The sequence below is a fragment of the Uloborus diversus genome, chromosome 6 (assembly GCF_026930045.1).
Source record: "Uloborus diversus isolate 005 chromosome 6, Udiv.v.3.1, whole genome shotgun sequence".
Taxonomy (NCBI): domain Eukaryota; kingdom Metazoa; phylum Arthropoda; class Arachnida; order Araneae; family Uloboridae; genus Uloborus; species Uloborus diversus.
In genome coordinates, this window is record NC_072736.1 from 75,096,169 (window position 1) to 75,168,257 (window position 72,089).

Here is a 72,089-nt window from a genome sequence, read left to right on the forward strand (position 1 = left end):
GCGAATTAATCTTCTGATTCAAATGTAATTGTTTACTTATTTGCACATATTCAAATGCTTATAAATTATATAAATTAATAGTGCTCGATTCCTGACATAGAACGTAGCAGTGGGTCGCATGGATTAGTTTTCAGGGGTCTGTCCAGGATTTTTCACAGGGTCCGTTTTTTGTGAAAAATCAAATAATTTTGTGAAAAATGAATTAATTTTGTGAAAAATCAAAAAATTTCGCAAAAAAAAAAAATTTTTTTTGTTAAAACGAAATTTTAGAATTTAGAGATGGCACAAAGTGCATCAATTAAACTTAAAGTTGAGTGTTTTCTTCTTCTATGACGAAAAAATCATTCTGGATTTTTTTTTTATATTTGGCGGGGGGGGGGGGGAGGCATCGCTCTTTAAAGTATCAATATTTATCTACCATTCTGCATTATGTTAAATTATACTAGATATATTTCTGTACAGTATTTAAAATAATTGTAACAAAAATATAAATAAATAAAACAAAATTCAGAATAGGGTTCAGCAATCAACTTTTTGACCCAAGACACTCTTAAAAAGCACGAAATTTCGTTTCTAACTTATAAATTCCGTGATTTTAACAAAAATAAAAAGATATTTCAATTGTTTACTTCTTAACAAAGCGTAATAATCATCAAAAATTTGAAAAATCGGATTCCCATAGCGGATGCAAAGAGATCGCAATTCTCAAAGTGTAGGCATCAAAAGTATAAAAACGGCTTGTAAAAGAAATATTTTTGATAAAATTATTTTAAAATTGTATTTTAGAGTCCTATGATAACATATCATTAATATCTGTGAACACAGTTGACCCCCCCCCCCCCCCAAAAAAAATAAACCTTCTATTCAGCATTTTAATTTTTGACTCATAACAGAAAATGGAATTTTGCTTTAAAAACTTGAAATGAGAGTTCTAACAGAAATAAAGAAACTTTTCATTTATTTGAATCCTAATAAAGCGAAGTTAGCTTGAAAAAAGAACAAAATAGGATTCTCATATCGGATGTTAAAAGATTGCATTTTTCAAAATGTAGACATCTAAAGAAAAAAAAAACGGTACTTAAAAGAGTTTACTTAAAGTTAATCTTCCTTGTTAGCATCGAAAAATCAAAACCCATATAACTTTCTCCCAAAATAACAATTAAACATCGCACCGCACCGTAAAAACGCAAATATTGACAAGCCGACAAAATGATGAGAATATTTTCTAATCTCATTATAAAGGTTCAACGCCAGACGCTAAGTGGTGATAGTTTTGAAGTTGGTAACCCTATCTGAAGCGATCATATTTTTTCCTCACCCTTACTATCCCTTTGCAGTTCTAAGTTCATTTCGCAGATATATATTATTATTGTTTATTAAATCATGAGCGGAGAAAAGTGCTTACCAATGCCTTTTCAGAAATGTTTACAACAACACCGCTGCTAATTAGCTGTGATAAAACAAACAACCATTATATTTATTTGGCAGTAGCAATTATTTATCGCTTGCAGGAGCATCGCAAGAGTGCCGATTTTTTCTTTCTTTTTTTTTTTTTTTCAAAATTAGCCGATTTTGTATAAGCTGATCCCTCTAATTTGACTTTAAAAAAGGCTCCAAAAATTATCGGTTTATACACAGAAATATGCGTTATTTTGCTTTCAGATTTGCTCTTTCAATAAACAATTTGTAACAGATCCGATCTTGTTTATCAGAATTTTGTGAAGGGTCCGTTTTGTTTGATCGGGATTTTGTGAAAGGCCCGTTTTGTTTGATCGGGATTTTGTGAAAGGTCCGTTTTGGTTGATCGGATTTTTGTGAAGGGTCCGTTAACGGACCCAAATATCCTCTGGCCAGACCCCTGGTTTTGCAGGCCGTATGTTGGGCACTACTGTTTTAGAATATCAGAATACCCTATTTTGTATTATATCTCCTGACTAAAGATCTTCATTTTCTAAAACTTTCAACAAATTGACATAAACTAATAAATTTAACAATTAAGTTTTTACAAGTGATGGAAACGAACTTGCATGCAATTGGGAAAAGGTTTTTTAGTGTCAAAAATTCACTTTTTTACGATTTTTTCTTTTAAAAATGGTTTGATTAAATTTATTAAAACCTTTTATGCATTATTATGTATGGTTTTAAGAATATTCTATGAATTTTTGATAAAATAATATCCACAGACAAGGCGGTGACAGAGCTTTTTCCAGAGCACCTTTGGAGAATAATGATTTGCCATGTTCACTGCATCCGACATTTATCTGAAATCAAATTCTATTTGAATTTAGTCAAAGTATTAATTAATCCTCCCCCCTGCATTCTCGGAACCTTTTTTTGTTTGATTTTTAAAATTTTGGCGTCTATTTGAAGTTAAAAGTGTTTTTTTTTTTCACAAAAAACTCCACTAAAGTTAAAAACCTATAAAAGGGGGAGGGGGAGTCTCTAAATGCAAAATGAGTGTACTAAATTTGATTAATCGGTCAATTGGTTTTTAAATAGGAGTGAACACAAAATTTGAAAAAGTGGTTTTGAGAGAAACATGTTTGAAGTTTTAGAAGCTAAAAAGTATCAATTTCAGCTCCGTAGAGTACAGTCCCTGTATCAGCTCCAATCTCCTGTCTCTTCTTTTTTCGTTATCTATTTATACAGTAGAAGACCATTATAACGCACACCTTGGGACCAGAGCTTTTGCATTATACAGGTTTTTGCATTATATAGGTCATTAAACAACTTTTGAAGCTAATATTCAGAATATATCTATACTAGCATTCTCGTACCCGGCATTGCTCGGGTAATGGAATTAGCAGTGTTTAACAGTGCTTGGTGCACCTCGTTTCGAAAATCCCCTGTAATAATTACTTATTACCTATAATTTTTTCTAATTTTGAAAGGATCCCGGGGCCCCTGGACTCTTTATATATAGGCCCTTGTCCTTAACCGATCTTTAACTGTTATTAACGATCCTTTTAAAGTATTGATTATCTCTGCAAACACAGGCCATCCACATTTTTTTGTTATACCTATGTTTAAGCAAGAACTTCTTTGTATACAACATTTTTAGTTGTTTTTTTTTTCTTGTGCTTAAATTATTAAGCTGCTTGATGAACTGACTTTGGAGCAAGCTACATAAAATTGGCCGTGTGAAATAAAGTCTTCTCTTAAATCGATCCCTGCTACTTTTAATGTCTGTCCTTGTGACTTATTAACGGTTATTGCAAAGTAAACTTTTACAGGAAACTGCACTCTTCTAAATTCAAAAGGATAGTCCGCTTGTGATGATGTTCTTAAAAACTTCGTTTCTAGTTTTGAAAAAATAAAAGCAAGAGACAGAAGCATTATTATTTGACTTGAGAAAAGCCTCGCAGAATCACGTGAGAAACAAAAATCAATATCAAATTCAAAATTCGCTATTGACCAAAAGTTGAGATGAAGTACTGAATAATGATTTGAACAGAGGAAAGCCTCTGAAAATAAGGGATTTAAATTTCAGTGACAGGTTTTAATTTCACAGATATTAAGGGATTTTAATTAATTTCTCCCGAACTAATTGATATTTCTAAAGATCCTTTCTTAGTGGATACTTTCGTAATCATGACAAGCCTGCCAAATTTCAAGTCTGATGCTTCAGGGGTATTGGCTGTGCGTTGATATATATATACATATATGTTATCTCAGGACATTGATTTTTATATATTAAGATATTAGCACTTCAGAATGAGTATTATCTCCAATGAGTATTAAAGCACTAATATTACAGTCAGTCATTCACAAATAAATAGGTTTCCCAATAAAAAAAAAAAAAATGAATTATCCTGCACTTCTACTAGCTTCATGGTTTGCATAACACTGGCATTTTAAAGAGCCATCTGATATTTTCTGTTCACTGTGAGCATTAATTTTCCTTTAAAGCATTGAATTAAAATGGAAAGATGAAAAACGGTTTCAAAATGTAATTTGCCTAACAATTTTTATGTTTGCAAAGAAAAACAGGAATTTTTTTAAACTTCAAAACCTATTGTTTACTTCTGAAAAGTTGTGCGGCTTATAGAGAATTGCGTTACATAAGTTGGCATTATAATGGTATTCTACTGTATTATATTTAACTAACCCCAAGCAAGCAGCACTGACATTTTAAGTGTCCGCAGCTGTCAGAGCTGCTACATTCTTCAGCAGCTGTCAGAGCTGGAGTTTGAAGTGAGTGGAGACTGAATGCTTGATAACTTTGAGAATTTTGCTCGAAACGACTTCAAGTTTTGGGAATATATTTTTGAAATGTTTAACTACAAGAAGAAACAAAAAAGAAAAAATCATTTGTTTGAAACTGCAAAATCTTTAACAGATCTGAAAATACATCCGTAAATTCCGTGATACACCCGTGGAATTGCCTGTAATACCATAGTAAACGATTAATATACATTGCTAGTTACTAATAATATCACATTAAGGTAGTTTTAAACACTCAAATGTATAAATTTATATTTTGTTGCTTTTTGAATTTAAGGCACAAGTGCTTAAGAATGCAAAATGACTGGTAAGCAAAATTAAAAGCTGTCAAAAACACACAAAAAGTTAAATTTCTAACCTTATGAAAAGTTTTGATTAAAAAATTATGAATTTGTTTAAAGGGCAGTGTGTTTGTTTAAAATACAGTAAACGCCTGATAATCCTCAAAACTGGGTGGCATGGTAACCATGGATGCGTGAATTGCAGGGATAATCACGCACAGAATATTGGTGACAGACAGGGGTCTGCTGGCCATAAACTTGGGAAGCCCTGCTATACTGTATTTTACTATTGGCCTTTAAAAATCAAACTTACTTTGTCTAGTTTCTTACGTGGGCTAATTTCATTTAAAAGAAATGGCAATGAAGGCAGCTCTTCATCAGAATCATCTTCTTGATTTAGGCTCATTTTCAAAATCTCCTTTTACAGTCTTTGCCTACCATTCTGGCAACTGGCTTAATGTCTTGTATTCACTGAAATACCTTAAAAAAAATATTTTTACACAAAGTTTAAATTCAAAACGTAAAAAACAGCATGTGGTAATGTATTTAATAATCATTAAACTTGTTAGTTTGTTAACATAACGCAGTTTAATGTGCTCTTCCAAGTGGACCAACATATCCCAGGCAGGGGGAATGTTAGTCCACTTTCCAAGCTTCCATTAAAAAACTATAAAAAATTTAAGTAATTCAACATTTTCAAAAAAATCTGGAATGATACCACATGTTAGATGAAAGTTATCATAAAAAATAAACTGCTAACAAAGCCAATAAGATGCTTGGGTTTATCAATAGATCTATTTCAAACAAATCTAAAGAAGTTCTTCTGCCCTTATATAGAAGTTTGGGAAGACCTCATTTGGAGTATGCTGTTCAGTTTTGGTCCCCTTATCTTAAGAAAGCTATTAATGTATTGGAAAGGGCTAAAAGGCGGGCTACACGGCTAATAAATGGACTTTCTCATTTAGACTACGACATTTCATTAATATCTGTGGACACAGTTGAAGCAAAAAAAAAATTAAACCATCTATTATCTATCCTCATAAAAGAAAATGGAATTTTGCTTTAAAAACTTGAAATGAGAGTTCTAACGAAAATAAAAAGACTTTTCATTTATTTGCATCCTAATAAAGCAAAGTTAGTTTGAAAAAAGAACAAAATATGATTCTCATATCGGATGCTAAAAGATTGCATTTTTCAAAGGATAGACATCTAAATAACAAAACAAAACAAAAAAAAAAACGGTAATTAAAAGAGTTTATTTAAAGTTAATCATCCTTGTTATCATCGAAAAATCAAAATCCATATAATTTCCTCCCAAAATAATAGTTAAACATCGCACCGCACCTTAAAAACGCAAATATTGACAAGCTGGTAAAAGGATGAGAATTTTTTCTAATCAAGTCATTATAAAGGTTCAACGCCAGACTCTAAGTGGCGATAATTTTGAAGTTGGTAACCCTATCTGAAGCTATCATATTTTCCCCCCACCCTTACTATCCCTTTGTAGTTTTAAGTTCATTTCGCAGATATATATTATTATTGTTTATTAAATCATGAGAGGGGAGAAAAGTGCTTACCAACGCCTTTTCAGAAAAGTTTACAACAACACTGCTGCTAATTAGCTGTGATAAAACAAACAACAAGCATTATATTTATTTGGCAGTAGCAATTATTTATCCTTTGCAGGAACATCGCAAGAGTGCCTTTTTTTTTTTTTTTTTTGCAAAATTAGACGATTTTGCATAAGCTGATCCCTCTAATTTGACTTCAGAAAAGGTTCCAAAAATTATCGGTTTATACACAGAAATATGCACAGAAATATACATTATTTTGCTTTCACATTTGCTCTTTCAATAAACAATTTGTGAAAGATCCGATCTTGTTTATCATGTTTATCAGAATTTTGTGAAGGGTCCGTTTTGGTTGATCGAGATTTTGTGAAAGGTCCCTTTTGGTAGATCGGGATTTTGTGAAAGGTCCGTTTTGGTTCATTGGAATTTTGTGAAGGGTCTGTTAACGGACCCAAATATCCTCTGGCCAGACCCCTGATTTTGCACACAAAAATTGCAAAACACTTGAGAGCTCAAGGATCAAACTCTTTTTATCCATGCTCTCTCCGGTTGCAACATGACATCAACTACATATAACAAAGATAAAACAAAATTCATAAAACTGTTGCAGAAATATAAATTATTTGTTAAATAAATTATTGTTGATTTATAACATTCTGGAAGCGTTCTCTAACCGCTTTCTACTCCCAGGGATCAAAGTGACCAACTGACAAAATATAGAACGTTTTAAAAAAAATACATAAGACATTTTGAAAAAATATTGGATTTATAGGAAACCAAAAAAATGATTAAATTTTGCATACACTTCATAGAAAAAAGTTACCTTTTAGTGCCACTGATAAAAAAGTATGTATACAAAAATTGTTAGACACACCGTATTGATTCTTTACTGTAAGAATATGAAAATTTAAATTTCTCACGCATAAAAAATAAATAAACAAAAACAATGATAATATTATAGGAAATAACAATTTATTTCAATAAAAAATCAAAATGGTTTAGCAACAAATTACATAGAACTGCTCGACTTTTTTAAAGCAGCTTTCAAATTTTTTACTAACAGCGTCTATTACGGCTTGCTCAGCCTCAATGTCAATCATGCATTTACATTTGAGTCATGTTTGATTTTGTATTCCCCTCATCAGTGGCGGCTCGTGCCTTGAAAAAGTGAGGGGGCTAGATTATAGGTGCACTACCCCCCCCCCCCGGTTTTTGAAGAAAAAGAAATATATTTAAAAAAAATTAATACATATTTAAACTTTCTTAAAATAATTATTTGTGTTAAAATATTTGTAAATAAATAAAACTAAATTCATTTTAAATTCTGTCTAAATTATCATTACAGTACACCAGTAACTTGAAAACAAAGAGTTAAGAAAGGAGCAAACGGTCTAATCTTGTGCAAATGAAAGCATCTTCCTTTACCGTATGTTTATTTTACATAGCCTGAATTGCATAAAAAGAACATTCAAGCTATGTAAAATAAACAGCATACAGGCAGGGTAACGGTCTTGGCGAATCCTGCTGTAAATATTGAGGTTCAATGCATTGTGTTGAGAGAGAAAAAAAACTCAATCATCCGCGGCAGGGTATAATCCGAAGCTCATTAGTTTTACATTTTTAACAGATAATCTGCGGATTATGTGCAGGAAAAGACTATAATCCATTTCTTTTTTTTTCAAGCACGTACACACAAAAAGATAAATTAAATAAATAAATAAATAAAAATAAATAAATAAATTATTGTCTGAAAATAGTGAGGGAGCTCAGGCCCCCTCCCACGAGCCACCACTGCCCCTCATCTATCATTGCCTCAGCTGAATTAATGCTTTCTTTAAATCCTTTCAGTCTATCTCAAGAATATGTTTTTGTTATATCATTCAATTTAGAGATTTTATATTTTTCCTTCTTATTTCTTCCCGAGTTTTTTTCTTTCTGTTCCTTATATTCCAAGTGTGCTGCTTTGCACAGCTGTATATTTTTTTAAAATTTACATCAACATTTTCCAGTGTTTTACCAAGTCTTTTATCACTATGAGAGCAACAATTGTGTCTAAACTCATGCTTGGTTTGTCACTAGCCACAATTCTTTTATTAAGCCTCTCTCCTTTTGGCCATAAGAGAAAATCAGGACAGCCTTAACAAGTTTGGTCAAATTAGGTTAATGCAGCTTTTCATCCTTCAGGTTAAAGATAAAATTTCAATACTTATTGACGAGGTTATTTGCTACATTCTTAGGAATACTTCATCATTGATGTACATTAGGGTGTATCCACACACACAAAAAAAATTGTTTTCTCAACTTACACACCCTCTTATTTTTTTTCCTTTTAGTAAATTTTCACTAGTTTTCCCTTTAAGAGCTTGATTTTTCATGAAGCATGGCATAACTTTCAATGAAAGGTCACATAACTTGTTATGTATAAGGTGTAGAGTTTATCTGGGGTACCAAAAGTATAGGATTTTTTTTTTGGAAATATAGGATTTATAGGAAATATAGGATGACTTTGATCCCTGTACTCCAGATCAGGTAGTGAACACAGGACAAACATTTTTCTTGGCTCTGCCTGGGGATGTTTCAAATGCAACTTCTCTGAATGAACACAACAGCAAGGGTGGAAAAACCATTTTGCATCCTTGCCTCCAGGCGACTATGTCACAAAATTTCATGCATTAACAGTATACCAACATGTCTAATAAAAGTGGTTGGGAAGTCCACTACAAGCTGATCTTCAGGATAAAAAAGCTGGCACATCGTGGAAACCCATAACAACTTCAAGTCGTTCTGCTCCTTACTCCATTCTCTCCACATATTTCGTTCAAAAAGAAAGGATGTAGCACAAAATGTGGCCGCAAAAAATAAGTGTAAATTGTAGCATTGCTTGCAAAAACTGTCAGGATTTGAAAAAAAACTAACCTTAACAGTTTAGCACCAAATAACACTGCCTTAACAATCTAAGGAGGAAGATGCACTTTTTGCATATTTGAATTTTTTATCATTAGTTTTATCATATATTCTTGCCCCACAAGGGTATACGTTTATTTCTTACATGCGTAGAAGTCTTTTTGGATCATAGTTGAAGTAAATGACATAACCGAGTCCATTTATTTAAAAACATGTGATTAATATTTCTTTTGCAGAGTGCCGAAAATGAAAAAAGAGGAAAAGTAGATAGTCTTGATGATTTTGCTCGCACGAAAAAAGATTGTGAGATATAACGCGAAATGCTCTAAATAATAATGGTTTTAACAGCATCAAAAATTGAAAAAAAAATGGGGGCAGTTTTCAAAAAGTGGGACATGTAGAGGAAAAATGTGGTCGTATTTGGATTCAGAGAGTCATTGAACATTAGACCTATTTTTTTGCTGCAGTGTAATTTGGAGAACATTAAATCTGGGCCTTTTGTGTGCTACGGGAGGAGTGGGGGAGGCGCCCACTCCTCTTGCAGGCTATGGCTCTGGACCCAGAGCCTGTTGCTGGTCATCACAATTGCAAAAATATTAGGTAACTGAAACCAGAGGTAAACAAAACAAAAAAACAAAAAAAAACAAAGAAAAACAGCAGGAAATTAACTTTAAATGAAAACCAATTTGTTTTAACAAGAAATGCACTGATATAAAAGCAGATGGTTTTAGCGATAGAAACTAAGATCGTAACTGTCGATAAGTGTTAAAAGCACCACAGCAGCATAATTATAGATACTTGAAGGTTTTAGTGACCAATACTTTACTTCAAATACACAATAGAATAGTATGAAATAGTTGTTAATAAAAATGACACTTAATTATGAAAGTAGCCGAATTTGGCCATTTTTGCTGAAAATCTGAAATTTCAGTGCGTGGACCTTCTAAAACTATTTGAAAAATGAGAATATTTGGTGCGGTACCTTTTCAAGGGAAATTGAACGTTTTTAGACTGGGGATAAAAGGATTTGATTGTAAAAGGGACTGATGCACACTTGTTGACATGTGCTGTGTGATTGCGCTAATACTGGGTGGATTCCTAAGTTTCAAAGGATGAAATTAAAACAATAATTTACTTACCTGTTTAATTTCCAAAAATTAACTCTTATGATCAAGCTAAAAGTGGCAGTAAATTCACCAACATCAGAACACACGGCATTATCGACGATTCTACAAGTAAACAACTACCCTTCAGGCCTTCCCGCTCTTGCTCGTTCTTTTGTTGATCGGCTACGCCTATTTACCGGTTGCTACCGGTTGATTGATCACGTGACAGGTAATGATCACGTGCTTCAATCAACCGATCAACGGTTTAAAATGGTAACCGGTGCATTAAACGGTAGATCATAGAACGCTGCGGTTAGTAAGTAACTGGTTAGTCTTCGGTCGACCGGTTTAGTTCGTCGAACGAGTGTTGACAGATCTTTGATAAAAAAAAAAGTGGGGTATTTACCTGTAAAACCTCTCATTACTCTTTTTTGACTCCTTACTCGATGTGAAAATATATTATACATTTTCTACCATTCTACCGTAACAAATAAATCAATAAATTATCTAATATTCAATCAAACAATCAAACCTTGCATTAACAAGTAAACTATGAAGAGTCTTGCTCTAGCGTGACAGAAACAAGTAAATGAAAATAGTTTCCGTATATTTTTAGTTGATGAAATGAAAGAGAAAGAAAAACTATTTTAATATGGAACAGATAATTTTGCAATGTGATTTGTCGAAAACATCAGCTTTTGTCTATTTATACATGATACTGAAAGTGCGAGGAGCAATCTCTTAGCATTTTGTTTACTCATATTTAGGAATGAATTTAGTTCATATGACATTGTCACAAAAATTAATTCTATTTTGACTTGATTCAATTTGTTAATTACTTAATTTTTTAATGAAAAAATCGGTACTTTATTGCGTAAGTGACTTGACATAGAAATTGTTGCTTGTAGACATAAAACGTACCCTTGCATCACCGATATTAAGTTTTTAAATAAATGCTCTAGTTACGTAGTATGGAAATATTTTCACACTTGTAAATTTGTAAATAACATTTTGTATTAACAAGAGTGAGAATCAGGGGTGATTGTGTTCCGGTATTTTACCGAATTTCCGGTATTTTCGGATGGATTTCCGGTATTTTTATGTCTGAAAATACCGGAATTATGTGTTTTTTTTTTTTTTTTGTTATGCTTTTATCTCCCTATACCTCCGCAATCTTTTTAAATTATATAATACTCATCAAATATACCTGCAAGCAGGGCCCGATCAAGCCAAACTGGTGCCCAGGTCCTGAGTAGATGCTGGTGCCCCCCCCCCCCACACATGAGAAAATCCGCGCAATTTTAAAGTCAATGTTTCGAACTAGAAACCTAATTACTAGAAACTACATTTTAAAGGAACATTACTACATTTGAATTCTGGGATTTGAATACCAAACACTTGATAATTACCAAACTAATCACAGTTAAAATTGCCTCTTAAGGCGAAAAAGAGTTAACAAATAATTTAAAACTGCAAAAAAAATCTTAATAATTCTGACATCAAGCTTTAAAAAAGCTTCTTTCTGGCTTTAACAGATGAAAATGTGTCTATCAAATAATTGAAATCTATGTTTGATGTCACAGAATTTTCAATTGTCAATAAGGAAAATGCCTGTAAATTATAATGAGAAACGCAGCTTCTCAAATGATTTTTATTCTTTTCAAAAATGAAAAGGAACGTTCACTGGAACAGCTGCTGATAGGCAAGGTAAGAAGAAGCTGCAGGGGTGAATCCACATTCGGAAATGTATGTGTAATGTTTAGTGATCTTATCCTTTTAAAACATTCTCCAGGAGAAGGGTTACCTTTTGCAAAAATTTGAAAGTGTGTTAATTCTTCTGGAAAATGTTCATCTATGTCATCCGAGTAATTATTTTGAAATTCCAAAGCTAAGGGACAACGACTTCTTTATGCGAAATGTTTTTAACTTTATGAGGTTTTGAGCTGATTTTTAAAAAAATTTGAGCCCCCTCTCCCTTAAAGTTGAGAAAAAGTAAAATGAGCTTTAAAAAAAAAAAAAGGAAGTAAGTAAGTGAATTTAGGCTAGGCTATTTTGGTGCCCCTAAATTTGTGGTGCCCAGGTCCGCGGACCCGCTGGACCGTGCGTTAATCAGGCCCTGCCTGCAAGAGCCTTAAGATGGACACCTATCCCTTAAGATGGACAAATGTCAAGATAATTTGTACAACACCAGCTCAAAAGTAACTTTGTAACCCATTAAAAATTTAACCAAATGTACACACAATATTTTGACTCGGAACTATTTAATACTATGGCAAAGGTGCACTTAAGTAATAGGGGCCAAAGATTACCCCCCCCCCCCCCCCCGTTCTCGCTTTAAAACTTTCAGGTATTTTTTGATGAACTCACAATCACCCCTAGAGAATGATTGGAGCACGCCCGGATCCATCTTTTGGGCATCCACTGCAAAACAAATCAGTTACCCCCTCCCTCCTCCAAAAAAAAGAATCTTTTAGAGTACATATTTTCGTTTTACTTATTAATTTTCTATTTATTTCCTTCAAAACAAAAACTTCCAATGAAGTTTGATATTTTTGTTCTATTTCATTTTTTTTCTTTTTTTAATTCCCTTTATTTCTCATTTTACTATAAATTCCTTCCCCCCCCCCTTTTTTTTTTTTTTTGACATTCACTTCATTTCTCAAATACAAAACTGACTACCAGCAACATGCTCTGGATCCAGCTAGGCCGGTCCTTGTCAGTTCAATAGTCCTCAACACAGGTACAGGGACCCTGGAATGAAAAGTGAGAAGTTTCAAAAGGATCCAGGGGATCCTTTTGGGAGGGACGAATGGGGGAGGGGGAGGGGTAACAAATAAAAAGAAATTTTTAAAAAGTTACCAAAGCATGATTTTTTTTATATAATGTATATGATATAAAGAGTTTGAATGAAAGTTATTACTTACCAAAAACTCAAAATTGAAGAATACAAAAAAAAGGAAGAATATCTATTTAGTGTTCTGGATTCATTAGCCAAATTAAATCATTCAGTTTTGTTTGAAAACTCGTGAAGTATTTTCAGTGCCCATTTAGGCATGATTGGTTGTTGTGACTTAATGCTGTTTTGAAGCCTGTTACTTTAATTTCTTCTTCATCCCAAATTTTCCTCAAGATGATATGTGGTGCTTTATTTGTCTTGTTATTTAATATGTTGTACTTTAATTCAAACAAATTTTTCAAAATCAATTGGGTTTGGATGATTCAAAAATTGGATTTTTGCTGTCTGTGTTGACGGGTAAAAAACACTACTATATCGCTTTTAGACCTTTATCCTCTACATGGGCCGAACAGATGTCCAGAATAAGACAGGGTTCGTACACTCCTTCAAAACTCCTCGAATACTCCTTCATTTAGGAAATTTTTTTGAAGGGCCCTTCAAGCTTCTTCAATTTGGTTTTAACTCCTTCTCTTTTAGTTCGACTACATATTCTTCCTCGATGACAATCTTTTAAAATACTTCGATCGACATGCATTAGTGAAACTTGCAACAAAGAAAACCATCAAGTATTTATGTAGTTCTTATGTTGAAAGTTGATAATGCAAAGGAAAATTACCACTGAATTTGCAAGAACGAATATAAGCACTGACACTTTTTACTGGACGGCTGCAGATGATGTTGGACTTTTTACTGAGGATAAAGGGATAATGGATCTCTCTTAGCCAACTTTAAACAAGCACTACCATTTAGTGTTTCTAATTTCATTGTTAAATTATAATTCTGGCTAACTTACCAAAATTGATGGATCTTAATCAACTGCATTATGTTTATTGAACACTTCTTTATATGTATAAATGAAATATATCCCTACAGCACCAAAGCAGAATACTACTAAATTTGCGACGTACGTCGCAGAACAGATGTCTGAGCTGCGGAACAATTCTGTTCAAATGTGAGAGTAAAATTCTAAATTTTTGTAAAATTTCTGCAGCAAACCTGCAGATTTTCCACAAATATCTCCAACTAAAGATAGAATTTTGCGCAAATTCTGCAGATTTCTTTAAAATCGAAGAAAATTTTAAATTCTCGCAAATCACGATAATTCAGCGGAAAGCTCACAAAAACTTGAATTTGATAAGTCATTTGCAGGAACTTTAGATTTACTTTGAACTTAAAGAAATCTGCAGAATTTGGAAAATTCTATCTGTAGTTGGAAGATATTTGTAGAAAATAAATTTCATATTCAAAATCTGAAATGATTCTGATTTTTCTAAAATTTTTGGTTTCTGTTTTCCTTATTTTTCCCACTCAATCTTCATACACTGCAATTTCCCCCAAAAACGTATGTTTTGGGAACATGTTAACATTAAAACACGTCCATCGCCGAAAACTGTGTTTCTTGTTTGAGATTTCAATCATTGTGTCCTGAAAATATTTCAACTCGGCTAAAACATCAGTACATAAGTAGTGGCCACATCAAGGTTTACATTTGAAAAATGTTCCAGGTCTCCCAATGGATTCAAATGTGCTGGTTTTTCAATTATAGTTTTTCAAATAATAAACTTTGGAGTGGTCACTACTGAAGCACTGGCCACCACTGGTGTGTTTAACTTATTTAAAAAGTTATGAAGTGTTTTATTATATACTCAACTCATTTTTGTTATTATTTTAGTAATTTATTTATTTATTAACATTATTTTAATTCCTCCTTCATGCCATGTGAAATTAACCAAAAAAACTTGGTTTCACACCTAAGTTTGGATTTTTATAAAATTTTGTATCTTTGCTCTTTCTATGCGTTTTAGAAAGCATATAAAATATTTTTGGAGATTCTCAATCGGTTTAGGGTTTACATAGCAACAGTAAAGTTTCAAAAACTGGAAAAAAAAAAAAAACTCCTGCATGAAACAATTTTGATTTAGACCGATTTGTGGAAAAGGTCATATTTGTTGCTTGTAATATACAATCCTTGAAGTACTTGCAGAACGATTATGGTCAAATGAGTTTACGTTGCAAAACATCGTCAAGTATTCTGCTTTGGGGCTCTACAGGCATTTAATAGATTTCACACATGCAGTTATTTTGTTTTTTGTTTTATAACTTTCTATCATACAGATTTAAATGGCAGTAAATGTCTCATAAAGGGATGCATTTACAAAACAATATTTCGTGGTAAAATTTTTCATATTTTATCAAGTGAGACCCCTTACCCCCTTTTTTACATATGCTTGATTTAAACTTAAGTGAAGGGGGGGGGGTGGCCCACATACACCTTCTTATGGGGTAAGTGGGACACCCATCTGATTTTTGAAAAAATATAATCGTTAAGAATTCCCAAAGCATTATTTTAGAAAATAAGGATGAATTTTTGTTCATTAATGATAGCCAAGGTAAAATAGGTCAATAAGTTTGATTTTTTTTTTTTTTTTTGTCTCAAAACTATTGTATAAATCTTCAAAATTGTGACAAAGGAAAGAGAGAAGGTGCCACTACACAGTTATTATAACAACATGTTAATGAAAAATATGATATGTGACAAAGGGAGGAGTAAAGTGTAGTATGACACTTTGTGACAAAGGGAGAGGGAGGTCAAATATGTTGGGAAAAAGTGTGACATTATTTATGGATAGCCCAAAAGTACTCCTTCAAAATTTCTTTTTACTCCTTCAAAACTTCTTCATTTTACTTCTGAAATTGAGTATGAATCCTGATTAGACTTTTTTTTTTTACAATGAAATTTTATATCTAGGTTTGTCAGCTACTTGGCGAAGATTTCACTGTTCATCCAAGCTTTTTTACTGTAAGCATAGTCTACAGCTAAAGTTCGTACTTTCTTGAAGCAACGTGGTTTTGCCAATTTTCCCACACTAGGAGAGGAATTTTCTCCCTGCCATCCATGTCGCTTGCATTCAAGTGCAGATTTTTTGACTTTTGAAAGTAATTTCATGCAAAAGTATGGGGATTTTCTTTTTTCTTTTCCTTTTTTTCTTCAAAATCTTAAAATTTTCTTCGTCTCTTGCTGGATTTGGTCCAAATCATCTTCCTGTTAAGCGATTAATTTAACACTAATTTAGCTTTCTCTGACAAGGAATGGCATTTATTTTGTGCTAAACGAGTTCGTGTTAACAGGGTTTGACTATTTTACATAGTATCCCTGCACCTGGAAAGTCACGGGAAATAGCAGATGCTCGAACTTTGTAATGAAAAGTCAAGTTTTTCAGCAAAAAAAATGCTCAAAAAATATTGTATCAGAGATTTTTCTGAGAGAGGAAAAAAAACATATATATTTAAAGTTTTAACTGTTACATATACATTTAAATTTTCACCTGATATAACTTTTTTTCAGGGGGAAAGAAAAGAGAAATTCACAATAATTTCTTTTTTACAAAAATAAAGAAAATTTAAAAAAATATATTTTCATTTTCACACAGGGTTGTTTGGTTTAAACCATGTTGGTTTAAACCAAGTGTTTTTTTTTTTTTTTTTTTTTTTTTTTTTAACCTGTGGGGTTTTTTTTATTTCGGAAAACTAAATTGTTTTCCCCCAAATGTGTCCATAAATTTTACATATGATTGGAAGATGTAAAATCCAATTAATACAAAGTAACTAGCAAAGCTTAAAGATAAATTACATATTAATAATTATTATATGCAAATTTTTTTTATTTAATGTAATTGAAATTGCCCAATAGTTTTTCTATTTTTTCTTAAATCAATGTAGCTTTTCTTATTAAGTACATAAATATAAAGCAGACCAACTATTTTTCTAAAATTAGGTAGAGAAAAAATTCAAGTAGTTTAGCATGTTTATCTATTTATTTATTTTTCTTTCATTTCTCTTTTACATTCCAAAATAGCCCAAAAAGCATATTTCCAGCCATTACTTAATTTTAATACCTAGTTTGCTTCATTACATAAGTTTTATAGAGATAAATCATGCATCATTGAAGCAATCTCTTTTGTATATAAATCTAAACTGAGTAGAATATTTAAATGATAGGAAAACATCTACATTAAAAAGCATAATTTTTTAAAGCCTATTTGAGGCAGTGAGAAGCAAAGGAATGTAAATGGCAAAATTAAAAAGTTGGAGATAACCAGTACAAGTAGTAGGGGAAGCTCTCTTTTGTCTTAGGGCAAGAGATGATATTACTAGTAGCCCTAGTAAGTGCTGCTGTACAGCTTGATTTTGAAAAAAAAATTCAATGAAAGCCTACCTAGAACAGTATCTTAAAACACGTTTTACTCAAAACTTGAAAATGTCCACTCACATCCCTTTGCTTTTCACTGCCTCATTTATCCTATTTGTATAGGTCCTCTCAATGATACATTACGAAAACTATTACATTATCTTTAACTTTTTTTTATCCTTAAGAAAAAAAAAGTGTTGGTCTTTTGATTTTTAAAATAGTGTAGTGTACATCAGACTTGTGATTCATTTGTAGGTACTGCAATCTACTTCCTATGCTTGTAATACTTGACTTTAATTTCACTTTTATTTATATATTTATTGTAGAAAGCTATAAGTATGATGAAATTGATTTACAAGATTTTATTCTTGGTTACTTTTAATTATGTCTTAACTCTCATATCAAATTATTTCTTTGATTATTCATTTGTACCAAGGTCTATTTAATAAATTAATGTACTTTTTTAGCAGTTAAAGATTTTCTCCTATAGAAAGCACTTTTTATGAGGAAATGAATGTACAAAATTTTACTTTTAACTACTTAATTAATCATCAAGTAATTAAGTACAAATGTGAATATTAAACATTCATTAACAAATAAATCATTGAACATTCATGAATTTCCCAAAATAAATTCGTTATTCTAACAATTGAAACCAAATAAACCTGGTTTGAACCAAAAAAAAACTTTTAAATTTTTTTTTCAAAAAAAAACTAGGTTTTTTTTTTACAACCCTGTTTTATAAAATGGGGATCCAACAATAAAACCTGGAGCAACTGCTCTTGTCATAATGCACTAATAAACAAAAAATCAAAATTTTTGGACTTACATCAGTCTGGCTCTGAAGTACAGAATTGTTCTGCACGTAATTCAAACATTACACATGTAGAAACGTCACCTTTTTCAAAAACCATGATCCCTAAACCCAAACCGTTTCACACAAGAGTAAGAAAGGGACATTTTATTTATTCATTAATTACTCAGTCTTACTGCAGAAAAAAGCGTAAAATAAAATTTTCAGCCGCAAATTCTTTACAGAAAATGCAAAACCTTGTATTCCTCTGTTTGCACCTATAAGTCCTGTCTCTGTTCCTCCTAACATCAAAAAACTTCTTTGACATTGTTCCAAGTATCTCATTGCATTAGAAGCGGTGTTTTTCCTCAATAACAGCATGTGGCCAATATTATGACCAAAAGATGGTTACACAAAGATGTTGAACAGTTGTCTCTTAACTTTTTTTCCAACTATTGTTGTAACTTTTTGCCATATTTTTATTAACTCGGTTTGTTGTATATCTGTTCGAGTGGAATCTCGTGATTGATTTGTCTGTTTGAGCAAAATCTTACGATTGATTTTTAACTAACTTCCCAATGAGCTAGAGATTTGAAAATTTGAACATATTTCAGAATCAGATGACAGTGTAATAAAATATTTCTGTTAAAACTTAGTTATATTTTTGTTGTTTTTTTATTTCATAGGATCAGTACTATTTGAAGTCACCATGATTGATGATGAGTCACTCTGAAGGAAAGGCTGAAGTCCAGGTAACACGCCCTGGTCACGCATTTCCCTTCAGCCCTGCTACAGCACCACCTCACCCTCATATAAATCAGTGGTGCCGCTTCTCTGTACCAGAACGCCTTCCACTGAAACCATTTCGACAAGATCGATTAGCTCGCCTGCCTTTACCAGCTTCGCTCATGGCAAATAGTAAAGTAGCTAACTCAGCTGGCACAAGTGTATTTCCAACAACTATGCTAAACACTAAACATTCTAGAGAAATGGATCCTTTTCAAAAAATACAACAATTGGAAAAAAATCTTGCATTTGTACGAGAAAACCACGCTGCTATGCTCAAAGGTTTGCATGAAGAAATTTCAGATTTGAAGCAGAAAAATAGAGGTGAATAATCAACTCTTTATGTTTAATATGATGTTTTTTCATAAAATATGAATTTTTTCTGCTTAAGTGAGTTAATTTTCCTAATATAACACTACAGTGATTATCAGTCTGAGGGCTGTTGCTGACAGCTATATGTATTGCTAACATATCATTTGACTATGTACTCTCAAACACAAAAATCAAATTAGTATAAGAAAATATGAAACAGTTAAAAATCGTTGTTATGGCATTCAGGTTTGAGCACCCTTACTGTCTTTTCAGTACCACCTTAGTTTGAGAAAATTTGCTCTCAAAAGCAAACACCCACCACACAATATTGTATTAATATTTCACTAATGTTGTATTTTAGACATTTATTGTTCTGTAATCTTGTAAGTGTTGATAAATGTAGTTAAATTTTCAGTCATATTCCAATATACATTAGATGCTCAAAAACTTGTGGTAATTGGAGACCACCTTGGATTATTGAAAACTTGTATTATCCAGAAAGTTCCTAGCAACTAAATTTTATGCAACTCTGGGTAACCAGAGGATGTGTGCTTTTTATTTTCTTGTACATGTACAATGAATGAAAAATATTGTCTTCAAAAAAAAATTTATCACTCAAATTTTAACCTATATTTCTTTCTATTTTATTTTCCGGAAACAAATTTTAGTATTGGTTTCTTTCCCCTGAAGTGTGAACTTCTTGGAAACCAAAAACGCCATTGGACTGTCGCAGAATCCATTTTGATGAATTTTGTCATGACATTTGTAGCTAGGTTAATGCCCTTGTATGTATGTACCAACAATACGACAACAGTTGTAACCATGGGTGCAAGACCTTCCGTCTCAGGATGGATTTCCGTCTTAAACAAGTTTCTGAGACGGAGGACAGGACGGAAAGAAATTCAATGAATTTTCTTCAGTTTTTACTAAAAGAAGAAAATTTGGGTGTTTGAAAATATGCTTTAATCATTATACCGTTTCATAACCACAAATTTACATCGACATTCTCTTGATTTTAAGGGCTTGTTTTGTTTGCCACATGTTTTTGGAGTCGTGGCTTTGAGACTTGCGCCATTTAACTTTTTTTCAGTAGCTCTGTTTGTTACTGCCAACTCACTGCATTAAATCTCTATTTTTGCAGATTTTTTAAAATTACTCTTCTCTATTCGTTGTTGTCTCCATTCAATAGATTATTAGTCTTTTCAATCCTCCTTTCGCATTTTCTTATTCATTTGCGATTTTTTTTTCTTCTGAACTTTACACGCATAAACAAAAATCGTGCACTCTTAAATGTCTTGAGTTGAGTCTTAATCACTGTTTTAGTCTTGAGAGTGATTGCTGACGGGATGGGCTGTTTACGCTAACATTATGCCTATACGCGTCTAGAGCGAAGTACCTCCACATACCGGGAAAAAAGGGGAACTGTCAGGGATTTAGAAGATTTAATAAAAATGAAAATTCAGGAAAATATTGAGAAAACCTCAAGCTGGTTTGAAACACTGATGGGTAACTGTTCCTGCATTTTTGACATGCTACTGTTAAATGTCTACCAAAACATGATGAAACACTGAAAATGTCTTTCAATCTAATCATTAAAATAATCTGCACCAGATTGGAAATAGAGGGAGGGGGTATAAAGGAAACAAGAAAAATAACGGCAGTACGGGCTGGCGAAATCCCGAAATCTATTCTAATCCGAAAGATGTTTGTAACTGAAGTCTTAAAACATTTAGGTTGTCTTTGGTAATGTCAGTTTGGCTCTAGTTAGAAGAAATTTCAATACTGGAGTCTTAGAAGCGCTATTTTAGACCATTTTTAATGAACATAGAAGGTGGGATTTGGAGGTTCCCTCTCAACACCCCTCCCCCCCCAAAAAATTTTCAAAGCTTCAGTATTCTGAACTCTTTTTTTTAGGCAATCTTTGGGGGACCTAAGAAGAAGGAATTCAAAGTCTTTCTCTCTTTCATTTAAAAAAAATAAATTCTTAAAATTATAAGGATTTTTTTGGTGATAAAAAGGGGTAGGGGTGGTTTCCGTTCAGTTCCTGTAAAAATTTATGTAACTGGAGTCACAATACCGCAAATTTAAAACAAATTTAGTGAACTAAGAGGAAGTAGTTGGGGAGGGGGATGCTCTCCCCCGAGCAATCTTTGGGGGACCTAAGAAGAGGGAATTCCAAGGCTTTCTCTCTATAAATTAAAAAAATTAAATTCTTAAAGTTATAAGGATATTTTTGGTGATGAAAAGGGGTAGGGATGGTTTCAGTTCAGTTCCTGTAAAAATTTATGTAACTTGAGTTGTAAAACCACAAATTTAAAACAAATTTAGTGAACTAAGGGGAAGGAGTTCGGCGGTTCAGGGGGGGGGGGTTGCTCTCCCCCTAGAATTTTTCCATGAATAGTATGAAATGCTATTTTGGCTATCTTTGGTGAGTTAAGAGTTAGGGAATTCGTGGGTCTTTCTCTCAAAACAGTTTTGAAAGTGAAGTCTTAAAACTTTTAGACTGTCATTAGTCATGCATATAGGCAACGGGGGTACTGTTCCTAGAAAAAAATTAAAACTAGAACCTTAAAAACGCAAATTTAGGACATTTGTGGTGAACTTGGGGGAAGGGGTTCAGGGGTTCTCTTCTGAACTGAAGATGAAGTATTTAAAACACTAATTTAGGTTATATTTGAGTGCCTTAAGAGGGATGTGATTCGGGGCTCTCCCCTGCGTGAGTATTCAGTTCCTCTATTGTTTTATATATATATATATGTATATATATATTTATATATATATATATATATATAAATTAGCGAATATTGGAAAGTGTACCACGTTAATAATGTATCTACTTCATTGTGGTTGGTTTTATTATTATATTTTCCACCTGCTATCTTTCAAAGAATTAGTTTTCAAACCCAAGCGCTTTTACCCCTAACTGAAAAATACAAATACAAAAGTGACGACAAGCAACAGGCTCTGGGCCCAGCTAGACTGGTCCTGGTCAATTTACAATCCCCAGTGAAGATCAATGGCCCTCTTAAAACTAAATACTCCTTTGCTCATTACCACCTCTTCCGGTAAGCTGTTCCAAGGTTCTACGACCCTGCTAAAATAATAATTTTTCCTAATTTCCTTGTTAGCCTGAGATGTAAATAGCTTAAAACAATGACCCCTTGTCCTGTTTTCAGTGCTAAACTTCAGCCCCGTAACATCTTTCATTTTAATAAATTTAAACAACTGAATCATGTCCCCTCGGTCTCTTCTTTGCTCAAGACTGTACATTTTTAGCATTCTAAGCCTGGAATCGAAGTCTAAATGAGAAAGTCCATTTATTAGCCGTGTAGCCCGCCTTTGAGCCCTTTCCAATACATTAATATCTTTCTTAAGATAAAGAGACCAAAACAGAACAGCATTCTCCAAATGAGGTCTTACCAAACTTAAGGGCAGAAGAACTTCTTTAGATTTGTTTGAAATAGATCTATTGGTAAACCTAAGCATATTGGTTCTGTTACTAGCAATGCTGCACTGTTGGCTAAACTTTAAATCCTGACTTATTAAGACCCCCAGATCAGTAACTTTGTCTGCCTGACTAATGATTGAGCCTTGCAAATAATAATTTGTACACTTATTTCCATGCCCTAGATGTAGCACTTGACATTTTCCAACATTAACAGCCATACCCCATTTATCAGCCCACTACGTAATATCGTCTAGATCCTCTTGCAGCGTATTTGCTTGTTCTTCATTTTCTACAGTCCCCATAACTTTGACATCATCAGCAAAACAATTCATGTTCCTAGAAATATTTTTGTGAATATCGTTCATAAAGACAATGAACAAAACAGACCCTAACACTGATCCTTGAGGAACCCCGCTTAAGACCTCACTCCAATTAGAATAATTTCCCCTTACAACTACCCTTTGTTTCCTTCCGGTCAGCCAATTTTTTACCCAAATGAAAGTTTTCCCTAACTATCATCGTCTAAAACTGCGTTTTTGGAATTTCAGTTTCAAAATTTTGGCTGAAGGAGAGTTCCTGAACTCCATCCCTTTGATAATGCATTCAAAAAACGCATAAATGTGATGAGAGATGGTGTTATTTTTTTTAAGCATCAATTTTAAAAAAATTCCGGAAGAGCCGCCCAATCCCCCTCTTTTTAATGCTTTTGAAGATCGCCTAATATTGCAATTTTAGAATTCACAGTTTGAAAAAAATGCTGTGAGAGAGTTTCTGAACCCCATCCATTCCCCAAAACGGCTTACCATTGCATTTTAAGGATTTTAATTTCAAAAACTTTTTCGGGGAGAGCCCACATAACCCCTCTCTCTATTATTGGTGGTTGTCTACATTTACCTTTTAGGAACTACGATATGAAAAAAGTGCCGAAGAGACAGACACACACAAAAAAAAAACACTTACATACTGCGTGGAGGGGGGTGGGGGCTCAAAATATTTTCCGTATTGAACACATCACCAAACCTGTACCCATGGTTGTAACGAAAAATGTGTCACAGAAGACTAACATGTCATGTATACGACTCATACGGCCTCAGTTGTGCACTTCCTTTTTTTTTTTGGTGGGATATTCCGAAGAGACTCCATTCGTCCTTTGCGGCAAAATTGTTAATTTTATTTCATTTTGTGAATCAAATTACTATTTTCAAGACAATTCTCGTAATCCATCTCTAGTATTTAGTAAATATTTCGTGCCACCTTGCAAGTGCTGTTGACAAAAACCTTTCAATGCTTTACGGTATGGAATGAAGGAAGTTTTATTACAAATAAATTCAATTTTCAGATTTTAATCATCATTCAAGTTTAGTGATGTGGATCGGATAAATACCCAGCGGGTAGGTAAATATTTTTTGGGTATTTACCCGGGTATTTACCCAAGGCCTGGGTAAATACCCAAAAACTGGGTATTTTATAAAAAATGCAAAAAAGTGAATGAGAAATTTTTTTTTTAAATCTAAATATGAAATAATTGGTGAAACTGATATATACATATGTATTACACAGTTTATAATTTTTTTTATTGAAAGACTTGATGAAATCATGAAAGAAACATATCGTGAACCAAAGAATCTTTCTTTTCAATGTCATAATTGGAGAAGTATAAGCAATTCATTATGAACTTCAGGATTTCAAAATCACAATCTAGGTTAGTCATATCCAAAAAGAAAAAAAAAAGGAAGCATGAGGGATGTTTGGAAGAATAAACTGAGAAGTTATTAAGACACTGTGGTGTTATTTATTTTATTGATATTTAAGTGATAACATGGAAAATATACAAACAATTTTCACATTAATAAGCAAAAAAAAAAAAAAGCAAAAATTTTCTTTTCTGTTGCCTTGCTCATTTGCATTTGCTCCCCTGTAGGGTGGGAAGGTAAATATTTTTTTGGGTATTTATCCGAAGGCAGGGTAAATCCCTAACTTTCAAAAATAAAATTTAATTAATCAGAAAGGGAAAAACTACAAAATATATCACGAAAATTTTATTAATCTCACGTTCATGTTCAGTACGTTTTCCGGCGCTGCAGTACGCGTCCCTTGCATTACGGTAAGGGGCTGCAAGAGAAGCACTTTCAGCCCCTGACTTTTCAAAATAAAAATAAATTTTAAAAAGCAATATTTATCTAATATTTTCAATAGTAATATTATGCTTAATTTTTCAATAATTGATTATTTGAATGAGTAAAATTAATTTTATTTTAAGCAAGGCCAAATTGCAAAAGTTCAAAAATATTGTGATCAGAGAAATATTAAAAAAAACTAAAAGTATGAAAAAACTAGTAAAACAATTCTTAGCTATGCGGGTGCACCCTTCTGAATATAAATCTGCCAGGCTCCATGGGCCAGATTCAGAATTTTTATGTAGACACAGGGCTCCCAAATGGTCCGCTTTTCCCGCCAAAGTCCGTTTTTTAGGGTACAGTCCGCTTTAGACCGCTTTTTAACATTTTGGTCCGTTTAGTCCGCTTTTGTATTGTTTTTACTAAAAAATCAGATTTTAAAAATTTTCATTACATTAAAAGATACTGTGTGCTGACTTATGTTAAGCCCAAACACGCTGCCGCACCCCGTTTTTCTATTGAACTTGACTTTCTGGTATTATTTCGCTTCAGATTGACGTCATTACTCCTCCTCCCACCGCTGTAACATGGAAATCTAGCAAATGGAGAAGTTTGGGGGAAGAGTTATGACGTGAAATCAAAGCATTTTGCTACCGATATTTTTCACGGGTTCGTACGCACTTGAAAAAAATCAAGAATGTTTCATCAGTGGAATTTCCTGAACTTGTGTTCGATATGTAGCATCGCGAAAAATTACTTCCTGTGTTTGCGAGTTCAATCTTTTTGCATCTTGTTAATATTTTGATGTTTTTGACAATCAGAAGTTAAAGATAAATAAATACCTTTGTGCTGAACAATAAAGTAAGACAAAACAACGTTAGAAGAAGCACAAATTTGTAAATTGTGCTTCTTCTAACGTTGTTTTGTCTTACTTTAATCAGAAGTTACTTTAACATTCATTAACTTAGATTAGCTTATTTTATGTTTAATTACAATAAATAATAAACTTTTTTTTCGGAACCATGATAACATCAAACTTTCTTGGACTTCGCCGAAAATTGCTTGCTGGGTTTTGAGATTTCAATCTCTTTGCATCTTGTAAATATTTTAATATTTTTGGCAATCAGAAGTTATTTTGACACACTCCACCATAGATTAGCTTATTTTTTTATTTAATTTTAATAGATAAGAGACTACTTTTTTTTCGAAACCATGGCAACATTGAACTTACTCGCTTTTGCATCTTGTTAATGTTATGATATTTTTGGCAATCGGAAGTTATTTTGACATAATACCTCCTTACCAGGAAACATCACGAGTTCAGTAATCATGAAAAAAGTTAAAAATGGTCGCATTCGAAAGAGTATCTTTAGAAAAAAAATTGACCCAAATATTGTGTGCCCTCGTCCTTTTGTTTTTGAGATATGGGGGGTCAAAGTCTGTCGAAATCTTACAAAAATTCGCCAAATTTAAAGACTTGGCAAGAAATGGAAAATACCACGTGATTTCATCGCCTGCGTCTAGCAAGACTCTCATTTCCATTTCTGGTCATCTGCAAAGCGCGTAAACGATGTTTCGAATTAACCCTTTACTTGTGTGGGTAAAATTAAAAAGTAACTATGAAGCCTGTGAAATGGAAACTAGAGAGCTTTATCCAGAGGAGCTACAACTTCATAACGAAATTGAACGTAGGATTTAACTTTGTAATCGTGATAATAATGCATTTCAGAATTTAAGTGCATTTCAAGTGTGTTTTACTTAACTAATTTAAGTTTGTATTCTTGTAATGAAATGTGTTGTAAGTAATTAATAATTATGTACGAGAATTAATACGAATAAGTAAAAAAAAACATGCTTATTAAAGCTTATATATTGAAAATAAAATGGATAGTTTTTGATGTTGAAAGAACATGATCATGGATTGTAGTATGCCAGCTCTTATTTATTTTTTCAAAAGTTATTATCATTCATGAAGTTTTATTGTCTGACCACTGCTAGTGAAAATGTTTAATTTAAAATCGAAAAAAATAATAATTAAAAAAAAGAAAACAACGGATAGTAAATGTCAAAAATTTGCACAGCAAAACTAACGATGTCGGAAATTACTTCATAACAGATTCTTATCAAAAATTTTATAGTCGACGTTCATTACAACAACCCCTGTAGTTCGAAAAAGTCTGTCACTGCAACTGAAAGTCACTATAACGTAAATGCACATCATATTGCATGTTATTTAGTCATTTTTAAAAATACTGAAGTCACTTTTACCAATTATGTTTCACATTAAAAGGGAATTCAAATACGAGCAAAATAAAAACTAATACAGTTTTTTTTTATTTGACTTGTTAGAGGGTTTACACATAACTTGAAAACGATACACGTAACGAAAAACACACTGGAAATAACTGACAGAAATCGTTTTTTTTTTTAATTTGAGAACAGAGTTTGAAATCTTTAAAAATGTCGTTTTCTTCGTATTTAGATACTGTTGAAGACTTCAGATTTACGACTTTTCAAAAATAAAAAAAAGACTTTAAAGTGTGTTTACCGTTTCTCTACGGTTATCATATTTTTTTCAAAACAGTTTCATCATCGAAAAAACTCTTTCAGTGGAAATATTTCACCCGCAGAAGCATAAAAGTTTTAAACATCAGTTTTTTAACAGTCTTAAGAATAACAAAAAATTCCATTGTTTTTACAATAAAATAAAACAAATATTTCGGGCTGTGGCGTTTTCCCCTATACAGTTGCACGTTAATATCCCGGAACACAAGCCCCTAAAAATTTCAATGCCGCAATCTGTGCCACGACACCCCGCGCCATGGTAGTCACCCCGAGTAAAAAATTAATGCGATATTTCTCACACGCTTTGGTGGTGACCAAATATGGAAGTGAAATGTCTTGTCAGATGCAGATGTTGAATTCGCGCCGTACCTTCCATTTCTGAACAAAACTCGCTAAATTTGGCGACTTTACTAAAAATTTCGGCAATTTTTTAGACATCATATTTCGATAACGTGGTCACGAGGGCACGTAGTTTCAGTGCCATAAACATGTTTTCCAATGCTCTTTCGAATGCCACCAATTTGGAATTTTTTTGAATTTCCTTGATCGTGATGTTTCCTGGTTAGATTAGCTTATTTTTTGGTTAATTTTAATAGACAATTAATTTTTATATTTTTGGTACCATAGCAACATTGAACTTTCTCGCACTTAGCGGAAAGTGCTTGTCGTGTTTGAGATTTTAATCTTTTTGCATCTTGTAAATAATTTGATATTTTTGTCAATCAGAAGTAATTTTGACACACTCCACCATAGATTAGCTTATTTTTTGTTTAATTTTAATAGATAAGAGACTACTTTTTTTTTTCAAAACCATGGCAACATTGAACTTACTCGCATTTCGCGGAAAATTGCTTGTCTTGTTCGAGATTTCAATCTTTTTGCATCTTGTTAATATTTTGATATTTTTGGCAATCGGAAGTTATGGCATACGCCACCATAGATTAGCTTATTTTTTGTTTAATTTTAATAGGTAATAAACTACTTTTTTTTTTTCGAAACCATGGCAACATTGAACTTACTCGCACTTCGCGATGTTTTTGCATCTGGTTAATGTTATGATATTTTTGGCAATCGGAAGTTGTTTTGACATACGCCATCATAGAATAGCTTATTTTTTGTTTAATTTTAATAGATAATAAACTTTCTTATTTTTGGACCATAGCAGCATTGCACTTACTCGAACTTCGCGAGGAATTGCTTCTTGTCTTTGAGATTTCAATCTGTTTGCATCTTGTACATATTTTGATATTTTGCGCAATCGAATGTTATTTTCACATATACTATCCTAGACTAGCATATTTTATGTTCAATTTTAGTCATGTTTAGTTTTAGAGAATTTTTTTTTTTTTTTTTGGAAATTATGCCAACATTGAACATAATTCGCGAAAATTTGATTCTCTTGTGCAAGATTTCAATCCTTTTGCATCTTGTAATTATTTTAATATTTTTTAAAATTGGAAGCTGTTTTGACATGTGCTACCTCAAATTTTTTTATTTAATTTTATTTTTAAAAACTAAAAAACTTTGTATTCTTATTTTTTTAAGTACTCATAATGAGTATTTTCAATTTGAAAATATAGCTCTATGAATCTAAACTTACACATTTATTTATTACATTAAGTTATCCAGTAAATGCAGGCTCAAATTTACATTCAGTGTATTTATCGCTTAAGCAGCATTTGTATATTTTTGGGTATGGTAACTTTAATAAAAAAAATTTCTTTCTCACTAATTTTTATATGAACTTGAAGACAGTTACAATATTTTTTTGGTGCTTGAACAAATAATACATACATATGAAGAAATGATTTGCAAACCTCTAATATTTTTAAACTTAGTCAGTTAGTAGCGTAGCCAGAAATTACCTCCTGCTTTGGTGTTTGGTCATAAACTCTCATATGTATATAAACTTACCATATTTTGGCTGGAAATATGTGTAAAAACCAAGGGCTGTGGAGGGGGAGGGGGACCTCCTGGCCTCCAAACTATATCTTCTTGTCTTGCAAAATTTTGTAAACTACTATGTACTAAGGTGTTTACTGTAATAACTGTATCTAAAAGGTCTTTATTAGGTATGCACTGATTGATTGGTCACTTGGGTGATTATTTTTAACTAGCCAGTTTTTACCTGTTAAGTAGTAGAAAATTTATTTTACAATTCAAGTTACTCTGTAAGATGGTCAGTCACATGCTTGCTTGTCACTCCCCCCCCCCCATCCAAATGTTTGTGTGAATAATATAATTCAATGGATAAGAAGTTCAGATGTACAAAAGGTGATAAGGATTTATCATTAAAAATCATTATTTTGGTTAATTAACGAATTATCTTCACGTATTTATTGCCAGGCAGCTAATTTGCCTTTTGGTGTTACCCTGGGTTTAACTATGAATGGTCCTCCCAAGGTCCTCTTTTTAATCCTAACTGGTCCTCTTTGGTCCCCTTTTTGATTCAAAGTGGTCCTCTTTTACCCTTTTCTATGGCTAAAATGTGTTGGGAGCCCTGTAGACAATAAAATAAAAAATGATCTTGTAAAGATACATGCACACACGTACATACAACACAACATACAACAGTGGCCCAACTAGAAAATAATTTTTAAGAGGAGGGGATGGGAGGGGTGTGCCAGGAAAACAATCTTATCAGTTTGATTGATTTGGTTTGCTCATCAAATCTCTCAATTTTGAGACTTGTAGTTGTAAAAACACAATTTTAGACTGTCTTCGGTTATGTTAGAGGAAAGATGGGTACAGAGGACTCTGTGGAAATTTGTAGAAATTGAATCCTTAAAACGCAGTTATAGGCCATATTTTTTGACGTAGGGTAAGGGATGGAGCTCCGGGACTCTCCCTAAGGATTTTTTTTTCTTTTTTTTTTTTTTGAAAAATAAATAGAAATCTATTCCTCCCCCCCTCCTCCAAAATTTTGAAATTGCCGTTCCAAAAACGCAATTGTACACAAATTTTGAAGATTTTTACAAGAATGGGTTCTTGCGCTCTCTCCCGGAATTTTTTTCAAACTTGAAGTCCTGAAAACTTAAGAAAAATATTACGATATTATGAGGAGGGGTTCAGAGAATATTCCACTTAAATTTTTCGTAAGTGGCTGTTTTAAAACCTTTTTTTTTTTTTTTTTTGATGATATGAAAGGAAGGCAGTTCAGGGGGGCCCCTTTCCTGAGTCCTTTCTGAAAATAAAGTCTTAAAAACATGATTGTAGGGCCATATTTAGTAACATTAGGGACAGCAATCTTTTGAAATTGAAGCTCCCAAACCGCAATTTTCAACGATTTTGGAACGCAATTTTAAGCTATGTTGTAAGGTATTCGGAGACTTTCCCTGGAAATTTTGCGAAATGGAAGATCTGGAAATAAAAGTTGAGATTTTCCATATGGTGGGAGGAGGGGGTCAAATTTTATTGTCAGGAGATAAGGATATTTATCTTTTATAAGCTTAATAACATGCATAAACCAGGTTAAGGAAAATGAAAATGTATTTGTATATTCAACTTTAAAGTTAACTATACACATACATTTAAATATTTCTTAACCTGGTTTTCGCATATTATTTAGTTTTTTATGAGCAGCAAGCAGGTCTTTAGCATGCCCAAAAATGTTTCAAGTTGGCTCATGCAAGTATATTTGATTCATGTCGGTCAGGTTTTCACACAAAATAAAAAATAAGATCAGATACTTTTTTACAGCCCTTGTAATATAAATATATAATTGGAAAAAGTAAGTTGGGCGTTGGTTTGGTTTGATTTTTTTTTTTTTTTTGGCATAAGAGCCTTAATAAGCTATATTGCACCAAACGATCATTTAAATTCGTAAAAGGTGCCAAAGGAGAGAAATTGTTAAAGTAGTAAAAGACTTAAAGCTTCTAGAATTTGGAAAAATTTTGCCCTAATAAGCACACAAACGAAGTTTTAAATTTTGAATAACAGGCCAAAAGAGTAAACAGAAAAATAATTTAGAGAAACACAAAACATTTCTAACAGAACTGAGAGAGACGGAAACAAGGACAAAAGGAAAAACACGAAAATTGGGGGGGGGGGAATCATCTTCTGGGGGGAAGGAAGAGGAACAATTTAGGATCAGGGTAAAGGTAAAGCGATTTGGTATTCACCTGCTAACGAAAAGACAAATAACTACAAAACACAATTTGAAATGAAAATAAGACTTTTAAAATTAAATCCATTTATCAAAGGAATGACATTTGTTTTGTTTTTTTCAATTACAAATACATATACAAAAGTGACGACCGACAACAGGCTCTGGGCCCAGCTAGACTGGTCCTAGTCAATTTACAATCCCCAGTGAAGATCAATGGCTCTCTTAAAACTTATCTACTCCCTTGCTCATTACTACCTCTTCTGGTAAGCTGTTCCAAGGTTCCACTACCCTGCTAAAATAATAATTTTTCCTAATATCCATGTTAGCCTGAGATTTAAATAGCTTTAAACAATGACCCCTTGTCCTGTTTTCAGTGCTAAACTTCAGCCCAGTAACATCTTTCATTTTAATAAATTTAAACAAATGAATCATGTCCTCTCGGTCTCTTCTTTGCTCAAGACTGTACATTTTTAGCATTCTAAGCCTGGAATCGTAGTCTAAATGAGAAAGTCCATTTATTAGCCGTGTAGCCCGCCTTTGAGCCCTTTCCAATACATTAATATCTTTCTTAAGATAAGGAGACCAAAACTGAACAGCATTCTCCAAATGAGGTCTTACCAAACTTCTATATAAGGGCAGAAGAACTTCTTTAGATTTGTTTGAAATAGATCTAATGATAAATCCAAGCATCTTATTGGCTTTGTTACTAGCTATGCTGCACTGTGTTGACTAAACTTTAAATCCTGACTTATTACGACGCCCAGATCAGTAACTTTTTCTGCCTGACTAATGACAGAACCTTGCAAATAATAACTTGTAATGTACACTTATTTCCATGCCCTAAATGTAACAACTTGACATTTCCCAGCATTAACAGCCATACCCCATTTATCAGCCCACTCCTTATTATGATCTAGATCCTCTTGCAGCTGATTTGCTTGTTCTTAATTTTCTACAATCCCCATAACTTTGACATCATCAGCAAAACGATTCATGTTCCCAGAAATATTTTTGTGAATATCGTTCATAAAAACAATGAACAAAACGGGCCCTAACACTGATCCTTAAGGAACCCCACTAAAAACCTCACTCTAATTAGAATAATTTCCCCTTACAACTACCCTTTATTTCCTTCCGGTCAGCCAGTTTTTTACTCAAATGAAAATTTTCCCTATCTAACCAAGAGTAAATTTTTTCCTCCTATTCCTATATCAGCTAATTTGCTAAGTAGAGCAACATGCCGTACCTTATTGAAAGCTTTTTGAAAATCAATGTAAACAACATCTACAGGCTTCTTATTGTCTAAAGCCATGGTAACTTTGTTATAGAAATGTAGTAAATTAGTTGCACAAGATTTACCTTTCCTGAAACAGTACTGAAAATTAGTCAATAGATTATTAGTCTCTAAAAAATTTACTATCTTAATTTTTATCAATGTTTCAAAAATTTTACAAGCCACCGAAGTTCGACTCACAGGTCTATAATTTATCGCACTCCTTTTAGACCCATTCTTGAAGAGCGGTTTCTTAAGTTAAATTTTCATTTTGTTCAAATTTAATAGGTACTTTAAGGTACAGTTTTTTTTAAAATTCTAATAGGAATTCTTTTATTATAATACAGGGATACACTGCAGCTTAGATGAAATTATTTGTGCACATTTTAGTTAAAGAAAATGATTCTTTTTACTCTGGAGGACAAGTGGATTTTTATTAAGCTCAAGGTCAAAGTACTTCTTGGAATATGTTTAGACCTTAGATTAAATTATTTGTATGCATTTTTGTTCAAGAAAATGGTTCCTTTTATTTCAGGGAGATGGTCATTTCCATTAACTCAAAATACTTATTAATATTCTTAGCAAGGACATTGATAATTGGATGTTAACTAATATGTAATATTCTTTATTAAAATAATCTCAAATGAGAACCTTCTTAGTAAATAATATCTGTTAAAGTGGCAATTACTGCCGAAGTACAATGTTAACTAATGATCTAATTTCCAAATGTATTGGAAAGAAGATAAAGGAAAAAAAAAACATCTTATACAGTATAACTTTGATTTAACGATTTCCTCAATTTAACGATGCATTTCACTGATCCTGATTTAACTGTATTGAATGTATACGTTCCTCGATTTAACAATATCTTTGATTTAACACTGACTTTTTCCAGTCCCTTGACAATCGTTAAATCAAGGTTATACTGTATTTGAAAAGCAACCTTGTGGAAAAAGTTCTATTGATAGTTTATTCCCCCCTCGCTAAATAGTTAAAAATATTGGAAAAACCTTTCTACTTAAAAAAAAATGCCGTACTTTGGTTATAATGTGTCTTAAGTTGAATTTTCTTTTTAGAACTAATTTTTGAAATTGTGACTGGACTACCTGCATTGCCAAAAGAAGAGTCACCTAAAAACTGTGAAAAAGGTGAGATATTCTTTTCTTGCTAAAAATATATTTTACAAAATCATTGTATAAAATTATATATTTGTATTTTAATTATATACTTCTTAATGTCAATATGTTTATAAAAAAGGATTTAAAAACAGAAAGAAGGTGGAAAAGTAAATCACAGATAATAGGAAAAAGTTGGAAATATATTTTTCATTAGCTAGCAATTTTTCATACATGAGGCAGTGAGAAGGGATGTTAGTGGACATTTTCAAGTTTCGAGTAAAACGACTATAAAGATAACATCCTAGGTAGGCTTTCATTGATTTTTCCCCTAAATCCTGCTGTACAGCAGCACCTAACAGGGCTGCTAGTACCATCTCTTGCCCCAAGACAGAGGAGGGGTTCACCTATGATTTGTGCTGGTTATCTCCAAATTTTTGTTTTTCCACTTTCACCCCTTTGCTTCTCACTGCCTCATATAATGAACGGAGTTCGTTGATTAAAATCATGATTTAAATCAAGTAATTTAAAAAATCATTGCTTTAAATCAATTGATTTGAATCAAGTGATTTTTTTTTACAAAATACATACCCTGCTGTTGTGTCTAGCTGCTAAAATTTGAATTGATACCATCTTTCTAGTTAAATAGAATGCCACAAATTACTTTTATGCTTCTACACATGTTGTCTATATTAGTAATTGCACTACCAGTGTACCGAATACCGGTATTTGGAGCCAATTTTGCAATTTCGTAATACCATTATTTGAGTAGGTAAAATACCGGTATTTTCAGTATTAGCTGAAAATAATAACCAGATTCAATTAAAGAATTTTCTCTCAATTTAACTTATTAAATATTTACTTATATTTTAAATGTACATTTCTTTTTACATGATGCAGAACCAAAATCAATCTATTGAAGTAAAAAATTAGCTTCAAAAGCATAAACTAATAGAATATCATCAAACAAATATAGCAGAAAGATTGCAAAATACTATTGACATTACTAGATGGTGAGATGAATCACATTTTCGTGCGCTTTTGTGACCATGTTTTTATTTTATTCATTTCCCTGATCACTCACTTTCCCTTTTGTGAAAGTTAATTTGGAGTGTAATTTCAAATGCACTTGTCCTATAAACAATTTATTCCAACCATCAATTGCAGTAATACTTTATGATTTATTTTCTAATTTGTCTCAACTGTACAACTTTAACAAAACCGTTTTCTTGTTACCATGAAATTGTAATTTGTTGTCACCAGTATTGGTTTATTGTCCTGTCTCATTATTTGACTTCAAATTTGGCAAGATAATATTTCGAAATTATATAGTGCCTTGAAAATTTACATAATCATTTGAAGCATTTTTTCAGATACTTACATAATTATAATTGTAAAAAATGTTTAAAAGAAAGCAAAAATGAATAAAAGAAGCTAACAAGATCAAATTTAGTCAAATTTATCGTAAATTTCAAACCAAAGGGCTAATAAAAAGCAAACACAAACCTCTCCTGCTCAAGAGAAAACGGGGTCGGGGACACAAAAATCGTCAAATTTTGCAATTTTTTTAAAAATTATTAAAAAACCTTTTCTTTTTTTTAAATTTATTTTTTCTCCTGCTTAAAAGGACGTTATAATTTTGTTTCTATCTTAATTAGAATGAAAGGTATAGTTATTTTTGTTGCATGCATTTAACTAATATTATACATTACTTAAAAACTTAAAACATGTTTTGTTCCATGATGCAATTTTTCCCGATTTTTTTACATTCAAACTCTTATAAGAATTACTGAGAAAGATAAAGTAATGAAATATGGAGCATATCTCTTTCAAACATTTTACTTTAATTTTTATTCGGAAATAGAATTTAATTCCGAATTTTATTTCTCAAATTAGAAAAAAAAAAACGTTTCCTGCAAAAAAAAATATGATTTAAAAAAAAATAGATATATATCTTTGAATTTTTTCAAATTTTTCTTCAAATATTTTCTATTTTTTATTGAATTAATATTTTTTAAATTGCTGAATAAAATAAAATCTTAGATATTTGTGCACTTCTTTGAAACAAATTTGAAAATTGGCCAAAAATATTTTGAGTTTTAGCGATTTAAAACAACCCATTTTTTAAAACCAATGAAATTTAAATTATAAAAAAAAATTCTAATACAATTGTTACGATAATGCAATTTAATATGATATTTATGTTTTGACTTTGCTTATTTTAAAAAAATGGTGAATCAGTGCAAAAAATTTCAAAGTTCTAAACTGTTAATTTTTTTTTTCAAAATGTGTCCCGCACCCCCTTAGGACAAGTATCGTCTCACGGAAATAAATTACAACTAGCTATAAATTTAAAAATAATAAGAGTAATACACACAATACAAAAGAAACACACACACAAAGGGATTTATCCAAAAATAACGAATTCAGAATGAGTATTTTCAACTTCAGGAAAACTGATCACTGAAATGAGTGGAATGCTTAGAGACAATTAAATAGATGCACTATGTTTTTTTGCTATTATTGTATTTTTATTATGATATTTATTTCTTCATTTCTTATTTGTTCACAATACATTTTCATAAATAATACAGTTTTTGTTCAAAATTATGAAATGTGGCAACAAAATAATATGTTTTCAAGCATTTTTTGAGAAATTTCAAATACCAATATTAGTACTGGTAATCCGTTATCACGTTTTAAGAATAACGAATACCGGTATTGAACTTTTGGTCCGGTATTGCAATCCCTAGTCTATATGCATGTTTTACATTATTATATGTTTCATCTACGTTGTTACCAATAACATCCATATTAATTACTTGAAACTTTTTCTAAAAAAATATTATTTTGAACTAGCAATGTGTCTTTTTCTACATCTGTTTTAACTGGACAATGTATTTAAAATGGGCTTGAAATTTATAATGTTAAAATATGATACCCAAAATAATTATTTCAGTCAATTTATCTATTGTTCTAACTTATTATGTTATTACTATTTTTATTATCTACATAGATTAGTTTACAAAAATTAGTAAAAAATGTAATATTGAATTTTCTTTAGATATTTCTGAAGAACAGAAAGATAAAATTGAGAAGTTGGAAAAAGAAATTAGAAAATTGCGTGTTGCACTTAAAGATGCAATGAAAACTAATTCATCTCTAACTAATCAGTTACACCAATTAAAAAGGTTTGTTGGTGTAACATTTATTTTCTCCAATTATGAAACTTGAAGTATTTTGTGTAATGGATTTTATTTGTTGTATTGGATTGATTTTTTGCAATTGAGTAGAATTTTATTGTTAATTTTTTTTTTCTTTTAAATGAAATAATGAAAACAGTAATGTGAATGATTTTAAAGCCTTTTATTGATGAAATTTATTCTATAGACATATTCATTGTTTCTAATATTCTGCAATTCATTGTCTGTGCTTCATGGTATCAGAATATAATCTGTATGTCTGAGGCTTTTGTTAAAATTATTTAATTTTATTTTGCTTTTAATTGCTTTAATCTATTTATACAAACACTAAGACATTACACATGAACAAATCCAGCATAAATTCGACTAATGCTTAAAATTGCATACACCTGTTGCAAGGTATTTTTCAAAGTTTGTATGTTACCTTCATAATTAACAATTTCTTAAATGCATGATGCTGAAATAATAGACTATTTGTTTTCATTTCACCTTTCATCTCTTTAGTTTTGGGTGCTAGTTGTATTATATTGTTTCAATCATTCCTGGCTTGTAATTGCAAATTGCTTAGCATTTATCTCAATGTAAAATTGTTTGTTTCAGCATTGTAAAATGTGCAGTTCATGTGCATAGTGCACTAAAAGTTTTATCTATGAGCAAATTTGGTTCATTTTACTAAAACCAGTGCCAGACTATCACTTTGTCAGTCGGTGCCCCAGCATGGAGTGAAAAATTTGCAGTTTTCGTACGGGTCATGGAAGTCATAGAAAAAAAATAAACCAAGTTCAGACCTGAAAAGTCATTGAAAATGTATATTTTTGTTAAAAGTCATGGAAAATTTTTAAAGTCAAAGAAAAATGTCCTGGACAAAGAGAAAGTAACAGTAGCTTAAAGAGAATTAGAAATCTTGAATGGTTTAACAACATTGCATATAAAAGCTGTGAAAACTTGAAAATTGAATGATCCCAAAAACAAATCTGAATTTTGAAATCCCATTTCATCCATTTCTGTAACAGCCACCCTTCTTCTTTTGCAATGTGATTTTACAACTTAGACATCACTAGTTTTGAACTTATCATTATTTTCAACACATCTTTTTTTATATATATTCTGTAGTAACAAACTTTCACGTTCTTCATTTTGCCACGCCCACTCAAAAAACACGATTCAATTGCATCCGAAACGTTTCAATCACTCGCAAAATATTTATTATTAAATTTATCAGAGTTTATCTTAGTTTGTTGTAGGTTTTAGGAAATAAAGATCTTTAATGAAGCGATAGAATATAGAAATAGGGGAATTCTAATACTCTAAAACATTAGTGCCCAACATACGGCCTGTGAAACTGATTCATGCGGCCAAATGTTACATTCAATGTCGGGAATCTAACACTATGTTCTGGAATTTCTAAACCTATTAATTTATATGCATTTGAAAATGTATAAATCAGTAAACAAGTGCTTTTGAATCAGAAGATTTACTTACTACTAAAAGATTTTCTGTAAATATCTGTTTTGGAAACATGAATTTACTGAAGAATGGATTTACTTTAAAGAACCAAAATACTGACAGGTTACATACATGATTAGATGCACTATTGACACTAAAAAGCAACTTTTAAAGCAAATTTACTGATACTTAGGAATAACTCATTTAACCGTTATCCCATTCTTTATCATTCTGCCCTTTTATGAAAAAATAAATTAGACATTTAAGCATCATTATATTGCATTCACTGCATTTTTACTTTACTTAAATTTATATAAAGGGGACAAATACGAATAGTTTAGTTTTTGCAGTGTGCACTTATTTTTTTTCAATCACAAACAAGTGCTTTGATGAAGTAGTGGCATTCACGTAGAAGTTTACCTTGTTCACATTTCGAAAAATTGGCAAGTTTGATATTAAATGATTTGATATTCTCTTTGTGTAACAAGGTCTTGAAAATTTTTATTAAGTCATGAAAAAGTCTTGGAAAAGTCATGGAATTTTTTCATCTGAATAGAGTGAACCCTGAATTTGAGGTGCACAAAATTAGCTAATCAAAGTAAAAATACCAGATCCGAATTTCTCTTTTTAAAAAAGGAAAAAAAAATTCCCTTATCAAAATTTTAAAAATCACAACCATCCAATAATACACGACAAAACAATTTTTAAAGCATTTCTCCAATAACAGATACTGGGGGGAATCTGGTGGTTTTAGAGCCCAATTTATTCCCCCCCCCCCCTGGAGTGGAGTCTTTAAAGGAATATAATATTTCATGAAACATTTGACAGAAAAAGTCTATTAAAAGAATACACATCTATGAAAATTGCTTCTTCATTTATACATTGTTTTATTGCAGAAGGGCGTCTTATCTTCACATTTGAAGAGAATGCTCTGTGAAATCTCCCTGTCATTTTATCCAGGAATGCGCAGCCTATGACCCATGTGCCAAAAGTGGTCCACGAAGATTGTTGAATTGCACCGCTGCTAATTCTAAAAAAATACCAAAAAAAGAAAAAAAAAATTATTTTTGGAACATTTCTTAAAAACTAAGTTATGAAATGTTTACTCATTTATTGTTCTAGTTTGCAATTTCAAAGTCCGATACAGGTCGATTTTGCTCCCATTTATAACTACCATTTCCCAAAAATTGAACACTAACCAAAATAATGTAACAAAAAACATCTTCACCAAAATGAAAATTCTCAGTGAAATAGAATGTTGAACTGTGTAATAAACATTGTATGAATATGACATTTTCAAGGCTTTTCAGCCCTTTTTGTCCATTTTTCAACTGCTCATGGAAATAAGACATAGCTAATTTAAAAAAAAAAGTTTTTAATGGAAACATATTATTTTGTTTGAAATTTGCCAGTGAAATTTTCAACTGTAAAATACTCATTCATTCCTTTTTGCTCGTTATTTGCATTATCTTTAAATACGATGTGTATAACAGATTTTTCCAAAAAACTTATTGACATGGTTAAAAATATACTTCAGACATAATTGTGCTTTTTCCTACAAAAGCGAGCTTGTTTTTTTTTTTTTTTTTTCTTTTAACACTATTAATTTTTAAAGAAGCACAAAATAAAATGCTGGTATTTAATTTTTACAAAAATTATCAGCATGATACAAAACTTGGATTGGCCTCTTTATTTATTAATTGCCCGAAAAACTTGCCTCTTTGAACACAGAATTAAGAAAAAACTAATTAGAAATTAAGAATTTGGGAATCAAGGTGAACGGGCCCGGGGTACATTCAATTTTTGTGCCAAGTTTCAGAGCTGTATGTGTTATGGGGGCTTGTGGCCATAGGGTACAAACAAACAAACAAAGTCGCTCTTAATATATAGATAACTGGAAGCAAAGTAAAAAAAAAAAGGGTTGTTATTTGTAACTCTTTTGAAGGTGAAGGTTTTTAGGCATATATTGAAATATTTTAAATAAGATAGCATTTTTCCTTTGATAATTACTTATTTTCTGCCTTTTTAGGCTGTTCATTATAGTGACAAAAATTATTTTCTCCGCACTAAACTTCCATGCTAGCAAACAATTGCAAAGTCATATTTTATTACTTACTAGCTGTACCCAACGCGCGTTGCTACACCAACAAAAAAAATACATCATTATACTGATTTTCATGACAATCGTTTGAATGGGGCAAAAGTTGCTGCTCTGCAGTGCCACCTGGTGGCGAGTGGCTTCAATGAGCATATTATGCACCTTCTCCATGGAAAAATACATATATATAGAAATTTTCATAATAATCGGTCCGGGTATCAAGTGAAGCCGTGACTATACTCAAATTTTGTACTCACGCAGTTTGCAAGATCAATCAATCGCTAAAAATATCAAATAGAAAAAGTTTTAAATCCCCCCGTTGCATGAAAAGCCATAAAACAATAAAGAAAAAATTTATTTGTTCAAACTCAAGAAAAATGGCAACAGCTAACTTCTTATCAATGAGATCTTTCACGCGAATTAATTTCTGCAGCCGATAATTTTATTCGTATTTGTCCAATGGATTGTGACTTTAAATTGAAATAAAAAAGGAACTATTGATCGGATTTTTTTTCGAACTGGTCTATAAACATTCCCAGTACCAAAAATAACAAACGGTGAAAGTTTCAGCCAAATCTGCCAGGTAGTTTTTGAGTTCATGGATGACATACAGACAAACATTCATTTTTATATATATAGATGATAAAAGCAATATTATGGCATTATAAAACAAGGGTACAATTGCCTAACTGACTATCGGAACAGTAAAAAAAATGCAAAACAAAACATATAACTTGAGTACAACTAACTGGATGCATCGTTGACTCGTATGCAATTTCCTCATCTCAAAGTGCATTTTATGAGCCTGCAGAACCATTGCCCATAGTTCTGTCACTTGTTTGTGTAAATATACATACTCTAATTTGAAATGCAAGTATCCAGTTCTACACTGACCCTCAGTGCACTGAGATAAAGGTTCATGAAAACTGCACTTTTTAGCATGTTTCAATACAAAAACTGCCATCTTTTGGCAGTGCAGAAGGTGAGCCATGCAACTAATAAGGGTATTGAATAATTTATATGTATTATTACAAGATTACATACAAAAACCATGGTAGAGCCTCAGTGCATGGAACCAGGAGACCTCAAACATGTCACATTTTCACTTTCTTCCGCACAGTTTAACCCACACAGTTCCGCACAGTTTAGTAGGACCCCTGCCAGGGTCCACTGAAGGTCAGCCATATAATTTATGGTATGTTTCATTTGAGGCACTAAATATCATGTTGTAAGATTACTTTTGCTGATGCTGAATGTGCAGAGATAACTGAATATTAAAAAATGTTGATTTGAGAAAAACCGTGAGTCGGGACCAACTTTTGAAATTTCTGTGGGTCACAAAAAAATTTTTTGGAGGAAAAAAAATATTTTTTCTAAAATCATTTGAAGAAACCACTGTAAAATGTTTAGCAAAATCAAAAATGGCATGTATCTGACCTGCCTGACTCTTATAAAAACTGGTTCTGATAGAGAATTAGGAACAATTTTATGTATGATATGAATGGATTTTTGTGCATTCTCAGATATCTAAAATTTAATTGAATCGATGATTTTGGTTATTAATTTTAATTATTTGCTTTGCTTAGTTAAAAAAATATGAGCGTATTAAGTTGTACTTGCTAATTTCGCACTAAGTTTATTGCTATGTGAACGTTTTCATTTATTCATTTTTTTTCCATTATCTGCATGAGTGCAGAAATTAGCAATGTATAGTAAAATTGAACATAAAATCTCTAAATTCAGTTCTAAATAGGTCATGCTTGAATTTGTATGATTTTGACACACACTGTCATTTTGAAGTGGCTCTCCACATAATCAACTCTGGTCTTGGTGACCCGCTGTTTCAAAAAGGTTCTGCATCCCTAATTTAATCTATAGTCCAGTTTTAGCTTATGAATGCCTGAAGTAAAAGCCCGCGGGGTCTGGATTCTTAGATCCGGGCCTGGCTATCATTTATGGGTATCTTTACAAAAATTGGGTTACCAAAATCATTACCTAACCAAAAATAATGTCAGAATATTCACAAATTGCTATATTCAAATGGTATTCATTACTCTGCTTGAAGCAAAATTTGATCTTAAAACTTAATTTTGAATATCATACGAGTGTGACTTTTTTATAGTGTACTAGAGGACCCGACAGATGTTGTTCTGTCTAAACTTTGAAAATTGAAAAGCTAAAAAATTTCAATAAACTATCAAGTGTCCGTCTTGGAGTGGTTTGTTCCTTCAGCCATACTCAAAGGATAAAAAGCGTCCTCAGATATTAAGTGTAAAAAACTAACTACCCATCTAGAACAAACAGGAAATCCCATTTGTCTTTAAATTCCATCATCTTTTCCTTTAATAATGTACTGATTAGTTAGATAATCCTTTAAGTATTCTTGACATTGGTGCCAAAACTCGAATGGATTTCAGCCGAGAAATAAATGTTGCTAGGTACGATACTTTCTGATCATTTAGTTAGGAAGTTCTAAAGCACCAAACCTGTCACATGGTTCAACTACGACGACACAACACAAGTTTTACGTGAACCTTTACTTTAAAATATATCTCGGGACCTAAAATCGTTGCTTTCAAGAAATGAAGGCTTCACTCTCTTTCTCTCTACGTTTTATCTATTCACAATTGACATATCATAGTAGGAAATTTCATTACAAAAAGCAGAGCTGGCTTTCTTCTTATCCTTTGGCAATGGGTTAAATATTCATTTCAGTTCTCGCTCAACAATAGGTTAAAATAAATATTAATCTTTAGGGAGATATTATCATCCAATGTTTAAATTAATTAATTAACAAAAAGGTTTCCAATTCGATCCATTGTGCTTCGAAACCATGCTTGCTACACCTTAATTATGCAAAAAAAAAACGGTCTAGCCGTTTAAAAGCCTTATGGCGACAAACGTCCGCACAGAAGATTTTTATATTGTTACAAATTCTGTAAATAGTAATTATTTTTGTGATTAACTTGTCGTAATCTAGCTAAATTTGGCGTTTATTAAATTATCTTTCAACTAGAATTATTGTAGTAACTTAACCTGTAAATAGTTTCTTGTAATGAATATACAGCCCCTGTACATTCGACTGAAGTATACGGTGCCCTATTTTTTCATTGATAAGATTTGTGAATGAATAAAAAAAAAGAAAGTGGAGAAGTATTTCGAATTTTGTGGGAACTTTTCTTTTGATGTCTATAAATAGCGGTGCCGCATGATAAAAAGTCAGTCTCGATTGAAAAGTTGTAGTGAGAGTGTATTAGCTCTGTTTATTGCGAGGCATTTCGCTGTGTTGTTTTGCGTATTTGGATGTAAATATGTGTGCCATCGTTGAGTATACAGTGTTAATTGATATTTGCCTAATTGCTATGGTGAATTTAGTAGGGATACACCGGATATCCGGTAACTATCCGGTATCCGGCTGATTTTTTAACTATCCGGAACTATGAGGTATCTGATCGGGCAAGCCATTCCGGATCTGGATATCCGACAGTTTTTTTGCAGGATATCTGGGCAGTTATCCGGTAAAAATGTGAGAGATATCCGGGGTTGATGTGGGGTTATCCGGACGAAATGAGGGTTTAATTTTGAGTTTACTTTTGCAAAAATTCCAGTTAAAGCTTTCACTGTTTCATAAACTTTTCAATGATGCTTTCTCTTTTAATTGCTGCTTCAAAAACGACCATTCCTCTTCAAACCTAGCTTCTGGCATTCCCCCGCGTCGTCCCCCCCCCTCTCCTTCGCAAATCTGCGGACGGTATGTGGCCAATAATTTCTCCCTCCCTCTCTCACTCTCTCTGCTTTAACACGCTGAAGTGAAAAGTCGACCTTGAAATGGTTCATATCAAAGCGCTTGAAGTTGGAGGAGCGATCGTGTTGAAAATTAAAATACAGTCAAGTTCCGACTTGCGGGAGAAATGCATTCCACTACTCCTCTCGCGTAAGTTGAAATTTAGCTTAGTAGAAAAATGTATAAATTCGGATTTTTAGAAACACACTAAAAAATTTTAGGCATTTGTAAATACCTCTCACACTATTTTGAACCATTTCTTAACTATATATTACCGTTTCTTGCACAAAAAAAGCTGTATTATTCAACATAAAATGCTGTTACGATGTACAAAATTAATGGTCAATGGGAGACAGACATGTAAATAAAACAATAATATTGTTACAGTGTATTAATAATTTAATAATGCACGCTTTGGTGCCATTATATCTCATGAACATTAAACCGAAGAATGAAAGAAACTAATAAAAATGCTGAATAGTTGCACTGAAACAAAGCAATGTTTAGAGTAGTACGGTGTGGAAACTTCCGTTTTCAGTGATACTAAAAGGATGAAGAACCATCAAGAAACCAATATGTAGTGACCAATGACGTAGTCGATGCTTGCACCCAGCGCGCGCAGTTGTACAAACGAACTATTTTCGAAATTATATTTGCTTGTATATTTCTACACATGCTAAAATCCTTTCACTGCATTCATTTATATCCAAAATTTTGTGTTGCGTTTATATTTTTTCCATTTTTAGTTATCCGTAAAAGTTTTCTCCCCCTTTTTTAAAATTATTCCACTTCCGTAAAAATGAGTTGAAATCTACCTGGAAAAAAACCATCCACAAAAAAAAAAAAAAAAAAATCTCAGAACAAACATACAATTTATTTTATTGAAAGCATGACACATTTTAGAGGATGGAGAAGGGAGGGTCCGCCGATCTTAACTTGAGTTCATTGGAAATTGTAGAATGTTGAATAAAGTAATAATTGCTTTTCCCAGAATAAGTATTTTAACTAACACTTTCAACTGATATTTAGCATTTAAAATAGACGGTGAATATAGCAGTGAGAAATAACAGCTATAAGTTATTGCTTCATTTTCTTCTTTCTAATTTTTTAATTGTATAGTATAATTTTTAATAATATATTTAAGAATTTAATTTGTATTTTTTAAGAATGTGTATTTTTATTTTTTCTAGAATTGAAGTAAATTTTAAGTTTATTGTTCAAATATAAATTTATAAATTCATTTAAGAAAGATTGAACATGTTTAGCATACATTTTAATATTATATATAAGATGTTAATTTGCATCATTAAGAATGTGTAACTTTATTTTTTGGAATTTAATAAAATTTCAAGTTGATTATATAAGAATTGGTTTATTAATTTATTTTTAAAAGCGTGAATGTGTTTAACACGACTATTAATAGTTTGTTTAAAATGTTAATTTGCATCATTTATGAATGTGAATCTTTATTTTCTGAAATTCAAGTGAAATTTTCAGTTGATTATTTAGGTATAACTTTATTTATGTTTAAAAAAATAGTTAACACGTTGAGAACGACTTTTAATAATATATTTAAGACATTAATTTGCATTTTTTAATAATGTGAATTGTTATTTTCTGGAATTAAAGGGAAATTTTTAAGTTGATAATTTAAGCGTAAGTTTATTAATTTGTTTTTAAAAATTAACACGTTGAGAATGACTCTTAATACTGTATTTAAGATCCTAATTTGCATCTTTAGAGAGAGTGAATCTTTGTTTTCTGGAATTAAAGTAAAAATTTCAGTTGATTATTTTAGCATAAGTTTATTAATTTGTTAACTGGGTTGCCCACCTTGGGGGGAGGGTGTTTTAGGGGTATTTTCTCTTTTTTGGGGGGTATTTATGGTTTTTAGGGGATGGGCCCTTGCTCTTAGGGGGGGGGGGGCACCCCTGTCTTTAAGATGCTTATTTGCATCTTTAGAGAAAATGTACCTTTATTTCTGGAATTAAAGTAAAATTTTAAGTTGATTATTTAAGTTTATTTATTTATTTTTTGAGTCAAACTGGCCCTGTTTTAATATTTTCTTTTTTAACTTGTATGTTAGAAAAATTTTACACGTGTGTTATCTGTAATAAAAATGATTTCAAAGCAAAGTTTTATTTTTTGTTATTTCTAAATTATAAACAAGAAAATGTATTACTTTATGATGAAGTTTAAAAAAATTTCTACACATCATGCAAATCTAATAAAAAATACGACTTATTATACGACCTTTAAGATTTCAACTATGAATAATTAAAAGTTTAAAACATGTGCACATTACATACAGAAAAAATCTGTCGAAATAAAACAATATTTTAATGTTTCATTTTATATATAGCACAATTCCTAAATTAAAATATAGAGGCTCTAAAAAAGTGCATTTGAATGTACTTAACATGTTTTTAAAGAAATGATGTGTGGAACAAGTTTGATTAATTGTTTTGAAACGGCGTTGTAGAAAAATATGCGAACATGAAATGCAATCAAAATGCCGGATATCCCTCGGATATCCGAATCCTGCAGGTAAGGGGGCATCGGATCTCCGGTGTATCCATCAAAATCACTATCCGGTGCATCTCTAGAATTTAGCAGTTGTTAACGATCTTTCTTGTACATAATGTAAATAAATCTCCTGTGTTTTCTCAAGAATTGTGTCGTCATTTGAAAGAAAGTTTGAAGCTGCACGGAACTCTTAACAATATATTAAGATTAAATAAATTTTTATTTGTATTTGGTTTGCACATGGGAAAGTGGCTTATGCAATTTTGGTGCGTTGTGTGTAATTGGGTCACAGTCTTTGATCATTTGTTTCTGGTTTGTCCTTGTTGATAATTTTCTATTTTGTGATAATTTTTGTAGCACAACGCGAAATGAACTGTCACCCCTTGTCTTTTAGCCCCCCTCCCTCACCTTGCCCAAAAGAATTTCATTTACAACAGAAACTTGATATTCTTTTGAAATTCGTTCATTGAAAAAACTCTTAAATTTTCATTATTTTGAGAACTAGAAGAGACCATTTTTGTACTAATGTATTCAATAATTATGTAAATAAAAGTGTTTAAGTACATTTTACTTCCCAGTGGAATATATTATTCCACTTTTATGTTGAAATTGGATGATTTTTAGAAGTAAATTATATTTCAAACTTCCAGATTGGTAGCTCTGAATTTGAACTACTTTTGTGCTTTCTCAAACTGTATCCTTATTAGCTTTGTATTTACAGAGAAAAATATTCTAGATCATCCCATGTTAAAGGTAGCAGTAAAACACCTCCTGATTCAGCTATTGATGACGGGCAACAGAGTCCCAGAGGACCATCTCCACAGATGGAGGAATATACTGATACTTTAAGACAGATTCAAAGAGCAGCAACTCATCATAGTGGAAAGGTTTGAATCATATTACAACAATATTATATAAGGCAATAAATTTTGATGCACCCATGTGTATCTGTATGCAGTGTCCCAAAAAAGTAAAAGTGGATTTTTCAAGTTGCACACCCTCTTATATTTTTCCTTTTAAGTCAAAACAATTGTAAACAATTGTAAAAAAAGTCTTATGTGATTTGAACAATGGCAACCCGTGCTAACTTGCGTCTGAAAATGTGAACCAGTAATGTGTACTCGGCCAAATAAACAAAAATCTTTTCTTGGAAGTTTGAAATTTCACATTGATAAACGTTTTCCCTATAACCATACATGTACCACAAAATTATTTATTCAAATCAAAAAATATTTAAGTGTCCTGTAGGAGGCCTAAAGTTTTTAATTTTCTTCAAAAAACCAATTTTTTCTTTTTTTTTAAAACATTACATAGAAATTTTTAAAAAATATCAAGTTCAAACACAATTAGCAAACACATTTTCAAATCAACATTTGCAAAAGAATGGTAAAAAAATGAAATGAAAAATTTAACTTAAACTTGAAAAAATCCGTATCTTTGAGTACTATGGCTTAATATTGCAGAAGAGCAAAAACTTCGATGTAATACTAAAAACCAACTTTACTGCTTATATTTTTTAGCTCGATAATTTCTTAAAATTGATCTTATATATAGCTTAGTGTAGGATACCTAAATGCTTTTAATTTAAATAAATGTTTTTGTAGTATATGTGGGTTATAGGGGCAACGTTTTATCAACATGAAATTTTGAGTTTCTAAAAAAAGTTTTTTTTCGATTCGGCCTAGTATACAAGTGCTGGCTCACACTTTCAGACACAAGTCGGCCAGAGTTACTGCTGTTCAAATTATATGAAACTTTTTTTACAATTATTTTGACTTAAAAGGAAAAATATTAGGGCGTTTGGGACTTGTAAAATCGACTTTCACTTTTTTTTTAGACGCCCTAATATGCATGTATATATACACAGTTGACACTTGATTTCACTCACCTCCATTTTACGAACCTTCACAATTTCATGAAAAGCTTACTAGTCCTAAAATATCTTTTATTGAAACAATGCTATTCGATATTATGAACACTTTTTGTGGTCCCGAACACTTCTTAAAATCGAGCGTCAACTGTATGTGTGTACAATACAATGAAACTTTCAGACCATGGCCAACATTGACAGACTCTCAGAATTCGCACCCGTGCCTCCTCAAGGTTATATCTAAAATATATCTACAGAAAACACTCTGCACTCGCTTTACCATTGAACATACCCAAGAATTTTTCTGCCATGAATAACTCAAGTTGCATTAGCATGTATTTGACATCTTGATTTGAAATTCTCTGCTTTTCGGTCTTATCCTCACTTGGTACTTAATTTTCCTTATTAGTTTCCTCCACTTTTATGCTGGCCTGTGCTACTGACAACACTATTGCCTCAAGTATTTCTTCTGGATTCACAAGTCATCCATTGAAATGAAATCTGCAAAATCTAACCAATCAAATTCTGGTGGGCAGATGATGGCAAAGTCGCAACACCTTCTTTGAGGTCATGATAAATCCAGCTTTCTTTATTGTCTCTGGCTGAACTTTGTTCCAAGTGTTAGTGACTCATATGACAGCACCCACCAAATTCATAGATGCAGCTTGCTTATGAAGCTTCTACCGCAGACAGGCCACAGGTTCACATTTTCAGGATGACCCGTTCTAGGATTGAGTTCGATATTGTATTTTGGAATACCTGAGTGAAGCCTGGGTCTAAAGGCTGCATTTTTGATGCAGTGTTCAGGGGCAGAAATTTTAGTGCCTCATGTGTGACGATGTTGTGAGCAGGGCTGCGGAGTCGGAAGAAAAATGGCCGACTCCGACTCCTGGATTTTGAAACGCCCGACTCCGACTCCGGATGTTTTTGATTTTTTTAATTGTATTTTTTCAACTCCCTCTCTCCCTTCAGGGGAAGGGGGAAAACCTCTAAACAGAGATTGAAATATTGATTCCTTTTCATGAAAATTTCACATTTTGTTTTTTATTGTAAACACAAGACGCATACAACGTTAGAAATTCAATTTAAAAATCAAATTTTCCAACAGTTACGAGTTAAGAAGTGAGATGACTTAAAAATCCCTTTTAAAAAATTTGAAAAGAATTATCTGCAATTTGCCCCCCTTTAATGTTTAACAAATAGATATTGATCAAATCGTGTGCTTTCAATATTTAAAAGCTGTAACTTGAGAGAAAAAAAGCTTTTTTTTTTTTTCTAAATCCAAATTCTTGAGAGGGGGTGGTTTTCCCTGGGTGACACCCATCAGGTAGATGACATCCAAAGTTAATTTCAGAGTTTATAAATACTTTAATTCTGAAAATTTTCGCGAATATATTTTAAATTATATTTCATCAATCAAATTTCAACGAAAACAGGGCACATATACATCAGGAGCTAATTTTACACAAAATGCGGCCGGTATACAAATTTGTACAAATAGCTTTTACTATACCTATATTTCTTCTTCGCTAAATTTTTAATTTAAATTTTATTGTCTGCTTTAGAATTAACCTTAATATTAAGATTTTAAGATTAGCTGCAATTATTGAGTGTCGCAATCAAGAAATCATTTACACTTATTTTGTTCCATACTTTTTAGTGAGAACCAAGCTTATAGAAATAGTCTTAATAAAGAAAAAAACATTAGATTATTTTTCATCGGATCTTTTGGATTCGTGCTTTCGCGCCAGAACGTTTTTGAATTTGTCGATCACCCTTAAACGTTTCAACCTTAGCTACGGGCCTCGACTTATTAATTTGTTACGTTTCTTTCGCTATTTTATAACTGAGATCGAACAAAACACTATATTTCTATTTTTATTTGAAAGTGATTTCTTGAAAATGTTAGGCAACAAAACCGTTTGCTGACAGTCGCTATTAGTTAAGTTAAAAAGCAAGCAAACTAGAGGACGGCTACAGTAAGTTCGGTAAGCATTCAGGCTAGCTGATTGCCATAATGGCAGTTATTTTCTCATTAGTATCTTTTTATACATGTAATTGAACCAATTGGTAGTCAGTTTTTAAAAAATGCAAGGAGAGTCGATGAAAAGGAAAGAAAAAAAGAAACCCGGAGTCGGAGTCGGCAAGTTTTCTAATAACTCCGACTCTGACTCCTTTGCCCCAAAATCAATCCGACTCCGACTCTTCGACTCCGACTCCACAGCCCTGGTTGTGAGACTGTGCTGACAGCTTGAGTTGCAAATGTGTGACCGCTAATTACATGACTTTCCATGTTTTTTGTCAATTCTCCATTCATACTCCTGAGATAAACAATGAGGTGGTAGGGGAAAGAGATATGCTGATAAAAGAGTTTCAGGAACCTGCCCATGGGGATGGATTTTTCAAGAAAACAGAAAAGAATAATAACAGAAAAAGTGGTCAAGTTACAGAGAGTAAATTAACATTCATACATTTTTCAGTGGTCAACATGCAACTTTTAAAGGTGGTCAATATAGAGATGTTGATATCCATTTGGAATGTGTTATAAACATTTAATATATGAAATTTTGGTCAATTTAGGGAGGTGATCAACTTTGGAGATTTTACTGTGTTTGTAAAAATAAATAAAGTGAATAATTTAGAATGTTATGCTGAAATTTCTAATTTTGGAAAATTTAGGTTAAGTTGAATCTCTCTTTGTTAAAAGAGCGTCAGTTGACTTACACCCTTTCAGCAAAAACTGGTTCAGTTGACATTAGCTTCAAGTAACTGCTTCATAGCCAGAGCTAAGGAAGAAATGTAAACAAATACCAAGTAGCACATTAACAGCATCCAGTGATTACAGTTTAGCCCTTGTTTTGGGCCTGAAATGACTGTAACTGAGCTGTTGTCAAAAATTGAAGGTATACCTACTCAGCTTCTTTATTTATTTTATTTATTTATTTATTTATTTATTTTGACACCTTTATCTTGGTTATGGTTGATCCAGGATGACAAGCCGAAAACTACAGCAATGTTTAAGTCTTAGGGAATTGTGAGAAAGTTATTTGGTATTTGTTTGGAACAAATATTTTCACAAAATTTATCTAATAAAGAAAAATAAAAATGTGTTTGAATATTTAAGTATTTGAGTGCTAAAAACAAAACACAAGCTGTCACCCCATACTAGACATGCCAACTTACCTGCGTTAGCCTTCAATCTCCAGTTTCCTGTCACTTGAGAAATTTTATCTGCTTTTCACTGAACTTTATGACTGCCAAGTTTATTTATTTATTTATTTTTTGCATTTAAAGTTTTCCTCTTAAATCAATTTGCTAGAATGGAGAAAGATGTTTCAAATAATGTAATAAATAATCCTCAAAAATAAAACCAGAATAAATTACTAAATTTTAAAATTATTTTTGAAAAGTAGTTAATCTGAAAAGTAAATTGTTTTCTAAGAACACTAAAATTATCAATTTTGTCCTAGCATTGATTTGGTTCCAAGGTGAAAAAATTTCTTTAGCTTTTCATTTTATTAAGGTTGGCAAGTCTACATTCTGTAATGTTCTTTTCTTAAAACTCTGAGTGAGCGGAAGTTTAAAAGTGGTAACTTAAAGTTGATAATACTCTTTCACCTTTTTGACTTATTCTGATTTCTGTGAGGAGTTGCAAACAAATGACTGAATTTCTTTATCATTTGAAAACACTATTATTGCAGGCTCATTCAAAAGTTGACTGGGGAAAAATGTTGGTGAAAGATTTGATTAAATTTAGACATGAGTGTTTGTTATAGTGTCATGTAGATTTAGACAACATAACTCTTTTTGTTTTGTGGATGAAATTAAATTCATATAATGTTCCTGTATTCTGTTAATACTTTTTTTATAGTTAATTTTCGACAATTTAAAGTTTTAAACCTTAATTTTCAGCATGGAGATAGAAGGCATCGTAGTGACAATGTAAAAAATGAGTGGTCAGATGCATACATACGTAATGGAAATGGTTATCAGCACAATCGTCATAATCATCATCATCACCATCAGAAATCATTTCAACAAAGTCAGCAGCAACCTAGGCTTCCAAGGTTACCTCTACATAATCAGCAAAATTACCAACATCAGCAGTAAGTATACCTTGGCATATTTTATAATATTTTTCTTTTCAAAAAGCTTTATTGATTGGATTGTCTAGATTTTTTTTTCGGTTATACAGTCAGATCCCGCTAGAACACGATCCAACTTACGCGAAATGACTATAACGCGAGTTTTTCTTGAGTAATGAATATTTTTACTGCTGCGGCAAATTGCACTCGTGCAACATGAATTTTTTTGGAAAGGAGCGGCTGCGGAGCGTTAGAGAATGGGCTTCGTTGACCCTAAATATTTGTTTTGCGAATGGACTTTCATCACTTTAGCATCACTGAAAGTGGAAGTTCACACACTGTATTAGTCTAAACAGTGCTTTGCTTTAGTTTATACAAATAATACGCTCCCATTCTTAACGGGGGTTTTTTTTTCATTCTACATATGAACGTTGATAAAATAGAATGGCTCCCAAACGAGCTTTTTCAGCCAAGTTAGGGGAAGTGGAAGGAAAAGGAGAATGTTTCAGACCATTAAGGAAAAGGTCAAGATTATCTATATGCTTGAACAATTATAAAGTGCTGCGAAGGTAGCATGACAATTATGTATGAGTGAATCTTCGACACGTACAATTAAAATTCAAAAAAAGGAACTCTGTAAAAGTTCAGAACTTAGATTTAATACAGAAGCTTGCAGAGTAATGTTGGAGCAAAATACAAATATCATGAAAACAATCATTGATTTTGTGCTTCATAACAGTAATTTATGTTAAATAGTAACCCTTTCTAAAATACAGTAAAACGTCGGTTCTTTATAAATGATACGGTAATATATAGTTAAGAAAGAAATGGTTTGAAACAATTTGAGGGGTGTTAACCACATATCTCAAATAATTAGGTATGCTTATAAAAAATTTTCTAAACATACATTGTTCCACAACGCGAAATTTCGACTTAAGCGAGGAGTCTTGGAACGCATCCCTCGCATATATCGGGATCCGACTGTAATTGCATTTTATGTGGCTTTGTAAACATATGGTCCTCACTCCAATATCATTTGAGAGGTTAGTTTTTGAGGTTTTAAAAGTCACAATGATCAGTGTCCTTATGCACACAGAAGTTTTTATCCTAATGCAGGTTGGGAGAGGATGGTTCTTAGAAACCACGCACACACATAATTACATGAGTATGCAGTAAACTCTTGATTATCCGTGAGCAGATTATCCCCGGGGCGAATCATCTGCGAGTTAATCTGTGATCAGGAAGTTGTATTTTAGCAGCAAAAAGCAAATACCAATCTCCTTTTTTTTTTTTTTTGTCGAAAAATTAAATTTAAACTCGGTTGTTTTTGTTTTATTTATTTATTTACTCTAAAAGCACTTATTTTTGCAAGTCTCTAATTTTCACAAGCAGGTTGTAATTGCCAAAATTTAAGCCTCTCAAAATATTTTTAGTGGTAGATTTTTCAACTTTTGGCTCTGTTCATACAAAATTTGCAAACTCGGATATTCTGATTTTTTTCCGTAAAATTATGGCTCGCAAAAATAAGTTCTTTTTCAGTATTTATTGCATCATCCTACATACTCCTGTTCTTTTTTTATGTTAAAATTGTTGTGCAAAAATAAAGAACATTTTTTACTGAACTGTATGTATTTTCATTGTTTGTAAAAAGTATTATGCATCAATACAGCCAAGTTTTTAAGGAAGAACAATTTTTACCTTATTAACCCCTCATTTTAGCCTTTTTGCGGTTTATCCGAGGCATTTACTGTTAACCAATTCCATGGAAAATTGGGAGTTCTGTGGGGGGGGGGGGGGAGTACTGTGAAAGATCGCAATTTGAAAATGTCAATATTCACCGAAAATTCTGCTATGTGAATGTTGCCATACAGCAGCACATGTCAAAATTACCAGGCTTCGGTTTTTCACAATAACATATGTATATATTTTATTAGAGATGGTTGTGTTGTTTTTTTTTTTTTTATTTGTTCATTTCTTTTATCAATAGATTCAACTCATTCATTTAAAAAAGTTGCAGGTGATTGATGTCTGGGAAAGTTACTGATTAAGAATGTTTCATTGAATCATATTCTTTTAAGAAAAGCAACTAAAATTACATAAAAATAAGAGAATATGCCAATAAAATTTTAATTTAGGGATGGGGGAAGGAACAATTGTCCCTCATGACCCCACCCAAAAGTGATGGACCTGCTTTCATCATAACAGATCAACAAAAGTAAACAACCTATTCCCAAGGAGACGATTAAGCTCTGAAAGGTAGGCGTGCATCTTATCTTTCCACGAGTTTCTAGAGATTTTTGCTTGCACCACTCAGGTATTTTGAGGCTTTTTTGAAATGCCTTTAGAGGCTGTGAATATTTTAATTTACATTTTAAGTATATCAATAATTTTTGTTAAGATTGTGATCGTTATTACAGTATGGAACTTTATGGTGTTTATTACATCAGTTTAATGGTTTTTAATATGTATTGGATTGCAGAAACTTTCAGTATTTAGATTATGATTATGTTTATAGAAAACAAACAATTATGGTTGATTACAATTACTTACAATGAATCTACACAGTGTTTAATACTGATTACTCAAAGCCTGCACTCTATTATATCTTCTGTTCAACAATTTTAACATGTGCAATAATTCAGTGTTGTGTAGTGTCAAGCCTTAAAAGAACTTTGTCACTAATAGTTTTCTTTGTGTTGTCTTTTTTCCCTTTAACATCTTATAATATTACTTTTGTAAATGTTTCAATATGACTAATTTTCCTATTGAATTTAGATATGAAATTCAGTATCGTCAAAGAAATTCCAGTTCACTGCCTGCTTTGAAGCAGCCTCTTGTTCCTGTTGTTGACCAAAGATTTGATAAACCAAGAAAAAATCGAGGCCCAAGAGCTGCAAAGTTTGCGGATCAAGTTATAAATGGTTGAATATTTCATAGAATTAAGGATTGAATAATTTATTCTTTAGGTGAAAAAAAAATGTAATTTCTATATTGTTCTTTGCATTCGTAGCAGCTATGAAATTGAAAGTTTTAGATGTTTATAAAATGTAAAAAATATTTTGTTTGAAAGCATTTTAAAGAATGAATGGCTATGTTTGACTTATATTATATCTAAATAATCTTTGGCTTGCCAATTTCTTACTTATAAAGACAAAGGCTATATGTCTTTGTACTTAAAGCAAGCATAAGCTTGTTTTAAGTACAAAACGAATCTCCATCTCCATACGCAAATAGGTTTAACCATACTGGGCACTCATAAGATATTAACAAATGAAGCGAAAATATTCCATACATCTTTATGATTAATAAGATCTACATTAAGAGTTTTTTATAATAAGATATATTGTAAGGTATGCAGAAGGAGGGCTCATTATATAAGTTAATCTTTCATGCTATCTTTAAAAACAATATTTTCGTTTGAAAAACTGCAACAAAAATCATTCTTTTTCAAAAAGATTTATTTTTTATTTATGTATTTTATTTTTTATTTTATTTATTTGTTTGTCTTCTGTAATGCTCACTTTCATTCCTGCTGACTAGATACCTCATTTTCCAAGATTATATCAATGAATCTCTGGATGAGATAGCTCAGGAGCTCTCAACCTGGAGGGTGCACCCCCTGAACAGGCCTAGAATTTCAGGGGAGACGTGAACAAACAAAAAATAATTGTAACAGAAAAATCAAGTATAACTCACTCAATTTTATGGTCACATTTAAATAGTATGGTAGACCGGGGGATTGCCTCCACCCCTGATATTTGAGTCAAAGAAACCGGACAGCTCCTGACCTGTAGCAAACGATGCTACAACCAATACCCCAAGTCGAGGGCAGTCATTACGCGCGTTGTTTTTTCTTATAGTGTTGAATGTTGTTTTGAAGAAGTTTGATCTTATTTTTCCACTTTAAATAAGCTGAGGTATGTCCCTTTAGATGCTTCAGTGTCTGCATTTGCTATGAACAACCTTTAACTAGCTATTTAAGCCGACATTTTAATCAACAATATTGATCACTTCCATTTGTTTTGATGTCTTTAATCTAAATTTCTTCCATCTTGTCGGATCGGAGTAATGCCGCCACCATGGCAGCATTACCCCCGGAAGCATCTTTCCACTGTATAGGTCAAAAGCAATTTTTTAAAGGAATGAAAATGCAGTCTTGTAAACTGTGCTTAGTAAAAAGAATTAGTTGACAGAAGTTACTCTTAACAGAAGAAACTGGTGAAGAAAATGATATTGTAAATGCGAGCAATACGTCTGAAGGTGAGTTACTGGATGTTGCACCTTGCCCATCAAAGCCCGTTCAGGAAATGCCTCAAAAAACGTTTCTTCAATCGTTAGAAAAAATTTTCACCTATTCCAAAATTGGCAGCAGAAAGGGTACAGGAAAGTTCTAAAAGTAAAGTCCACTCGTCAATTCTAACGAGAACCCCAATGAAGGCAGTTTTGGAAAAAACAGTAGCTATAAGAAAGGAAAAGACATTGAAAAAGAAACAAGCCAAAAGAAAATCTGCAGCAAAGGTTTTGAGAATGTATATCACAACTGAATCCAAATACAAAGAAAGAGAAAACAGTTACAACATGGCAAAACAAAATGAATAAATCTGTTAAGAAAGGGTGCAAGCGACTTTTTAGCTCGTAAACCTCTTCATATGAGGAGGACATCAACGTCAAAAAGTTACGTGAAGACGACTAAAATGATGACCTTTTTGATCCAAGCGATCCAAACTTTGTGCAACTTAGTGCTATTTTGCTTTGTGCAAACAAACTGTGATACAGATGCACTTGCTGTGGCAAGTGGGTGCATTCAGAGTCTCGCGATGCTGAAACAGATGTTAGATACATATTTGCGATTTTTGTAAATTTTAAAAAAGCAGATGAATTCAAAATACTGTTTTTTCACTAAACTTAAAATAAACTAAAAATATCATTTCTTTTGCTTTTCAATTCCTATATTGTATTGCTAATTGCATATAGGATTTTCACTAAATTTTCCTTCTTAGTCTTTTAGTCATATTGGCTAGTGGGGGGGATTACCCTAACTTCCTGGGTAATACCGCCACAGTGCAGAGGTTGATAATTTGATGTTTTGTGACTATTTCTTTTTTAGATTTATTAATAACAAATTTTGTATACATTCTTAAGATAGCTTACAATAATCCAAAATATTAATCTAGCTCATAAATTTGATTTTTGATGGTAATAAAAATTAAAGTTCCTTAAGGTGGTGATATTCACCCGGTCTACCCTAGTTCCGCTTTTTTTTTTCTTTCGTGTTTTTAGTGTATGTTCCATCTATGTTGTTCTGTAAATCTGAATTTTCAGCCTTAGCAAACATAAAATCAAAGTATCAAGTAAAGCAGGATACTGAAAGTGGCATGGGAGCGTGCTTTGTCACAGTTGCAATCTTAATAATTAAAAACTCATCTAGGGCAGAGCATGGCCACATTTGATTCGCTTACGCTTTACGGGCGTAGACAATTTATGACTTTTCTGTGTTTATCTGATCCAACTATTAGCCTAAGATAATCTGCTCTTGAAATCCTCGAAAAATATGCAACTTTATATGTCGCCCATTTTGACCGCAAGAAGCGCTGAACCCAATCCTGTGTATCCACCAATCAATGGCAACATTTCAAAGCTAAAATTGGGAAACTTGATTGACCGCAAGAGGTGCTGAACCTAATCCTGTGTATCTACCAATCAATGGCAACCTTTCGAAGTTAAGAATGGAAAACGGGGATTGCCTGTAGCGCCCCCTTTGCTGCCATAAATTTCTGTGATTGTCACAGCCTAGTATAAGCGTAAGCAAATCAAGTGGAGCAATGGACAGAGGCATCCCATTTCTTGATGTTGTGAAAATGACTGGTGAGACTAACTAACCTCCTCTAGATCACAAATTTCCTCTTTTTAATTTTTATTTAATATTTTGGTTCTCGGGTTTCATATGTTCTAATAATATTCAAAATAAAATTATGTAAAGTTCTGTTAAATGTTATGTGCAAAATTATCCAAATTATCAATTAATAACCAGCTTAAGCTATTCCAACCAGCTTCAGCTGACCACATATGGTGGTGAGACCTCACAACAGTTTTCAAAGAGTGCAGAGACTAAAAGGTTGAGAACCCTTGATCTTCCCCAATGTTTTTCTATATTGTTCCCACATGTCTAATGGCTTATTTATTTATTTTTTGTTTCTGATTGCATCTCAGTACTATGGTTTTACGAAATTTGTGGAAATATGAGTCAAAGACTCCCCACTGCTGTGATGATTGTGTTAATGGAAATTCCATAGATGAGAAGGTAGTTTTAATTTCAGTCGATCTATTAAAATATCAGTTACAAAAGTAATTAGGAGTATATTGTAAGGGACCAAAGATTGTTTTTAAGCATCAAAACAAAACCAGTGCATTTACTTTTTATATGTGTTATGTCTATATTGGCATTTTTCAACTTCATTCCATTTTATTTTATTTATTTATTTATTTATTTTTATTATTTTTTTATTATTATTATTTGTTTTCTACTCTTGTTACTTTCTGTTATTTTATAGCACTTTATTATTATTTGTCTTTTTGTGATACATATTTATTTCATTTTTAAGTTGCAATCCCACAAAAAAAAATTAAACCTGTGTATAATTATTGATAGTGCATGTGGATTGGTATATCTAATAAAAGATCTGAAAAGAAAATGGTTTGATCTTTCGATAAGAGCTTATTAAGATTCAGAGTGAAAGTCACAAATTTAGAAATGGTTTGTGAACGTGTTAAAAATCTTACCTGGTCATAAAAATTTGAAATATTTGCCTCTGAAATTTTACAATACACCTCCAAGGATTTCTCACACTTTTTTATTCTGTGTTTTAAGTCTGTGCAAAACTGTTAAAAGCAGACATTATCATGAAATACACCGCCAGCTCAGTCATTTCCAGCCGAGGACTGCAGTTTCGTGCTTATTAGCACTCATCAGCCCGGCATAGGAAAATGACTGAACTGGAGATGGAAACCTCTTAAGGAAGCCAAGAGTGTGAAACAACTCATCTGGTCTGCTAATTCTATATTGGCTACCAGTTTGTTTCGCACTCTTGGCTTTCTTAAGAGGTTTTCCATCTCCAGCTCAGTCACTTTCCTATGCTGGGCTGATGAGTGCTAATAAGCACGAAACTGCAGTCCTCGACTGGAAATGACTGAGCTGGCGGTGTATTTCATGTATTTTGCTTTAGCCCTGGCTAATGGGCGGTAATTTACAGAACAGACATTATCAGTTCTGCTGATTTGCAAATGAAGGATAAAATATGAATAATTCATGTAGTTCTGGGTGAAGTTCACTCTTGGTGGAGGCAGGGGAAGAGGAATGATATTAAAGGAACTGAGTGAATCTCTCTCTCTTTATGTATATTAGCATATTTTACAATCATAGTTTTGCTTCATTTTTAAAGGGAAGAAAAGTCTTTTCATAAACGATGTATAAATTAGCTGAAAATGAATTACACCCAAACCTGTTTTTATGCCATGAATTGGATAAGGACCGCATAAAAAAAATTGTTTGAAACTTCATAAGTAGCTATAAAAAGTTGTTTTCACAGCACAGTTAGGACCACAAAAAAAGAGTCTCACTTAGAAAATAACCCAAAAACTTACAAAATAACTAAGAACTGGTTCTTTGAATGAAATCAAAATAAACCAAGTAATGATAATTTTGCGGAATCGTCAGACAAAATTTCCCGAAAAAGGAAATTTTTGGGAGGTTACAGTAACGTCCCATCAGGGTACTCCTCTCCTCACTTGAAAATACTACCTCGCACTCATTTTATAAATAAATTTGTCAATTGAATCCCAATCTTGATTGAAATTTTTATGTACCGCGCAAAAACAGGTTTGAGCGTATGTTAAATTTTTTTTTGCAAAACCTGTCTGTATAAATTTAATTTGACAAACTTTTGAACTGATCACTGTTTCTGCTCAACAGCAAATGAAAATTTAATTTAAATTCATTTAAATATGATTAATGGTTAAATTTTTTTAATTCTAAATTAATGCCTTTACAAATCTTTCAAAAATTTACTTTAAAAAAAAAAGTAAGTTTTGCTCCTAAGGATTTTTTAGTAAGATGACGATCTACCTTACTCATTGTATAGATTGTATGGTAAAATTATGGCGTAGTTTATTTATTTATTTTTGTTGTTTAACAAATAAACGAGTTTTGAAAATCTTTTTTCGAAAGTAATTAAAAAAATTAATGATGAAGTAAAATGTGTATTTGTTTTGCAATAAAACATTTTGGATGTTGATTAATCACTGTTAATTTTCTTTTCTTTTTTTTAAGTTTTCATGCATCATAGTGTTCTTTTTTTAAATGAAAATTGAAAGAGCATAGTGAAATGTTTTTTGATGTTATTTGCCCTTGTCCCCCCAATATCAAAGTATGAAAGCTTGAAGTTGGGTGACATTTTAGGAAAAGTCCATAAAATTTAACCAGTAATGAAAGGTTCTGGAAAAGGTGATCAGATGCTGGAATCTTTGAATTCTAAAAAATCTATAGCAACTGCTTGAATGTCCATTTCTTCCTAAATTTGGCAACTGTTTTTTAATGTCCCCCAACTTTAAAGATTATATATTTCAATAACAGGGGATGAGGGCAATAGATTTATGAGTCAAAATACATGTTTTGCTATACTCTTCTATTGCTCACTTTTTTTTTCATTCTTGCACTAACGTAAGGTTTCCTGGTCAGAAGAAGTAATAGGGGGAATGGCTCACCTTTGGAGACTTGAATTTTTTTAATATTGATCAAATGTAAAAATTTTACTCGGTGCCCTTGTAATCTTTGCCCACACAAAAATAAGTTTCAATCTATTATAGTAAAAAAGATGAACAGATGAAAAGATTTCATGAACTTTTACTTTGTTCCAAAGTTTAATTCTATGGTGCTTAATGGGTAAGTTAAAAATAGATCTGAAACATTCAGTAGTTGAATTACAACATACTACAGGGTACTGTACGTTCTGGAAAATATGGATATTTTTACATGTTTTACAAACTGTTTGAGACCAAGCATAAATATTTACAACGGTAATGACCAACCATGCAAAAATGTTAATTAATACATTAAATAAAAATGTTTTAAACACAGTACATTTTTATTCAAATCTTCTGAATAAAAGTTGGTAGGGCATATCTAGTATCTCTAGGTACATCATGTACCCACAGTGAAATATAAAAATGTTATGCTATTATATTTAGCACTAAAACTATCAGTGTACATTTACTTTTTATAGAAAAATGCTTTAAATGTTATCCCATTACTTTTTATTTACATTAATTTTATTTACATTTTCATAATATTTACATTAAAATAAATTCCACTGTATAACTTATCAAACTTTTATATGAAAGTTACGAGGCATGTTCACAAAATAAAAATTTTCAGAAATTCTTACCTGCTTCAACAATGAAATCCCATTCTGCCTTGTATCTATATCTGCAATAGCTAAGACTTAAAATCTAGGACGAAAAATTAATTTGTCCCAAGGTGCATCATGCGCTGAGGTGAGCCACTTTCTGCTACACTATACACTTAACTTTAATTGAATTCTATCTATTTCAGTTTAATGATTAAATTTTCTTTGTTAAGTTAATTCAAGTTTCACAGTTCAAAAATTGGCTGATGCATTTTATTTTTCATTATTATTTTAATACTCTGATATTTTGAATTTAAAATTTGAGTATATGAATAGAATGTTCCAGAATTTAAATTTTGTTTTAAAAAGTATTTATGAAGCTTACTAATTGCTAAGCATAAAATCCACTGCCTCTTTTTGTTGTATGATCACCATAATCTTTTTCAAACAAAATTTATCTATGTCAATGCTTATAAGTAGCGATGTGCCGGATCATTAAAAAAGTACATCCGTGAATACGGATACGGAACTCAAATTTTTTTATCCTTTTCAACTATCCAAGTGTAAAATTTGTTACGGAAGGTATTCCCGTCAGAATAATGGCAGTTTCTTTAAAAAATGTCAACAGCGTCAAGAATATAATCAAGGCTATGATTTACTCTTTAAAGAAATCTCCGATAAAATTGAGGGAGAGTTGGAAGGAATGGTTCAGTGCTTCATTAATGCTTAGATGAAATGTGAAAAATTATTTCTAGCTTACTTGGTAGATGTAGGACACAGGAGCAAGAGTGTAAAGCTGCTGCTGGACAGGCTAGAAATAATTTTATTTCAGCATAAATGCAGCACTGACCCATTCCACCCAACTTACTCCAACCGACGAAATACAGAGCCGAGAACACATTTACAAACAGTAAATAGATAATTTAGTCTCACTTTTTTTTGAAGGATGCCGAGAAAAACAAAAATGAAGAATAACAGAAACTCGAAATTAATAACAAAAACTAATATTAAATTAAAAATTAAAAAAACAAAACATGCAGAGAGCCGACCTCATATTAAGATGAATTTCGCCGGTCAGAACATACATTTGTTAACAAATATGAACTGACAGCAGGTAAAAATTTTAAATCATTGAGCTTTTTCTCCTTATCTTCCGACTATGATATCGCTATCAATCACGCGTATAAAGGCTTAGAATTGCATTTAAAATTTACTTAAGGGGAGTCAATACCCTAAATTCTTTTTAAAATTCGATTTTTTGATTTTTATATAATTTTGAAACTCCATTTCAATACCTTTTTAATAATACAAATTTCTTCATCATGCTCATATTAGAAATAAGTTAAAATAAAATTTTAAAAAATGTAAACCTATTTTGATAAGGTATGATTTTTTCCTTTCAATTGCAGTATCTCGAAATGGTATTTTAGAAACTAAATGTTCCTTTTTCTCAGAAACTAAATTGTGTTAGTCTTTGAAATTTTTACCACCTATTTCATACATCCAATTGCATATACTGTAGCATTGGCGTCGTCAGCTGAAATTTATTGGGGGGGACCATTCTGATACTTTCATTTTCAAGTTGTATCAAGAAAAATGCATGTATATATATATATATATATATATATATATATATATATATATATATATATATATATATATATATATATATATATATATATATATTATATGAGATAAAAACTTGACATCAAATATAAATGGGTTTACATTTAAGACAAAATTTTTAAACAGGTACATCTTGATTTAACATATTTACACAATAAGAAAAAGAAAAATAAATTCCACCAAATACATTTTTTCTAGACTGCACATGGGATACTAATATCCGTGCTATTTTTTTGTGATCAATTTCATCCAAGATATTTTTGTGAACGTAACATAAAGCAACATGATTTAACCGCTTTTGTGTCATAGTCGACCTCAGATACATTTTGAGCTTTCTCAGCGCACTAAATCTTTCAGCTTCACACAACGAAGCGGGGCACACCAAAAGCAGCTGCACCAAATTTTCAACATTTTGAAACAGACCCCTAACTTCTTTAACGGCTGACGACAAAGCTTTCTTTGCTTCATCTAAGCAGTTAACTTTATGGAATAGTTGAAGCTCAGTTTTTAAAGCAACCATTTCATTAAAATTTTTAAAAGAAGGAACATTTAAAAAAAAAAAAGTTGAACGCATTAGCTTCGATAAACTCATAATGTTAAAATAATTCTTGTAAAAGCATACCTGATTAGCAGGCATTCAGGGGTTACATGATAGGAGGTCACTGTAACCTCCCATAAACTTTTCTTTCCCAGAAAATCTTGTCTGACAAATCCAAATTTCGAGTAGTTTTTCGTGAAATATTGCATTAAAAAGATAGTCTCATTAGATGTACAGTGGCTCCCAAAAGGGTTCGTACACCTTGAAATTTTGCAGTAAAACTAAATTAACGCAAAACTAAATTCGAATATGAAGTTCATTTTTTTTTTTTTTTTTACATCACAACTGATTTTATTTTTGAAATTTGTCAAAAAACGAAGAGATAGAGAAACACTACGCCACAAAAGTCACCGTAAGCTGAAATATTTTTAAATAAATTCATGATTAAAATTGTAACAGGTCATTTTTTTAAAATTATTTTTGCATTGTGTTGACACTGTAAAGTCATTTGGCTTGAATTTGTTGTGCATTTATTCCCTAATATTCTGCTTATTATTTTTAAATGGCTGGTATTCGTGAAAAAGCAACAAAGAGCATTCGAAATTTGATTTCCCCCCCCCTTCACAGTAGTGGTAAATTGGTTTGAAATCTCTCTGAATTAGTTAATGTATACCATTCTATAGTAAAGTGCTTAATAAAATACTTTTGAGAACGGAATCAGATCAAAAGCAAGGTTAGAAAAAGTCAACTGGCAAAGCTAACAAAGCGTGATCGGAGATTTACTGTTAAAACAATTATGAAAAATACACATTTGAGTGCTGTAAAAGTTTCTGCAGAATTTAATGAAAAATTTCGCGCTTAATTTTCTCCTAAAATTGTTCGCCAAGTTCTCTGATTAGCTGGATCAAATGGGACCTTTTCCCGCCTAAATTTTCTCGTTCTTGCAAAAAACAGAAAGCTTACGCTTTCCGCTGCAAAATCAATGTTAAATAAGCTCAAAATGTTTTGGAATAACGTCTTACTTACAGATGAAAATGAATTCAACATTTTAAGTTAAAGTGTTGTAATTAAAAATAGAAGAAAAAGTGAGGAATTTAATCTTAAAACTTATAGTTGGATCAGTTAATCCTTACGGTGAAGGTGTTCTTGTGTGAGGGTGCATATCAGCATTATGACTTGTTAGTTTGGAATTTTTTGATGAAATAGTGAATCATGCTGTTCATTTGAATATTTTGAAAAACAATTTTTAACTATTAGCCCAAAATTTGGCTATTGGGAACAACTTTGTATTTTATCAAGATGAGAAGCACACGGTTTTCAACGTTTGCGTCTGGTGTCTCAAAAATTGTCCTTAATCTTAGAAATATCTCCTCAATCCCTAGATTTAAACTTAATGTAGCATATTTAGAGATATCTGGTGGCTAGTTTACGAAAATACGACATTGAAACGAAAAGCGAACTAGAAACAGTAAAACTCGAAGTGCGGTTGAACACTTACTCAGAAATTGAACAAAAAAAAGAAAGGAAGAACAATGAAATCTATTCCCAGACGTTTAAAAGGTATTGTTGGTATACTGCACGAACTTAGTTAAAAGTTAGATTATTTTTCTAATGTATAGATATTTTTTCAAAATGTACGAAGACTTTTGGGAGATAAAGTTTCTGGCACTTTTTGATTATTGATTTCGTAAAAATCAAGTTTCATTATGTTATTAAAAATTTTCGTGCAGTTTTGTTGAAAATAGATCATAGATCTTATAATTAAATACCTATTCTAAAATATTAATTTTAACCAATGGATAGGGGTGTATTTCATTGAAAATCCTAAGTGTACGAACACTTTTGGGAGCCACTGTAGGAATTTCATTCGGAAAATTGAAAAGTAGCCCCATCTGAATGGTATAAAATCGGGGCGTCCCTACAGGCATTACACTTAACAGAATGGTACTTACCAATCATTGTCTTTTGTCTTTTTGAAGACGGTTCCGTGGGATGTTGATAGTGGCACCTGGATGTTGATGGTGATTCAGTAGGTAAAAATTGCTCAGGTTCATTTGATGTAGAAGGTTTGCTACATTTTCTCGTTTTAACCACTTTGGCGGCTCTAATTCAAGGAAAAATTGTAGCCATATTGCAGCAGGTTTTCGCACGTTAGTTTCACTGCAGCACATGTTGGAACTCTGCTTCTCCCCCTGGAAAGTGTCAAGATTATCTTCGACCACGCCTGCCTTTTAGTTCGCACGAGTGACTTCCAATACTCCCCATTCCTGGGCGTGTTCGACGGTCAGTTTTAGAAAGGTGTACAGAGAAGGAATTTGAAAAGCATTGAAAACAGATACTTAAAGGCTTGGCTTCGTTCTTCTGAAACAACATCGTGTTACTATGCTTTTCAACACAATGTGTGTATAATATTACACATCAACACTTCGACACGCGCATACACTATATGACCAAAATTAGTAATTTGGTATTAGGAAACTTTGAAAAATTCAGTTTTACGGATTTCTCCAGAAATAAGAAGCTAATTCTGTGTAATTTTTTTCGAATAAAAAGTATATTCCAGTTATCATTTTCCAATAAAAATTAAGTCTATTCAGTTAGGGGACTAGCAACAATATGAGGAAACAAAAAAAGGTTTTTAATCTTCTTTTACTGTACATAGTTTAGAATACGCTACAACTTTCAGAAATAAGTTAAATAACTATGTAGAATTTATTTTTATATTTTGGTGAAAATATCACTTAAAACTACGGAGATATAAGCATTTCTTTAAAAAATACAAATTGTTTTTGACGGTTTTCGGCTCATAACACGCAGTTTTCCGTCAAAGGTTACTAAACTTTCAGAATATTTTACAGCATACTTGAGAAATATAGTAATAAAATTTGAAGTAAAAGTATTGAAAATGTGATGAAATATGAACGTTTAAAGCAATTATTTTTTCACTGTGCATGCGCGAACTATAAGAAAATTATAACTTTCATAATCCAAATTCCAGATAGATCCTTCAACTATTGAAAAAATTCCACTCGATATCTTTAAAATTTCAAAAGTGTTCAGCGATCTAATAAGCCGAATTCTTGGATAGGCGACGAAGCATGAGGGATCGTTCGCAAATTATCCGTTTTTATCATGAATCATTTTGCACGATAAGAGGAAAGTTTTCCCAGTTTGAGAACGACACCGTATCATTCGTTGCCTAGCCAAGAATTATTGAAATTCGGCTCATTTGAACACTGATAACTTTTTAAATTTTAGTGATATCGAAGTGGAATTTTTTTTTATGAGTTGTAAGATCTATCTGGAATTTGAATTATAAAGGTTATAAATTGTTATCTTTCGCGCATGCACAGTGAAAAAATAATTGCTTTAAACGTTCCTATTTCATCGAATTTTCAATATTTTTGCTTCACATTTTATATCATGTTTCTCTTGTACGCTGTCAGATATTATGAAAGTTTAGTATCGTTTGAAGGAAAACTCTGCATGTTATATCAATGGGAGAGAAATATATAAAAATAAAACAGTACGGTACGTACAGTATGTAGTAATAATGAAGCACTTCACTGTAATAGTACTGTACAATAGATACAATAAGTTACATTTATATCTTAAAAAATGAAGATGATTTATCCTGCGAAGTCTGATCGTCATCCTAATATATTTTTAAATACAGTAGCTTCGCATTTACTTTTATAATATTTACATCTATGGTACTGGAACCCCTTGGACTTATATGGATTGCCTTCTCTTGACTTCTAATTATACGTATGAAAGATTCGCCATACCTAATTGTCGTGCTACTTTCGACCCACTTTCTAGTTGTTAAGCTTATCAAGAATCTTTATCTTTTCTTAAATTGTCGCAAACTTTCACTTTTTGTTTCCATCTTCAAACTTTAGATGAAACAGCGTGGATGGATGCCACAATATTTCATAACCTTTTATACTTAGAAAAAATAAATGAAAAATGAGGAGTGGTGATCTATACACACTAACAAAGCTATTTTTATAATGCGGTGTGTGGAAACTTGCGTAGTCAGTGATGCAGAAAGGATGAAAATACATTCACGAATTAATGCTTAGTTGTCAATAACAAAGCATCACGATTCCTTTCCAAATATTTTCGTATTGAGAGCAAGAAATTAGCTTTAGCTCTAAAATTCGTCGCTCCTGAAAATCTTGCGTTATAGCCATTTCGCGTAAGTCGGATCGCTTTGTAGCGGGAGTCGACTGTATTGAGGGGTCACATTTTTCGTTAGTGTAAGTTAGTGTTTCGTAGTTTCGTTAGTAAGGGCATAAGTCCCGGACTTATGACCTTTCGTCACTAAACACGAATGACGGAATAGTAAGACGCACTGAATGTATGGCAAGTTTACAGAAGAACTAGATTTTTTTGGAGTAATGAAATAGAACCAAATAACTACTTAGATCTAACATTATTACGGTAATGGTAGGTTCGTAAGTTAGGGGGTTAGTGGGGGGAGGGGAGGAGATTCGAAATCACGACCTAAACAGAGATAAGGCAGAAAACTATCAGAACGAAATTCGCTAATTTATCGGGGATTTTATTATTATCACTCTACCATCTATATTACCCAAAAAATTACGTGATTTACAAATCCGTTCTGGGGAATTGTGAATGCCTCATACAATTTTATTTTTGTAAGGAATTCGTTAAAAAGTTGTGTGGTACATTCTGGTTGATGTAAAAGTTTGGTTGTAAGTTTTAAAATGTGATACTTTTAAACACTTTTTTTTAATTAATGATTTGCCTTGAAAACATCAAAAACCATTCACAATTATCGGTCAATCACAATAGTTTTCTATCACTTTGTTCATTAAATTTAGGTCTCTGTGTCATATGTATTTGAAAGTACAAACCAGTTAGAAATGACCTTAGACAAGGTCTCCTGCTAAACACACGTGAGGTAAAAGATCCCCCAGGAACGACCCCCCATTGATAAGAGCTATTGTGAATGTGCTCGCTCTTTCTACTCATGCCTTTCTTTCAAACTAGAATAAGTAGAAACTGAATTCCTTATCGATTTCAACATCGAGTGCAACAAGGTGCTTTTCATGTTTTCTCGAAAGATCCTACATCCCACCCTTCCCCAAGAAAGCTATAGAAAAAATGCTAAAGAAAAAAGCTGTCTCCTTTAGAACAGAATTATTTCTGTACTAATCTCACAACAGCAAAATATATATATATATATATATATATATATATATATATATATATATATATATATATATATATATTTTCTCTTAAAATTGGTTGGTTCTTAACTAACCAATTAATTTATAAATGAATTTCACATTTTTTATATTCCTCATTTAAGATCATTATAAAAGCCCAGGGATACATTAATAATATATATTTACACTCTCATAAATAATAAATAGTCTGCTTATGATTATGCCTTTATGTTACGACAACCTTCCAAACCAAAAACATAATTCTTGTAACGTTACACCTATTAATACTGGTAACCTTACACATTTCTTTTTACAGAGCACATATGCTTCACGGGCCGTAGATCAAGGGAGGATGCAGACAAGCATTTTAGGGGGAGGGGTGGTCATGCTGAAAAATATTCAGTTTTGGTTACGAAAAATTTCTGACACTGTTTGAGTGTCAATAAAATGTATCGAATCGGCAAAAAACATGGCATCTAGAACTGCACATTTTTCTTCCAAATTAATATCAGAAGCAATGAAAGGAAGAATTATTTCAAATATTTACTTAAACAAATAATTAATAGACTAAAAATTATTACAGATGACAACTTTATTCATGAAGCATCTGAACACAATGCGTATTGATATATTTTCATGATATGCTACATTCATCCATCTAACTCGTATGCAATTATTAAATTATGATCACGTAAAGTAATGATGAATGGATAATAGTGTCGATGGTTTAGGGGGGGGGGGGTGATACCCCCATGACCATCCCCTGAAATCCGCCCTTGCCGTAGGCTGGGCACCACCACTGCGCTAACTTCTGAAGAAGATGAAGAAAAATAAAATGGATTTTGAATTAAATATTGAAATAAATTTGGGTTTCCCCGCACAGGTTCTAATATTTCTGTGATACCTTTCCGTCTTGCAAAATAATAGCAAATGAACTGATTTTAAAAAGCTCACAGACATGTTATCATCAGACTCAAAACTCCAGTTAAGGATACAATTCCCTTCAGGAAATCAGACAAATGATAATATGTGTACAATCTAAAGGACAATAAATCCTCTGCTTTGGATGATGCGTTACAGGTTTTCAAACACACATATACAAATAAATATGCGATATATGTGTGTGTGTCATCTCTTAGTCAGAGAGCTTAGGAAGAGTTATAAATATATTATCAAACTTTGCCGCATTCAGTAGTTGTAAATTCACCCTATTTGGGATCGTCAGTCTAGAATAGTCATAAAAAAACTGAATGCAGTAAATATCTCATATAAGCCGGCACTTCCTTCACATTGATATCTAAAATTGATTAGCACGCCAGTGAAATGTACTTGTGCCCCGGCTAAATGGCGGTTGAGCTGTGATTCGACCGCCTCGGCCAGAAACAAATTATGCTGCAAATTTTTCTTTTGCAATTTGATATATTTTTTTTTAATTCAAAATTGTACCTTTTGATATATCATAACAGAAATGTATGTTTGATTTTAAAATTTGTGTATTGATCCCTTCCCTTGGATCCAGAATTCATTCAACAATCAATAAAAAGTTTATTTGCAATATATTCTATTGAAAGTTACATTACATTAAGTTTAGTTTTTAAAAAAATTTCTGAGATTTAAAATGAAGCTATATAAATGTACTGCATTAAACATTCTTCAAAGATTTCTAGTTTTAAAACTTATAACAATAGTGATGTTATTTATACATGAAAAGGTGGATAATGCGGTTAATGGGCATCAATAAAGAAAATTGTTTTAAAATTATATTTTATTTAATAGGTATAGATACAATATTTCAGTTTTTTTAAAAGATGCATTAATCTGTCAATATATCTTTAGTGTTTACGTTAAATTGGCAGTTGTATAGATGTGTTTCAGTATTTTTGCAATCAGCATAGTTTTACAAATTTTTAAATTACAATCTGTAGGATTAGGTTTAAATGTTGTGGTAAATTATTTTAAGTTGTAAAAAGGCTAATTTGTTGTTTACTTTATAATTATTAGTTTTAAAATTGGATAAGAAACTTGGCGAAACTTGTACTCTTAATAAGAAACGTGTTGAACGGTCAGAGAAATTTCCTCACGAATGCAATGTAACTGGAAATGGATTCTAAAAGCAACATACGTCACGTTATCTATCTTCTCCGCCCTCTGCTGTCAGTCAAATTCAGGGGGCTTACACGAGTGCGTCAGTACTCAAGAGAAAGAAAGTAGACAAACTGCTTTTGTGAGTGTAACATGTACAAGAGTGATTTTTACACTTTCACTTCTTTCTTTCGTTCCTTTGCTTATCTTCTTCAACGCTTTAACAAAATTTCATAAAATTATCTGAACTTGTTCATTAAATGAGTTCTCCAAAATGAATCATTAAATAAACTAAAAATATGATTTGCTCTGAACTATAATCTGAAGCTAATAGATTATACTTGATGTATTTGTGTATTTTTAACATTATTATTATTTTCACCCTCTTTTATTGACCTAAAAATTGACCTGTTTCGGATATGTAAAGTATTTTCATTTAAAAAATAAATTTAAAAATTTAAAATAATTTTACATGAATGCCGCC

General features: G+C 32.0%; 1 protein-coding gene across 1 annotated transcript; it reads left to right on the forward strand.

The window, feature by feature from the left end:
• Positions 1-10,631: 10,631 nt before the first annotated feature.
• On the forward strand, positions 10,632-55,823 carry LOC129224601 (uncharacterized). Its single transcript, XM_054859086.1, has 7 exons — positions 10,632-10,671; positions 18,711-19,134; positions 33,710-33,781; positions 36,813-36,939; positions 47,527-47,692; positions 52,588-52,781; positions 55,536-55,823. Exons 2-7 carry the CDS (start codon positions 18,741-18,743, stop codon positions 55,684-55,686), a joined length of 1,104 nt encoding a protein of 367 aa, XP_054715061.1. The 5' UTR covers positions 10,632-10,671; positions 18,711-18,740; the 3' UTR covers positions 55,687-55,823.
• Positions 55,824-72,089: the final 16,266 nt, after the last annotated feature.

What these genes read in the sequence shown, in the direction of transcription:
- LOC129224601 (XM_054859086.1), top strand. Translation starts at nt 18,741, where the DNA reads ATGATGAGTCACTCTGAAGGAAAGGCTGAAGTCCAGGTAACACGCCCT. An exon ending in ACCTAAAAACTGTGAAAAAG is followed by an intron (nt 33,782 to 36,812) that starts GTGAGATATTCT and finishes AATTTTCTTTAG; the next exon opens with ATATTTCTGAAGAACAGAAA. An exon ending in CAACTCATCATAGTGGAAAG is followed by an intron (nt 47,693 to 52,587) that starts GTTTGAATCATA and finishes CTTAATTTTCAG; the next exon opens with CATGGAGATAGAAGGCATCG.